Source organism: Pelobates fuscus, chromosome 3 (assembly GCF_036172605.1).
Source record: "Pelobates fuscus isolate aPelFus1 chromosome 3, aPelFus1.pri, whole genome shotgun sequence".
NCBI lineage: Eukaryota > Metazoa > Chordata > Amphibia > Anura > Pelobatidae > Pelobates > Pelobates fuscus.
This window is the reverse complement of record NC_086319.1, coordinates 271,422,512-271,494,600: the sequence shown is the minus strand read 5'-3', so window position 1 is coordinate 271,494,600 and position 72,089 is coordinate 271,422,512. Positions and strand designations below refer to the sequence as shown.

General features: G+C 44.8%; 1 protein-coding gene across 1 annotated transcript; it reads left to right on the top strand.

Annotated features, from left to right (window-relative positions):
* The first annotated feature begins 16,555 nt into the window (after positions 1-16,555).
* On the top strand, positions 16,556-35,653 carry DDX56 (DEAD-box helicase 56). The gene is made up of 14 exons (XM_063445546.1): positions 16,556-16,663; positions 18,499-18,660; positions 20,105-20,259; positions 20,426-20,596; positions 21,885-21,975; positions 24,478-24,719; positions 25,387-25,518; positions 25,833-25,946; positions 26,279-26,373; positions 30,040-30,116; positions 30,639-30,728; positions 32,638-32,743; positions 33,242-33,342; positions 35,122-35,653. The coding sequence occupies exons 1-14, from the start codon at positions 16,613-16,615 to the stop codon at positions 35,212-35,214; spliced, it is 1,680 nt and encodes a 559-aa protein (XP_063301616.1). The 5' UTR covers positions 16,556-16,612; the 3' UTR covers positions 35,215-35,653.
* Positions 35,654-72,089: the final 36,436 nt, after the last annotated feature.

The following is a 72,089-nucleotide window of genomic DNA, read 5'->3' as shown; positions in this document are numbered from 1 at the left end:
CGGCGACGAGGCACCAGTCTGCGCTTCCCCGTCTTCGGCGATGCACTAAAGCTTCTCCCAGTGAGTTGCAGCTTGGCTGGCATTTATCTATATTACAGCTAAAGCCCAGTTCCCTAGTTTATTCAAATTCTTCTTTAAAGAAGTAATGTTCAGTTTAAGCTTAGTTAACTCACCTAATAAATTGACCCTTTTTTTTTTATAATTCTTTATTTTTTCATCTTGGCAGACAAAGTGATAGCTCCGTAGCATCTTAGCTTACGCAGAAGCCAGATGCCATGTCATGCATTTGGACAGTGTTATACACTAAACAACAATAGACAATGCACATTCATTGTATGTCATATCTTCGTCACCGTCCACCAAGGAGTTTTGAATTAACTTTTAACGAACGCCAACCTGTGTCCCATTCAATTTCTAACACGTTTTTATTCCTATGCTGGCTTGTGATTTGCCCTTTTCTCTATGCCACCTTTTAATCTTCATTTCTGTGTGGTGTGTGGTTGAAATACCCGTTGGTGGATATAGTTGCGCAACCAGGTACCTACGTGGTTCAATTGAGTATACAAATACATTTGTGTAACGTGACTCATACAGTGCTATTGTCTTTGTCGCGAGCCAGAATATACTGTTGTTGGCGACACAGGTTGACCTTAACCCAGTAACCCGGTAAAGGAAAGAGGGGGGAATAAAGGATAGAGAGGTAAGGGATGGGGGAGGGGATCCTCAAGCGGAGATCGGAGTTTCCTCTGGATTACACTGGCGTACACTCAGGGCAGGCCAGGGGTGGTAATGCCTTCTGTTCTAGTCTCAGTCTTCTCTATCAGTGGCCTTCCAGGGTTCCCAAATCTTTTCATATGTTTTCATGGTACCCCTCACAATTGCCGTGAGGTGGTCCATGACGTGGATGTCTCTTATTTTGTGTATCACCGTTTGGATCTGGGGGATTTCGGGTTTAAGCCATGCCTGTGCCATGGTGAGTCTGGCTGCCAGGGTGATTTTACGGAGGAGTTTTTGTTCCCTTCCTGTCCAGTCGTCCATTGGTCTGGACAACAGGCACACCCATGGGTCTATGCCTACCCTTCTCTGGAACACTTTGTCTAAGAGGTGCCCTACTTCTCTCCAAAAGGCCTGCGCCTTCGGGCAGTCCCACCACATGTGCCTTATGTCCGCATCCCCTCCAGCAGAGGTCATCAGGGATTTTGCGCATGTGGTATAGCTTCACTGGGGTGGTATACCATCTAAACATGGTCTTGTAAGCCTGTTCCTATTGTGTAACACATATCGAGGTGGCCTTATTTGCCTCTCATATGTCTCTCCAATCTGTGCCCTCCAGGACCTCTCCCAGATCTGATTCCCATTGGGTCGTGTAGTGTAGTTCTCCCCAATCAGTGTTATTGGAGCTAAGGTGTGCATAAAGGGACGATATGAGCCCTTTCGGGGGGTTTTCTTTTAGGCACATTTTCTCGAAGCCCGTTGGTGTAGTACGTGCTGCAGTTTTTGCTAGGCTGTGTTGTGCGAAATCCCTGATCTGTATGTATCGAAAGAAATCTGAGGGTGTTAGCCTTGTCCGTTCTGCCAGGGCTTCGAATGTTAATACCTGCCCGCCCTCATACAGGTGGATTGCCCGCTGTAAGCCCGCCCCCACTATGTTCTTAAAATCTCTGGCGCGCATCCCTGGTGGGAAAGCCCTGTTTCTCAGGAGTGGCATCATGGGGGAGGGGGAGGTGGTTAGTTTGTGTTTTGTTCCTGTGGCGTCCCAGACTTTTATGGAATACAGGATTGCGGGGCATTGGGTGCGTATTAGGGCCCTGTGTTCCTTCGGTAGCCATATATAAAATTGGGGTAGGTCTGCTCCCATAATGCCTGCCTCGAGGTCTGCCCAACGCCGGTCCCCCGGTGCTGAGTGCCACATGGCGATCTGGGCTATCTGGGCCGCGAGGTAGTAGTTGTGGAGATGGGGTAGGCCCAATCCTCCCCCCTCCTTGGGTCTATACAGAACATTCCTGGACACCCTGTGTCGTCTGCGCTGCCATATGAAGTCTCCTATAGTCTTTTGTAGGGGGGCCAAGTCAGATTTTGAGACATGGATGGGCAGTGCCTGAAAGAGGAGTCTGGGTAGTATATTCATCTTAATTGTGTGGACCCTTCCTATCCACGACAGGGGCTTGTCTATCCAATTGTCTAGGTCCGCACTAAGAGTTTTGAGAAGTGGGGTGTAGTTGGGACCCTTTTTGTATTACATAAAAAAAATTGTAATATGGTGCCAGGAGTGCCCAATGTAAATAGTCAAACTGTTTTAGCTCAGATACCCATTGGGTTGCCCTAAGTGCATTTGCTATCCGATGGACCCTCAAAGCGCGTGCACCCTAGTTGTCAGGTTCCTATCCTGATAAGCAAGACTTTTCCGTTTAATACTGTCCCTTTAAATACAGTTCCTGTTTTTCACCTCTAGTGGCCTCCCTAGCCACTAGTCACCTCAGACTCACCTGTATCATATGTAATGAAGTTCTGCTATAAATGGCCACACCCGACAAAGCAATTGGCCTTCATGTTCATACCAAAGACTTCAGATCCTGGCTCCTGTGAGAGAACCTGTAACTACCTGCATTGCCTCTTCCCTGAATTGCTACTAACCCTGCTTCATAGCAACCTGGATAACATACATCTCTGCTTTAACCTGCAGACCTGATTTATACATTCCTGCAAAATCATTATCTGGACATTGCTGAACACATTTATTGTTTTCTTTCTCTATCTTCTTATAGTTCCTAATACCGGTCCTATTCTTCCTATACTTTTATCCAGTTTTATTATTTGCACTCTTGTTTGTTTTCTATTTAGGGCATATTTCCTTAATGTTTATTTCTCCCTTTCCTTCTCCTTATTATTTATTCTATACGTTATACTGCTGTAATGTCAAAACCTACTAATAAAGCATGATGTCTAACAGCAAAAGGGGGGTTGAGTGCTACAACCCAGAGACACACACATATAATATACACTGATCAAAAAGATAAAGGAAACACAAAAATAACACATCCTAGACAGGGCCGTCTTTAACACTAATTGGACCCTGGTTAAGTATTTGCTAGGGCCCCCATAGACAGTGACCCCTCCCCGCCCCCCAGTCCCTTACATGCAATCACGCCCTCCACCCCAATACAGTGGCGGAACTAAAGTATAAAGATCCCTGGTGCAAGAATTTAATTTGGCCCCCCAATTGCAAGGTTGGACAAAAGGTAGAACCCTATCTGTCGTGCAACTCAAACAATGCATTGACAGGTGGGGTTCTACCAATTTCCAATGCTTGCAGGGTTGTATTTTGAATTGTTTGAATGTAAGCATGTTTGTCTGTGTTTGTATGTGGTGTTGGAGTTTGGATGCAAGTGTGCATTTATGTGTAGTGTTGTTTTTATGAATGTGTGTTTATATATAATTTTGGTGCTCAGACACACTGACACACATGCAAATACACAGATACACACACTGACTACTTACGATACACAGACAAATACAGATACACAGACATAAACTGACTGACATACTGACACAGAAATACGTACATTGACAGGCATACTGACACACACATACACTGACAGACATACTGAAGCACACATGCACATATACCGACAGACATACTGACACACACAGATACACACACTGACAACTTACAGATACACAAACTGACTGACACACAGAAATACATACATTGACAGGCATACTGACACACACACACACACACACAGGCACATATACCGACAAATTTACTGACACACACAGATACACACACTCACAACTTACAGATACACAGATACATAAACTGACTGACATGCTGACACACACACAAATACATACATTAGCAGACATACTGACACACACAGATGTACTGATATACACAGACATACTGACACACACAGACACATACATTGATAGACATACTGACACACAGACATATACATTGATAGACATACTGACACACACATGCACATACATTGACAGACATACTGACACACACATACAGGCATACTAACACACACAGTTGGGTATACTGACACACACAGGCACATACACTGACAGATACTGACACACGCACACAGGCATATACACTGACAGACACAATCACAAACAGGCACATACACTGATACACACCTAGGCATACTGACCCACACACACACAGACATACTGACACACACAGAGACATACTGACACACACACAGAAATACTGAAACACCCACACACACTGACACACACAGAGACATACTGAAACACACACACACACAGACACACACAGAGACATACTGAAACACACACACACACACACACACATACATACTGACACACATGTAAAAACTATTTTAAACCCACCCTCCAGTTTCCTACCTTTTGCTGGAGGGTGGCTTCCCTGTGGTCCAGTGTGGTGCCTGAGGTTCATAGGAGTGAGAAGCTCCTATCCGCACTGACTTCTCCTCACTCCCGCTGTGCTCCTCCTACTCACTCCTGCGCAGCTGCTGTCTTTGTGGGAGGAAGTGACTTGCGGCAGTCACTTCCCCCCATGTTGCTGAAAAGCAAGGGCCCAGTCCTGCTATTAAAGGGCCACAGCACCGAGCCGGGCCCCTGCTGATAAAAGCCCACTACGTGGCCCTAAGCGCATGGGCCACCCGGTGGGCCTCCTTAGAGTGCGGGGCACAAATAAATTGTTGAGGGCAGCGGGGCCCACAGGGCAGCTGCCTTGGGCCCCCCAGGAATAACTGGGCCCGGGGCAGCTGCCCCATTTGCCCCGCGTTAAAGACGGCCCTGATCCTAGATCTGGATGAATTAAATATTCTTCTGAAATACTTTGTTCTTTACATAGTTGGATGTGCTAACAACAAAAATCACACGAAAATTAAAAAATGGAAATCAAATTTTTCAACCCATGGAGGTTTGGATTTGGAGTCACACTCAAAATTAAAGTGGAAAAACACACTACAGGCTGATCCAACTTTGATGTAATGTCCTTAAAACAAGTCACAATTAAGCTCAGTAGTGTGTGTGGCCTCCACGTGCCTGCATGACCTCCCTACAATGCCTGTGCATGCTCCTGATGAGGTGGGGATGGTCTCCTGAGGGATCTCCTCCCAGACCTGGACTTAAGCATCTGCCAACTCCTGGACAATCTGTGGCGCAACATGACGTTGGTGGATGGAGCGAGACATGATGTCCCAGATGTACTCAATTGGATTGAGGTCTGGGGAACGGGCAGGCCAATCCCTAGCATCAATGCCTTCGTCTTGCAGGAAATGCTGACACACTCCAGCCACATGAAGTCTAGCATTGTCTTGCATTAGGAGGAACCCAGGGCCAACCGCACCAGCATATGGTCTCACAAGGGGTCTGAGGATCTCATCTCGGTACCTAATGGCAGTCAGGCTACCTCTAGCGAGCACATGGAGGGCTGTGCGGCCACCCCACACCATTACTGACCCACTGAAAAAACGGTCATGCTGTAGGATGTTGCAGGCATGTGCTCAGTGTGAACCTGCTTTCATCTGTGAAGAGCACAGGGTGCCAGTGGCGAATTTGCTAATCTTGGTGTTCTCTGGCAAATGCCAAACATCCTGCACGGTGTTGGGCTGTAAGCACAACCCCTACCTGTGGACGTCGGGCCCTCATACCACCCTCATGGAGTCTGTTTCTGACCTTTTGAGCAGATACATGCACATTTGTGGCCTGCTGGAGGTCATTTTGCAGGGCTCTGGCAGTGCTTCTCCTGTTCCTCCTTGCACAAAGGCGGAGGTAGCGGTTCTGCTGCTGGGATGTTGCCCTCCTACGTTCTCCTCCACGTCTCCTAATGTACTGGCCTGTCTCCTGGTAGCGCCTCCATGCTCTAGACACTACGCTGACAGACACAGCAAACCTTCTTGCCACAGCTCGCATTGATGTGCCATCCTGGATGAGCTGCACTACCTGAGCTACTTGTGTGGATTGTAGGCTCCGTCGCATGCTACCACTAGAATGAAAGCACCGCCAGTATTCAAAAGTGACCAAAACATCAGCCAGGAAGCATAGGAACTGAGAAGTGGTCTGTGGTCACCACCTGCAGAACCACTCCTTTATTTGGGGTGTCTGCTAATTGCCTATAATTTCCACCTGTTGTCTATCCCATTTGCACAACAGCATTGTCATTCGGTGTTGCTTCCTAAGTGGACAGTTTGATTTCACAGAAGTGTGATTGACTTGGAGTAAAATTGTGTTTTTTAAGTGTTCCCTTTATTTTTTTGAGCAGTGTGTGTATATATATATATATATATATATATATAGACACACACACACCCACCATATCCACATATAATTTACTATTATTATATCAATCATATAATTAGTACTATGTTAATAATATAGAATATTCATGGATATAATATCAATGAAGAAATATATTATTTACTAATGTGAGTGGAATATGTGTATCTTAACTACAGTTTCACACAAGAAAGCCAGACACCAAATGACAGATAACACTAAGCAATTAATTTTACCTTTAAAAAAAAATAATAATAATAATAACTGAATATTATTAGTTCCATTGTAAGGAGAGGTGAAAAAGATTTTTAGATGTGTCAGAAATCTAAATTTAAAGGTATATGCCAGACACTCAGACTGGGAAATCCCCTTTGAAGATGACAGCTTCTGTGATGTATAGTAGCCATAAGAGATAACGAAAATGACGTAAAACGCATCACGAAATTCAGTTAACCCATTATACAAAAAGGTAAATGGACCCCCTGACAAGAATTTTCTGTGATGTAATTGCGCCATCTACTGACCAAAATCTAGATGATGGTCTATAGGGAAGACACGCCCACAGTTCGCTCTTGGTTACTATCAACTAGTGACGTATAGGGAACTAGTCCTTTAAAAATGAAGGACAAAGGGAAGAGAGGAAACTGACACACGCTCTGACTCTTGGACTGGACTCAAGACTACCACTCTCAAACTCTCACCCTCACTCAAACTCACACCTAACATCTAAGGTCTGACATCTGGAGCCAAAGCTGGACACACCCAATTCTTAGTATTCTTTCCAACTAACACAACTTCAGAACTCATAAAATTCTCATCATACTTGCATTCAAAATTCCTGGGACATATCTACACATCTGATAGAAAATCTACAACCTAACTGGTAATTATGCTGGTTTTATTTAATTTAGTGATTTTACTAAAAGGCCGAATATACTTGGATGAAAGCTGGGGATTCCAAACATTAAGGAGTCATGATTCGTTAATAATATATAGAATTCGGAATTCCATTCTAGCAGGTGGACCAATAAACTCTATATTACTTTTTTTTTTTTGCAGTGCATATGAGGTTAACATACAAGCATGTGGTACCCCAGCAGCAATCCACATGTATATTTCAGAACAATGATAACAGTGAGGTATGTGAGAGCAATGCACAAATTTTATATTTAAGTCCAGGCGGTTCAACTTGGAGCATGCTAGTTAGGCATAAACATGATGAAGTTTTCATGCTTAATTGAGCATTTACAACAGTAGATTAATATTAGCTAGGCATTAGTTAGTGATTGACTTTTATCCTATTTAAGATTACATGTCTATCTAAGTATGGGTACACAAGTGAGTTAGGTGAGTGGAAGCATGCCTATATATATGTTAAACGAGATATTATACGGAGAGGATCAAGATATAGACACGTTGGAAAGAAATTATATTCTATGAGTAGTATAGTAGTAGCTTATCACCCTGGCTGGTCTAGAGTTCTTAAATTGGTTTATGCTCCAGGGGCCTTTGGCTTGGTGGGTTCGAGGCCTTATTAGTAGTCGCGGGCCTGTATTTACCCATTGCCTGAACTGCCGTATCAGTGTGATCGGGTGCGAGTGTCCGTCGGTGTTTGGGCGGTGCCGCTCCAGGGGTGTCTCTGTGTTCCTTGCGGGTGTCCCAGGGGCTGTCCCCCCAAATAGCCACGAGTGCCTCCTCTAGATGTCCAGAGGTGAGTGTCTCTTAGTGAGGATGTTTGGAGGCTGTTTGATACGTCTGTATGTTGGGGGGAACTGTGGGATCCTCTTCTGGATCGCTGTGCTGCTCGATGCGTGCAGGGTGGGTATGCGATCGGCCCCATTGTGGGAGCACCTTTTTCTATTGCAGGGTCAGCAGTCGCTGGCACGGGTGGGCAGTGTGTGTTGTGAGCCAAAGCGGCAGCCATTATGGGTCTGGCTAGGCCTCCTCCGTTGCTTGCCTGCGATATGGCCCGTGGGGTGGGCAGGTGAGTGGTTGCTTGCGGGGCTGTGGTGCTTGGTATGGTGGGCCTGGGCTCTTTCTGCCCCCTGGGCTCGTTTCTGGAGGCCTTGTTAGTCGCTCCGTTCTCTGCGATGGAGCAGTCTCCTCCGCTGACCTCGGCACACATGGCATCTGTCATCTTAGGTGATGCGTTCAGGCCCTCGAGCGGGGCTGGTCTTGTCTTCGGGCCCTGGGTGCATACCCTCTGGGTGAGAACCGGGATCACCCCCGCCGGTCCATAGGGGGGGAACAGGGCCGGGTCCACCCGGGTCTCAGCTTCCATTTCCATTATGCAAATCATACAAATGTAATAGTGTTTATTCTGGTATTTTGACCCACCATGTCTTGACTATCCTGATCTCTGTTACCCTTTGACCAGGTTCTATTTTTATTTTGTACATTTCCTGTATTGACCTCGGTTTACCACAACTACACTGTTGCCTTTTGTGTGTTAAGTCCCTAAGTACTGGTAATAAGCTCCCTATAATACTTGTTCTTGTACTTGTAGGTAAGGTGTTGGTTCAAGTTCTGTGTGTTGGATTACCACCCCTTACCATTACACATGTTTCTAATGGCTGTTGGACACACAGCTACTTGGGGCTCCAAGCTGGAATTAATGCATTACTGAATAATTGTTACATACAGTGTGAGTATGCTGACACTGTGTACATACTCAAGTCGCGCACCAAATGTTTCTCTATAAGAAGCATTGAATAGGTGAATCATGGCGATTGCTGTGTATGTGAGCTGTAGCGTTTACTCACCTCCTTAAAGCCTTGCAGCCCTCCTCCTGCCGCACGGTCCTACCACTCTACGCAGCCGTGCTGCATGACACCTAGAAATAAATATCATAATTACCCTACAGGCGCTGGTCAATCGCTCTACTGTATTCACTGGCATCCAGCTCCAACTCAGACCTTCGGATGCTGCCCGCGTTGAGTGTGTGTCCTTAAATATAGTTGAGGGGTGACGTCATGCCCGCTCTTAAAGGGCCCACGTCATCATTGCGACCCTAATCTGTTTTGAGTCACAATGATGAAGTGGACAAATCAGAATACAGGTAAGTCTATTTAAGGCTTGCTGTGGCCCCTATTCTTTGCCCTATTGTGGTTTCTTTGTTATAAATCCACGTTTGGTGCTCCTAGAGATTCCCTTGTGATTTCCTGTTTTTTAGTTATTAAAGCATTTATTGCAGTAAATATAATGACATACATAGGTGAGTTAAACATTGCGTACATTGTGCCACCTTTTACATAGCTTAGCTAAGACAATTGATTGCTATTCAGTTTTGGCATACAGCTGTATCTTGCTTTGTTGTTCATTTTGTTCATGTAAGACCATCTCTGTTTGGTGTTCCCCAGTAGCAGCAAATGCAGCTGTCTCCTCTTGTGACTCACATGTTTTCAGCTATAACCATAACTTTAACTTTCCCTCCAGCTCTATCATTTCTCTCTGCTTGCCTTTTCCGGGCTCCTGGTCCTCTCCCCTACCCCCTTTCCAGAGTACTTTCCAGAGAATGTCCCCATGTTCCCTACTTCCGGAGTAGCCTTCGTATTATCGGAGTATAAATTGCTTGTATAGCTATTGCCTCTGCCGTGTTCCCCTCTAGCATGCGTTTCTCGTGTTCTCATTTGTTCTAAGCCGGCTAGCTTTTTTTCTCCTTCTCCCCTTCCATTAGTGCATAGTTGGTAGTATCCCCTCTGCCGTTCATGTTGGAGCTAAGTTCCTACGTATGTTAGCCTGTCGTCTTTGTCTGTGGTGTGAATGTCCCATGGCTATATATCAGTCTGTGTTTGTGCCCTCACACCCTCCTCCCCTCCCCAACCAGTCTGGTCTATCCTCATTCCCCCGACCCCCGACCCCCGCTTGCCGTCATCCTCTGCGTCTTGTCTCTGTCTGTATCTCCGCTTGTATCCCTGTAACGGAGCTCCGTGTACTCCGACCGAGTACCCTCCGTTGATGGATGCTCCTAGCGCTCTCAGAGGACTCCAAGCACTGCAGACGACACCACAACCACCGCAGGCTCCACAACCGCCGTAGCTTAACTGGAGCCGCGCCGTCTTCTGTCCACCCTGGAATGAACCTTCAGCATTCAGGAACGTGTGGGGAAGATCTCTCCTCCTGGAGAGCGTATCCGGAACAAGCTCTTAAAAGAGCTAAGTGATTAAGAGCTCAGGGGAATATGCAGCGCATAGCAATCCCCAGTGTGATATAGCAGTTCCCTCCAATAACGAGACAAGGCTACGTATTGAGGGTCAGAAGAGGTCTGAGGACTGGAACACCCAGCCTGCTTTTTATTAGGATAAGGTACACACAGGACACTCCCAGGGGGAGGATGAAATTAACCAATAACAGCATAGTACAGCCCACAGGTTCCCTCCCCTCAGATAAACAGTTAAACCAATTATTACATACAATAAAAATACAGTTTTTACACACACACTGTAACTTTAAAACCATACATTTAATTTAAATAAAAATTGCATATTCAGACTCAGCATACATCAAACATAAACACTTCCAAAAATCAGCCAAATCCCTCCAGTGGATCAAAAGTAAGCTGGAAGTCCTTTATGACCGACCGCAAGCACAATTTCCTGCCCAAAACAGTTCCATAGATTTGGGCTGTGCGGTCGGTCAATTTCATGCGAGAAAACGACTAAGTCCCATTTCGAACGGGACTTAGTCTCTGGAGCTGCAAGTTCCGTATGGGAGAAGGTAAGGGTCAGCGGTGTTCGGCAAAATGTGTAGCTGATTTTGGTTCCACAGAATCTTTAGCATACACCGCTGACCGCGTTCGAGGAAACCAAGATGGCCGCCGCCACGTGCAATTGACCGGCAGTAACCTCACAGCCTGGGAGGTAAATTGCCTGCACACTTTAGCTTCTGGGTGGTCCGCCTGTGTGGTACTCGGTTCAGTAAGCCCTATTTACTGAACCAAGAAGGGGAGAGCCAGGAACAAGTTATTTTACCGGTCTGGGGACATAGTCTTAAAGGGGCATTGTTCAGCAAAGTCACAATATGTCCCCAGACGGTTCTTAAAGGGCCATACACACCCAATAAATGTTAATAAGTTTTCAGGGGCACAATCTTCCAGGGGCCATAGTCATGAGGCAGGAGGCTGGCAAACATGCTTCTCCACAATCCAGGGAAGCAGGGCAATTTCTCATTTAAAGGGCCAGTTACAAATAGCGATTTGTAACAATCCCCTCTCCCCCCCCGTGTGCCTGCCGCACCAGTGTCCGTCCCGTGTCCCCCCCCATTAGTCGAGATCTCTCCAGGACCACAAGAGGGGGGCATGGGAAACAGGGAAGAACATTAACACAGGGTAAGGTCCAGAGATGAGTTTGCCGGCCGCGCTGCCCCCGAAGCCCCCCCCAGGCCGGTTCCCCTCCCCTCCTGAGCCCCCCCCCCTCAGTGACCCGCTCGAGCCATCTCGTCCAGTGGTACCATGTCTGAAGGTATCGTTGCATTTTGCCCGCAGCTGATAGTATGAGTTCCTCGGCCTCTCTTATTTCTTCCACTCTGTGTATCCAGTCCCTCGTGGTGGGAACCGTCTTCCTTTTCCAGTGGCTGGGAATGAGGCTGCGCGCCGCATTTAGTAGATGTGGTAATACCGTCTTCTTATATCTGGCCGGAGACAGTGTGGTCACATGAAGGAGATAAGCTTCTGGCTTGAAATCAATGCTTTCATCTGTGATCTCAGTGACGATTTCGTGTATCTTCCCCCAAAAGGGTTGGATGTTTGGGCAGGTCCACCATATATGAAACTGAGTTCCTAGTTCCCTGTCACACCTCCAGCACTCCGGGTCTTCGGTGCATCCTGCTAGGGCTAATTTTTCCGGGGTGCGGTACCAATGCGTGAGCATCTTGTATCCCGACTCTTGGTGTTTGGTGCTGATCGAGGCTTTGTGGGTATTCAGAAAAACATCTCGCCACTGCTCGTCCGTCAAGGGGTGTCCCAGGTCCCTTTCCCAGTATTTAGTGAAGTATGGTGTGTGGTTTCCCCCTCTACCGGTAAGGAGCATCTGGTATAAGGCCAAGATGCAGTGCGCCGGAGGGGCGTCCTGATCACATAGCGTTTCATATGTAGTTAGTTGTCTGGTTGCTGTTTCCACGTGAGGGATGGATGCGACGTGCCTCGCCAGTTGGCGATATCTGAACTTTGTCATGAAGCTCGTGGCATTCGTTGCCTGCAGATCCGCTAGAGGTATCATGCCCCCTTCCCTGCTCACATGTTTTAATCTGCACTGTTTCGGCAGTCCCAACGACGTCAGAAATTGCGGGGAGTCCGCTGGTTGGAATTGAGGGTTTCCCGCAATAGGGTACATGGGCGACACCTGCGGTGCCATCTCTGTTCGCCGGGTCGTTGCTCTCCATACCTTCAGTGTCGCGGCAATGGTTGGGTGGTCATGTGGTAGTGGTATAGGTCAGGCAATCTGGCCGAAATCCGGATCCCCAGGTATCCCATTGCCTCTCTGCACCAGTGAAGGGGGAATTCCTCTCGGAGCTCTCTCACTTCCCGTGGATTGCAGCCGACATTAAGGATTTCGGATTTCCCATAGTTTATTTTGAGGTTGGATAAGTGGTAATAAGCGTCGAATTCCTGCAGGATCGTTCTCAGGGACGTATGTGGAGCCGTCACGGAAAACAGGAGGTCATCCGCGTATGCTGAGACTTTACAGTCTCCCAGGATCCACTGATCCCCTGCACGCCCTCATTTCCCCTGATTGCGTTGAGAAATGGCTCCAGGCTGAGGACGAAGAGCAAAGGCGACAGGGGGCACCCCTGCCTGGTCCCGTTACAGATGTTAAATGGTTGAGACAAAATCCCGTTTACACATACTCGGGCTGTCGGCCTGCTGTAGAGCGCCTGCACCCAAGTCCTCATGTGAGGCCCTAGGCCCACCTGTCGGAGCGTCAACATGAGGAACGACCAATCTACCCTGTCGAACGCCTTCTCCGCATTCGTTGATATAAACAGTGCTGGGATCGACCGTTTCTGTGCAGCATGTATCATGTTAATAACCTTGACCATGTTGTCCCGTGCTTCCCTCCCCCTGATGAATCCTACTTGGTCTGGTTTTATGAGCCCCGGCAGGAGGGGTTGGATGCGGAGTGCCAACATCTTCGTAAAGAGTTTCAGGTCGGCGTTCAACAGGGAGATCGGTCTGTAGCTGGCGCAATCCTGCGGGTCCTTCCCGTCTTTCGGGAGTACCACCACATGGGCCAGGAGCATGGTGGGCTCCAGTGTTCCCCCTTCTCTGATCGCGTTGAAAACCTTCACCAGCTGTGGTGCCAGGTCCTTGGCGAATGTCTTATAATATTGTACGGTGAACCCATCTGGTCCTGGGCTTTTCCCAGTCTTTGCCAGCTTCATTGCCTGAAGCAGTTCCTCCAGAGTAATGGGTTCCTCCAGGGCGTCTTTCTCTTCCCCACTCAGCCTGGAGGTGAGGTGGCGGGTCACGTATTCCTGTTTCTTGTTTAGCAAATCCCTCTTGTCCGCTTCCGGGTCCCCCGTCGTGGGTGGTAAGTTGTAGAGGGAAGCATAGTATGATTTAAAAGCTTCCGCTATTCTTTGGGGAGTTGTATGACATTTCCCCCGTAGTTTATTTGTTGGACAAAGCATCTCTGTCTTTTGGCCCGTAAGGCCCTAGCCAGTAGCTTACCACACTTATTGCCATGTTCGTAAAAGGCTTTCCGGACCAGCCTAAATTGGAATTGTATCTTAGATGTGAGGCAGGACTGCAGTCGTGCCCTGGCTGCCGTCAGGCGTTTGTATACTTCCTCGTCTAGGGTGCCCTTGTGTTGTGCCTCTAGATTCGCTATTTGGGTCGTCAGATCCGCGATTTCCTGAGTGCGTCTCTTTTTCTGATGTGCACCGTGCTTGATCAGGAGCCCTCTAATGGTGCATTTATAGGATTCCCATACTACTGATGGGTTCGCCTCCGGAGTAGCGTTTTCCAGAAAAAATTGTTCCGAGGCCGCAGTCAGGTCCGCGCACACCGTTGGGTCCTCCAGCAGTGCCTCATTCAATCTCCATATCCACTGCTTCTGGGATGGGCACGGATGTTTAAGGGCCATGAGGTCTGGCGCGTGATCCGACCAGGTCATCGGTGCGATATGTGCCGATTGAAGGTTGTCTAAGTGTCGATGCTGAAGAAATAGGTAGTCCAGTCTGGAGTAGGATTTGTGTGCTGTTGAGTAAAAGGTGAAGTCATTGGTATCGCAGTTGACCGCCCGCCAGCAGTCTATAAGCATATGGTCCCTTAACAGAGCCTTGGTTCCCCGTATCACGTGATCTGGGAGCGTCATCTTCCCCGTGGACGTGTCCATCTCTGGGTTCACTGGAACGTTGAAATCCCCTCCCAGGACTACCGTGCCTTCCCCAAATAATTCTAGGGCCTCTAGAGTGGCTTTCAGAAAGGCTGTCTGCCCCTTGTTCGGGAGGTATACATTGGCGAATGTGTACTGTGCCTGGTGGATTGTGCCCTTCAGGAAGAGGTACCTCCCCTGCGGGTCTGTTTGTTCCGCCACCATTCGGAAGGGTACTTCCCTCGAGAAGAGGATCGCCACCCCTTTTGATTTTGCATCTGGGTTATTTGCATAAAATCCCATCTGATAGTGCCTATTGGAGAATCTTGGTGCCTGGGTTGAGCGAAAGTGGGTCTCCTGGAAGAACCCCACCGAGACCTTCAGCGCCCTGAGTTCCCGCAGTGCCTCTTTTCTGTGGAGAGTTCAGACCCCTCGCGTTCAGAGTATACACCACCAGTTCCCCACCCCTCCTCCCCGGGAACGGGAGGCTCCCCTCAACAGTGTCCGGTCCCCCCCGTGAGGCATATCCCCTGGGTAGAGCTCAGGGGGCGACGCGGCAACTCCGAGGACCACCAGGGAACCTGTGAACACAAGGGCGTAGACCACAATACGGGAGCGAGATCAGCCCAGTGGGGCGTTAGGTGGTTAAGGTCGACTATAACTCAGCTAGCCAATTAGTTTGCGTGTGGTGGCGGTTGTTCCGCTGCAAGCGGATGAAATATGGGCAATGTGCCTCTGGACTTGACAGTGAGGTTCCGGTATTGGTCCCCCCTCCTCAAGTCTCAGTTTCTCGGCAGTGCGCCCGCGGGGTGTCGTCTGTGTCCCTAATATGTCTACCAGAGCTGTCCGTCCCTAGTGCCCCATGTCGCTAACTTTAGGTCCCCCCCGTAATGATTTGTTGTGCACTTATATAAGGGGGCCTGTCTGGTCTTCCATGTGAGTCGTATTGAGGTAGTCCCGTCCGAGCTACCCGGTTTGTGCGTAGTTGACGCTGTCTTTACAAGTCGGTAGATGAGTGTGTTCCCTCTAGTGTTCGTTCCCCCTAGATTTAGTCTCCAGTGTCCCTTATAGTCCCCCCGATATAGCCTCCCTTTGGTCGTATTCCGTTGTGCCTGGTGTTCGTAGTCGCCTAGATGTGTGTCCGTGTTTGCGTTCTTTAATGCCTCCTCCCCCTTCTTCCGCAGGGTGCCCCCGCATAAGGTGTCGTCATTGTGCTGTGAGCCTATGGTGGGCCCTTTGAGAGACCCTTGTGTTGTCTTTCTTGTGTAGGCTTGTGAGCTTTCTGTTTCCGAGCCTGGTTCTGTGGTGTTAGCTATGAGTCTGGTGTGAGTGAGTCTAGGGGTGTTGCCCGCTGGTAGTGAGGACCACCAGGTCCGTGAGGTTAATGGGTCCCTCCCCCCCGGAGCTCTCCCGCCTTCCCTCCCATTGATCCCTTGTGTCCTCACTTCTCTCACCGGCTCCAGTGCCCCCCCCAGCTCCCCAGGTGTGTTGCTCGGACCGGGGCCGTGGGTCCCCCCCTCCCCCCAGACAGATCTTGGTAACTGGGGGATGCCTCCTCCCCTCTCCTGAGACTGCCACTCAACTGCAGTTGTAAGCTGTTCTGGCCGAGGCCGCCCCCTCCCCTCCTCCTCCTCCCCCCCAGAAGGAGTTCTACAGCCCTCAGGACTCCTACAAGCATATATCTTATACTGTGCACCATCTTCTTATCTCTTATTGGAAATAAAACACGTAAAAATAAAATTACCTGCTAACACTACTCTTAATTATAGCATTTCAATAAGTTAAGCTTTGAGTGGGCTATTTGAGCATCACACGAGCTATACAGCGATTAGTGCCTTCCATTCTAGCCGATTCTATGTTTCTTACTGCATGACACTCTATCCTGACGTCTGCTCTTCATGGTTTGCTATTCGCGACATTCTATCCCCTCCCACCCAGCTTTATGGTAGTTACTAGGTACGCTCTCTCCCTCTTCCTCTTTCTATGGTTTTTCAGGTCCTCCTCGGGACACACGTGTAGCTATGTCTTCCTTGCGGTTCCATGAGTTGGGGCTGGATGACCGTCTATTGAGAGTGAGTACACACCGGGTGACCGGAACTAATGTGATAATTAGGGGTTTGTAGGGGAGTTAAACTGATCTATTGACACCCCGCTGGATGTATCCTGCATGTATAATGATTATTTAATGGCTGGTCCTCCATGCTGCATCACGCAGGGCTCTGTAAGACTGGCACTCGGTATAAGATGGATCTATTCTAGTTTTACCAGTAGATGACAGTTTTTGTAGCTATTCCAACAGGTAAGTAGCATTGTATGTGCGGTTAGTAGCATTGTATGTACGGTAAGCACATATATATAAGTTTTTGTCTGGTAGAGCATTATGTGTTGTACCAATGCTAGTTACAACATTAACTCTTTCTGTGACCTCCAATCGACAAATCATTTACATTGTAAGCTGAGCATTATATGCCACTTGTTTTAGTAGCCATTTCACTGATTCACATCCTTTATATTGTGATGCTTGTTAACAATTCATTATTTATAAAAGCATTCACTATTGTAATACAGCTCCACTCAACACATTTTTCCCTAAGGTCTCCATTTTTTGGATTTTATCCCAAGTGTTTTTTTTTTGGTCACCTAGGTTAAAGATGGGTTTATGTTTGCCACTTTCAAATAATAAAACCTATCTATGAGAAGTATGCAGCAGCTTTAAATAGTATTACACACTGAAGAATGGAATACTAGGTTGACTAACTGAAATTGAAGTAAAGTCTCTTAAAATATAGGAATATATTATATTGGGCAGTCTTAGAGTGCACAGCTTTTACAGAATTTATCCCCTTTTTGAATCACAGCATGCGACTAAAGAATAGATCTCCCCAATTACCCTTTTAGGAGGTTGTTGTGGTGACAGAAGTGCCCTGGCACCATTCATTATAAATAGTCCAGTGGTTTGACTTCTTACCGGGGTGTGCCAATCTCTGCATACCTCATTGGCTGTGATCAATTAGCTGACACTAACTTTCAATCTGTGTGGCCAATAATATGACCTGACACTATTTTCTGTGTCAAATAAAAAAGTAGACCTCATGCAATTTCCACTGAGCATACAAACATAATAGCGCCCTACCAGGTGAAAAAAAGGTTAAAACCCCTTTAATACCTAATCCCAGGGCCGATGTCCCCCGGAGCTGGGTCGCATCTCCGCCTCCTCCTACGTCCCGCAACGATCGAGCGCTAATGCGCATGCATGACAAAAGCAGCGCGCGCATGCATTAGACATACCCATAGGAAAGCATTGAATCAACGCTTTCCAATGGAGAAAAAGCTGACGCTGAATGTCCTCATGCAGAGCATGAGGACGTCCAGCGTCAGATACTGGACCAAATGTCTGTTTGAATTCAGGAAGCGCCTCCTGTTGCTGTCTGGGAGACAACCACTGAAGGCAGACTTAGAGCTGTAATGTAAACATTGCAGTTTTTTTGCAATAGGGACACTGCACCCAGACCACTTCAATGAGTTGAAGTGGTATGGGTGCCTATAGTGTCACTTTGATATGGTGATCCCATGTGCTATTTCTGCATTTTTGTCAGATTTTGAAAAGCAAAGGACAATTACATAATAGTGAATATCGGTTCAGATACCGGACAATCTGAAAGAAGGTTCATAACGATTGCTGTCAGAAAGGGGGAGTGGGAAAGTTATACGAGTGACTTCTTCAAAAACTACAGTAAACATAAATTAAAAGAGAAATTTTTTTATAACAATTATATTAAGATATTTTATTTTGATGACCAATGTCAAATGTACACGTATACATAGTTATGTGGAGGTTTAAATATTCTGAAAGACAAATTCTGAGTTGTAAAATAGTAATAACCTTCACTTATCTATTATCCCATAGGCCATAGCAGACTTAGGATGGGCCAAACCAACACTAATTCAGGAGAAGGCCATTCCCCTGGCCCTAGACGGGAAGGACCTTCTTGCCCGGGCAAGGACAGGTTCAGGAAAGACAGCAGCCTATTTGATACCCATAATTCAGAACCTCCTTCAATCGAAAATGGTAAGTGTGCAGTACTGCAAATAAATATTAATTGGTATGAAGGGAAGACTTGTTCATTTGCTTTCTTCTGCCATGGGAATGTCCCTTGCAGTTTTGTGTGTGTGTGTAAGGTGTTATTGGTGGTAATATTGACTACAATATATTTTAGCATTCTCTGACACACCATCTGTTATGACATTTTAGGGCTGCAAGAATTAATCACTATGTGATATACCATAATTTATTAAGTCAAATAATCGGAATTCCTAATTTGAAGATTTGGTGTGCATATAGGTTCTGCTTTCACATACCACTGTTAAACTTATAAGATGATATATTGAGGAAGAAACATGCATATTGTACCAGTTGGCTGTAAAAACTGGTTGACTTGACGCACACTGTTGCTAAAACTAATTTGTTTTAGATCATTGTGCAATCTGCTAGTTATATTGATTTTGTTTAATACAGCTTTTATTTTTAACATGGAATGGTATCACTAACTTCTAGATACATTATTGGCCAATTATAAAACCATTCTTGTGTGTGTGTGTGTGTGTGTGTAATATATATATATGTGTATATATATATATATATATATATATATATATATATATATATATATATATTGTATGTCAACAGAATATTAACACATAATTGGTACTTGTCAAGCAAAGAGCATGAGACATAAAGGGATACTGCAACTCGTAGCAGAGAGGAAGCTTGGCTAGGAGCATTATTAACATTTGTCTTCTAAGATAAGTAAAAATAAATCAATAATTCACCATAAAAAAAGAGAAAATCCCCACACACATACAGAATGTGTAACAATGTACAACATTCTTACACACGCAAAGAAACCTATATAAAATAAAAGAGCAAATGTCAAGACTGTTCTTGAAGACCAAATCTAATTCAAGCTTTATAGAGAACACACTTCTTCGATTTGTTTTACATCCAGTCACAGAATGCTTTAGCATTTCAAGGCCATCATTATCTACATTTCTTGCTTTATCCAAGATGCCTAGTTTACGATGAGGAATGGACACATCTTCAATGTCCAAGTGTAAAACCGTGTACCCTAATGTGCAATGGTTTCATAGTAAAATTTGGGTTAGGGGTGAACAGTCCTTGAAGATATGATATTGCATCTCAGTTGATGTAAGGTTAAACTTTATCTATACACAATTGTGGGGGACATATAAGTCTCTGCAGTGGCACTGCTGGCGTCCAAAACCAGGACTCTCAGATCTCAATGATAGGCCAAGAGCATTGGGCTAAGCCATTCTCAGGGTTCACCGCTTATCAATCCGATTATCGTTTTTTTTGTGTGTGTGTGTTAATTTACAAATCTAACAAGATTAAGGATAAAATGAGTACTGTGCATAATGTACTGCTCTTCACATCCATGTTTTCAAGAAACATTGTATTGTTGTATGATTATGCAATGCCTTTTTTTTCTCCTTAGTCTATCTCTGAACAAGCTGTCAGGGTTTTGATTCTGGTTCCTACAAAGGAGTTGGGTCAGCAGGTTCAGCAAATGATCCGGCAGCTAATATCATATTGCACCCGTGATATCAGAGTTGCAGATATCTCTGGCCGGGTGGACGTATCTGCTCAGAAGTAAGTGTTGTTTTTTTTTTTTGTTGTTTTTTTTTAATAAAGAGAAAGTGATTAAAGTAGAAATTTTACATGACATGCAGTGTGAGTTTTATATACATGGTATGCAGTTTTGGAAAGAGTTGTCTGTTTTTAGCCTTGTAATACATCAAACTATTTTATCCATTAGACCCATCCTGATGGAGAAGCCGGACATTGTGGTTGGAACCCCCTCTCGTGTTTGGTGTCATATTAATCAGCAGACGCTATGTGTACGAGATACTCTGCAAGCCTTGGTCATAGATGAAGCTGACCTTATATTCTCATTTGGGTTTGAGGAAGATATGAAGAACTTGCTATGGTAAGTGTTCAGAGCAGAGGGGAGTTTGCAGTAATGTGTTTAGGATTTTTGCTACAGAGGCCCAGGAAAGTGTGTTCAGGGAGATGACACAGAGGTAACTAATGTGAAAAAAGTAAACACAGCTATGTGTATAAAACCATGAGTGACCTATACAAGATTAGAATAGCCACAGATCTAAGAGTGTATATTCAAGCGAACATAAATTTAAACAAAATAAATTGTTAATAAAATGTATGTACTCATCGGCCAGAAATAAAAAAAAATTTAAAAAATGCCAAACAGAATTATTGAGGCGTGACATAGAAAAAACAGTTAACATTCTGAGTGATAAAAGTGAACATTTGCTATACATATGCATTTTACACCACAGAAAATGCATCAACAGAATATTACCACATAATTGGTACTTGTCAAGCAAAAAAACATGAGACATAAAGTGATGCTGCAACTTGTAGCAGGGAGGAAACCTGGCTAGAAGCATTATTCACATTGTCATCTAAGATAAGTAAAAATATAAATAAATAAAAATAATTCATCATAAAAAAAGGAGAAAAAAAAACACTTCATGCTTATCTCAACAGCAGGAAGCTATAGAATTGGTTCCATTTAGAAATGGGGGGGGGGGGAGCCTTTATGCATAGGATAATTCTCCGGTTCTGATGCCCCCCAGCTTGGTGTGGAAAAACACTTTGCATGCTGTTGATGTCCAGCAAAGCCAAGATGTTACATCCAAACGTCTAAATGGATTAATTGTAGAAATTACTTGGACTATGTCTTTCACTAACATTGATAATACAGCATTCAGACAGCCGTCTGAATGACTGCCCCTAGAGTTGTTTCTAGGCAGTAATGTAAGCCTGCAAGGACATGCTATAGACATCAGAACCACTACAATAAGATGTAGTGGTTCTGGAAACTATAATGTCCCTTTAATATTTTTTGTTTTAAGCTCTAACTTGTGGCTTCAGCTCATAAATTATAAAAAATATGTAATGTACATCTACATATAAAACATCAGATTCCATTAAATTGCAAGTATCATTTACATTAAGACACTGTATATAGGTGTGGTGATCATGGCAGGTTATTGTTGACAATCCACATGCCTAACAGGCATATGGAACTATGGGCAATCTTTGTTTTTGTATGCTTGGAATGTGAAACATTTTTTGGTCTTTGATAGAAAATATGTAGTGATTGCAAGTGAGTATGGTATAGGATCTATAATTTTGTTGGGGATATCTGATGCAATTTACTACAGTCCTGACCACATCGCTTGTCATTTCAGCCAGCTCCCCAAAATTTACCAGTCTTTTCTTATGTCTGCCACATTCAACGAGGATGTCAAGGCTCTGAAAGAACTTGTTCTACATAATCCGGTTAGTCTCATTTTGGCATATGTGGTAGAATTAAAGACAGTGCTGCTACAAAGCAGTCTCTATAGATTACAATGCTTTCTATTTAGTTAATGCAAGACTATATAATGCTGTGACAAATGTTACATGTAGATGAAGAGTTCAAGTTATGGGAGCACTCCAAGCACAGAAAGCATGCTTGCTGAAGTGCTTTCTGTGTAAAGAATGTCTCTACATCACCGTCCACCCCCACACTCTTTTTATTTTATTTATTTTTTTTGCCAAATTGCTGTTTTCATTATAAAGTGGCACCTTTTATATGTGGATCTTGTTACACCTCCCCGGCTTTCAATCATAATTGAGACGGTATGTATCAGAGATGAAGAGGACATCCCCATATAGTTTTTAAAAAAATTATATATTTATATATATATATATATATATTATTTTTTTATTTTATTTTTTTTTATTCACTTTTTATTGAAGTAAGATAGACAAGGATAACATGTTATGGTATTACAATCCAGGTATGGTACAGGTAAAGACTTGGTAATATTGATAACCTCATTTATTTATTTATATATATATATATATATATATATATATATATATATATATATATATATATATATATATATATATATATATATATATATATATATATTGTATAACAGGAGTAAATGTCATATAAGTAAAAGAACTGATGAGGAAGGGATTGAGAATAGTGCGTTTTTAGAGTACAGTAAGGGAGCCACCCGCATTACGTGACTTGGGTACTGGGAGCAGTATTGAGGCTGAATAAGGGTGAGAGTCTCCCGGGGTTCTGATCGTCCCTTCCCCTCTAGTAGTAAATAGACTCTAGGTGTAAAGTGCAATAACTGTGACAGTGTCTCAGTTTGGCTAAAATATTATGGAGCTGCGATACTGGGAAGTAAGTGTGGTGCTAAAGCCTTTGAATGGCTCAGGGGTTCAGCGGTGGCACAGGTAGCGAACCCAGTATGTGGGGATATATTTACAGGTGCACTTATATTATGCCTGGAGACTGTGTGTGCTTAGTTAAGGAGCCGATTTACGATCCCTAACTAAGGGGATGGGGGTGTCCCATGCGTACAATGTTGTCGAGTTCTCTGGAGGATCGGGTCTCTCTGGGAGCCCCAGGGCTTGTAGGATAGGGTCAACTTCAGTTGGCGACTGCCTTTCCGGGTGCCTGTTAAGGCTCTTGGTAGTGTCCATCTGTAATCTACCCCCACTTCTTGGAGCCGGTGGGTCACCGGTCCCAGTGATTTTTAGCCAATGTAGGGTACTCCGTGTCAAATCTTGAAACAGGAATTGTAATGACTCAAATTCCAATGGAGACTTGTATTTTACCGCAGCTAGAATCTGCCTTTTATCTGTCAGGGATTGACATCTAATGATCACATCACGTGATGCTGATTTAGGTGCTTGTCTGGGCTTATTAATGCCAAAGAAGCCATCAAGAACCAATTTATTTGCCTGAGTGTGTGGCAACAACACTGGTAGGATCCTCGTAATTCGTCGGGACCGATTGCATCCGGTATGCCTCTGAGTTTTATATTGGTGAGCTAGATTCTGCCCTTACCCAGGTCGAATCTTGTTAGTAGGTCAGAGTGGGAAGATTGGAATTGGAGGAAGTCTTGTTTTAAGGCCTTTTTCTTGCTGTACATCCGGAATATCTTCTTTGAGGCCTGCACTCTGGCAGTCACTACCTGGATCTCTGTTTTCATCAGGTCCATATTGGCCGCAGACCTCTGCTTTAGTTCCAATAAGAGAGTCTTAATGTCCAGTTTGGTGGCTGGCATCAAGGCATCTTGAGCTATAGACACTGTAATGGATGTATTAGGTGCTGGAAGGTCCAAAGTCTCTCCCATGGCCTTCTCAGAGGGGGTGGAACTGGTGTCTTGCTCTTGCCATGCCACCATTTTGCAGGCAGTCGCACGTTGTAGCATGATGCCAATATTCCAGGAGTCTCTGTTTGTATGCACTTGCTAACTCTACGGCCCATACTGTCAGCAATGTGCCGGGGTCCCTGTTAGTTGTCCGGGGGGTGTTTTGAGCATCCTTGGGGAATGCCAGGTACTGGAGTGCAGCCTTCGTTGGTGATTGAGGTAGGGCCCAGACCTACCTGCAGATGCGCACTTTCCTGCCTGTCTGCAGGAACAAAAAGTCTCCAGCGGATTGAACTCTGGGATAGTCTATTTAGTTAGATCTAATATCTGGCATTGAAGCTCAGGGAAATGGTGTCAGCTCAGGTGTTCGGCTCTGCTCCCAATTTTTTGTTTTTTCTTGTATCCTTTTGCACAACTGGACTAGGTAAGAGTCTGCAATGAGATCCCTTTATTGTAAAGTTGAGACTGAATCCAGTTTCCTTTGGTCATCTTGCTAATTGCTCACTTCATTTGATTGTGTGGTTATGTTTAGTGTATATTTTCATTCCCTGTTTTTAAATGTAGTAGTTTCCATCGTTCTGTATATTCTGCATCTGAATTCTATCTTCCATCTCTCCAGGTGATACTTAAGCTTGAGGAATCTCAGTTACCTGACTCTGCTCAGCTCACACAATATCAAATCCAGTGTGAGGAAGAGGACAAGTTCTTGCTGCTCTACACATTGCTTAAACTCTCACTTGTTCGTGGGAAAACTATTATTTTTGTAAATGATGTGGACAGGAGTTATAGACTCAAGCTCTTCCTGGAACAGTTCAGCATCCCAGCTTGCGTACTGAACTCTGAACTCCCAGTACAGTCACGGTAAGAGGCACCCAAAGTCTTTTAATGGGAAACTTCAGACCCTTTAGTTTGCTGAAATGCCTTATGTGTAAAGTGTGCAGATAGAAATTCACACTTTTCAAAATTAATCTTGTGTCATCTTCCCCCCACCCCTGTCGATCAGACAACCGGTCCTCCTATTTACTGGTGGCTTAGCTCAGTGGAACTAAACTCAAGAGTGCACCTGCCTGGCAAAGATCTCTCATTCAGCTGCATTGAGAAGTCTGTTATTGAACAACTATAGAAAATTTGGACTGTGGAAGAAATGCTTCAGTTCAGATATTTGCAGGTTTTGCAAGCTGTTTTTAGATATACGCCCAAAGGGGGGAAAAAAAGTGTGCAATTTTTTTACTTGGGATGTAGCTACTAAACCATGATTTATATTTGGTTTGTGTTTGGACAGTGGAGCATTTCTTTAACAGTGTATGGAGGTACAGTGCCAGAGGATTCGGGCACTATAACCAGTTTAATGAGGTTACATGATTAGAAAAGTCTTAAATTAAAAGCCAAGTAAGCAGATGGCCAGCGATATATAATTGCTGGGTTTTTATTCTTTCATGCTGTGAATGTTTCAGTACCGGTTAGTGACTTCAAGAGAATATATTCATCTGTATAGTGATATTTTGTTTTTGTTTTTTTGATCTTGTAGGTGTCACATTATTGGACAGTTCAATCAAGGCTTGTATGATTACATTGTTGCGACAGATGAACACTCGTTATCGCTTCCTACTGAGCAAGAAAACAAGCAAGCAAAGAAGAAGAAAAGAGGCAAATCAGAAAAGTGAGAACTTTATTCTACCTTACACAATATATTACATGTTCTTGACGTGTGTTAGCTTTCTATTCCTACAGTAGCATTGTTAAAATTAACTTTTTATTGCATTGACTTAAAACATGGGTCAAACCTATACGTGCTGCAGCTCCCTGCTCTAGACCTGTGTTGACACTATAAACCTCTGTCTTGCCATATAGCTCTGTTATATCTATATTGAATGCGTCATTGTAGTGCTGTTCTTCCTGTTATTCATGCAGCAGCCCTCCATTAGGTTTGTGATTGGAAGCCCTCACTCTTGTCTTTAACCCTCTCATTTTCAGAGTGCAAAGTAGTGAATATGGAGTGTCTCGTGGTATTGATTTTCAAAATGTGTCTACAGTATTGAACTTTGACTTCCCTCAGTCTGTTGATTCCTATATCCACCGCGCAGGAAGGTATGTGTAATGGAGATCTATACACATTCTATTTTCTGTATTAGCCTCCTGATCTCCCTCGGTCTTCTTTCTACACCAACAGCCAAATTAGTAATTTTCCTCCTATTTACCTTTCTACCTCTAAATCAGAACTGTCTCCTATGTACTTTACCCTCTGTCTTTTCTCCCGTTTTCATCATTCTCTGATCTAGCCCTGTATCCTAGTCTACACCCTCCCACCCCCCTAAATTAGTCTTGTTCCCATACATCACCTTGCAATTCTTCCCATCCCTCATATAACTCCTTTTTTCCACCCTCTTTTTTTCCTTGACACGATCTTATCTTTGTTCCAGGACGGCCCGAGCTAATAACCCCGGGGTTGCTCTTACGTTTGTGGCGCACACAGAGCTGCCTATTTTGGGAGAGATTGAAGAGGCACTGGGAGGGGGTGAGTGTGATTTGTGATTGCGATTATCTAGTTTTATATAAAATGTTTGGTTTCTATATTAAAGGACAGCTGTCGTCTAACAAATTCACTCTGGACCAAAGTGATACTTTGTGTTTTGAACAAACTGTTTTTTTTTTTGTTTTTTTTAAATGTATTTTATTATTTATGTTTTTTTATGGTTGTCTGTGTAAAATGTTGTGCAAAATACTTTCCTCCCTGTGGACTAACTATTTTTTCTCTGCCATGTCTGTCCAACTTTGGTGGGATGCTCCCTTGCATCAACCGTTTTATTCTTTAGATGTCCTGCGGGGTGGTGATGTCATTACTTAGCTTTTTGTGAGACAGGGCAATCTTACTGGTTGGTTGAAAGGGGTGGTGGTGGCCATGTTGTGATTGGCACACACTGTGCCTTCCACCTGCAGTGTTTGTGCACACTGCCTGATAGCCAGTGACTTGCCTGTGTGCTGGACAGAGCATGCTGAGACACACAGGTGTCAGGTGGTGCACGCACACCTATTTCAGTCTTTGTTGGGTGTATTAATGTTTGGTATATTCGTGCTTAAATTGGACAGTCTGTCCTCAAACAATTGTTTGTGGGCTACCAGTAGTTCTTTGAACTTTCCAGAGTTCCTCAGTTCCTTTTTCCTCATGGGTTGAGACTGGGTGTGTCTCTCAGAGATTAAGTGTGTGTGTCTTCACAAGAGACACACAGACATAACATTTGGTATATGCTCTTGGAAGACACAGTGTTTGTGTGTGTGTGTGTGTGTGTGTGTCTACAGTTGGGTCCTAAAATATTTGGACACTGACGAAAGTTTTTTTGGCTGTTTACCAAAATAAAAGAAAGTTACCTGCGCTCTCTCCTAAATCCCTCTGTATATTAAAACAAATGGAGGTCATTTAGTTACTCCAATGGCTATTGGAGGAAATGCCCGCCTGCCAACGTCAAGGCAGACCCCTCAGGTGGGTTCCTACACTGACTCTTCACCTTGCTTCCTTGAGCTTCTGGCAAAGATATCTCAGACAGAGAGGGGTATTTTTTATATACACCGCTATATACTTATTAATCCTTAATAGGGAACACATGGGATTGGGCGGCAGCATCGTAACATAGCTCTGTGATACAAAAAGTAAATACAAAAAAAAACTAGGATCCCCCAAGTCCGTGGCTCGAAAAAAATGGCCTGTAAACCGGCCTGGGGCTGGAGGGATATGCCCCTCATCGACATCAGGGAGTCGCGGCTCATAAAATCCTCAGCATGCAGGACTCCCATTACCCGGGATAGGCTGAATGATGGCTTGCCACCCAGGACTGTTGTATCGCTCACATAATTGGACTCCTTCAAAAGCAGATGCCATGAATTTTCCCATCTCACCATTACATGCCGTGTTAATTGTGCTTCATCTATACATGCTGTGACGGAGCTCCAGTACTCCGACCGAGTACCTCAGCCAAGTCTGCTTCCTCGTAGCTATCAGGGACCCTGGAGCACTTCAGACCCAGTCACCGAGGCTTGACTGGGATCACTGAGGGCCTTTTCGACCCTGGACCAAACACCAGACACTTGGTGAAGGTTAAAACAACAACTAACTTTAATAGACATAACACACATATTTTAAACCCCCAACAACCTCATTTACATACAATAGGTTGATAAGAGCACTATAGTACAAGGAAGGGGAAGGTCAGACAATAGCAAGGGCTGATAAGAGATTGAGGAGGGACAGGGCAGCTAGCTCAAGCTGGTCTGGCAATGTCCCTGAGAGAACGCCCTGCTGGGGAAACAATAGGACAGGTAAAAAAAAAAAGGGGGGGGGGGAGGGGAGGCGCAGACAAGCAATACATTCAACATACCCTGCACCAATAATCGCTAAAACACAAAAGGAATCTGGGGACCCAGTGACTGACTACCGTCACACATGCTAATATTAGTTATTTTACTTTAATTTTTTTTATCTATTTCTTGTTTAAGCTTTAGACAAATTCACTATCTTGAGTACCTATACCTACACAAAAATGTGCTTATGTCTCGTATGCAGGGACGTGTCTTCCCCGAGGCAAACAAGGCATCTGCCTTGGGCGGCACTTTGCAGGGGCCGGCAAAAAATGCCGCCCCAAACGCCCAGGCAGATCCCTTGCTTGCCTCGTGTCCTGGGGGGGCTCAAGAGCTGGCCGGCTGTCCTCTTTTAAACCCCCCTCCCCCCTGAGGCTGGCGGTGGACAGCGAGGATACATACTCACCTGAGCTCTTCCTGCTCAGCTCCTTCCGCGCCGCTTAATGGAGCCAGGCTCCCAGCATCACTAAGTGGCGCGCGGCATCCCAGCATCACTAAGCAGTGCGCGAGGGAGCTGAGCAGGAAGATTAAAGCTCCCTCGTCGCCTACTCTTCCTGTCCGCCGCCCAGCAGCCCTACTGGACAGGTAAGTAATCCACTCCAGCTCGCCCAAGGAGGCTGGGTGGATTTGAAATTTAAAAAAAAAAATAATAATAATTTGTGAGTGTTGGGAGAAATGTGTGTGTCCACGTATGTCATTGTTTGTCAGTGTATATGAGAGTGCGTGTCTGTCAAAGTGCGGCCTTGACATGAAGGGGTGGGGAAAACTTAAATTTGAGGGGGGTGCAGCACAAATCCTAAATACACCACTGCTCATATGCCATGCCTATGTCTTTCTTTGTTTCCATTGGGCTTGCTTACGCTGTCATGGCATAGCTTGACACTTGTATTTCATGCAACACTCTCCAGTAGGTAGACATATCATTATCCAAGTCTACCATCTTCACGAGTGCAAATATAGAGGGTTCACCACATTGTGCAAACCATTCATAAGCCTCAAGAATAGAAAGGACAGATTAGACTTTGCAAAAAAAAAAATCTTAAAAAAAGTCAGCCCATTTCTGGAACATCATTCTTTGGACATATGACACTAAATTCAACCTGTACCAAAAGATGTGAAGACAAAACTATGGAGAAGGCTTGGAACAGCTCATGGTTCACTGTAAAACACGGTGGAGGCAGTGTGATGTCTTCGGCATGCATGGCTTCCACTAGCACTGAGGGTGGAGGGGACCTAATGACCCTATAGTGCCAGGAAAAAGAGTTTGTTTTCCTGGCACTATAGTGGTCCTTTAAGTAGAGTATTCTACAGTGGCCTAGTCAACCACCTGATCTCATCCCGATCAAGCATGCATTTCACTTACTCAAGACAAAACTTAAGGCAGAAAGACACACAAACCACAACTGAAGACCGCTGCAGTAAAGGCCGGGTAAAGAATTACAAGGAGAAAACTCGGCGTTTGGTGATGTCCATGCATTCCAGACTTCAAGCAGTCATTGCCTGCAAAGGATTCTTGACAAAGTATTAAAAATTTACATTTTATTTCTGATTGTGTTCACTTGTCCAATTACATTTGAGCTCCTGAAATAAGGGGACTGTGGATGAAATTGGTTACTATTCCTGAACGTTTCATAATTTTTTTTCAACCCCTTGAATTAAAGCTGACAGCCTGCATTTTAATTGCATCTGTTTTTTCATTTCAAATCCAGTGTCCAAATATTTACAGACCAACTATATATGTCTAGGGGGAAGAAAAAAATTTATAGCTATGTATGTTTTAATAGAAATAAACTAAATGTGCGCTTTTGCCTTTTACCTCTTTCCGTTGCAGATGGTCCTGAGCAGTGCGCTCTAAAGCCCTATAGATTTCGCATGGAGGAGGTGGAAGGATTTCGGTACCGCTGTCGGGTGAGTGCTGGATTTTAAAGGATCACATTTGGAACAATAACCACTTCATCTCGGTTAAGTGATTATGGTGTCTGGAGTCCCTAGCGTCCCCAGCCTCCTGTTATGCTGCTTCTACTCTGGTGCTTGGTGCTAATGTGGAGGCATTCAGCTGATGTTCTCAGTCTGTCACTGTTCACCCATTGCAATTAAACATACATGTATTTTGTAAGCTGTACTCTGGGGAGACTGGGATAGGCTAAGAAAGTCCGCAAAATGTTTCTGCATTACCTTGAGCACCAGAGAAGAGGCAGAATGGTGAATTTGGGGAAATATTTCAAAAACAGGTTAGCACTGGAAAGTAAGATGAACCCAGGGAACTCCAAGTACCATTACAACTTCATTGACGTACAGTGGTGTAGTGCCGTTTGATACAGACATGCTTTAATGTAATCGTACTGTAATTGTAATAATTAAACTTCTGACAGTGTCTGTGGAGCTTCTGAATTTTGTGTTCACTAAACTTTCACATTTCTATATACACAGGATGCCATGAGATCTGTCACCAAACAAGCAATAAAGGAGGCACGCTTGAAAGAGATAAAGGAAGAACTTCTTAATTCGGAAAAACTCAAGGTTGGCAAACACTGTTAGCCCCTCTTTCTAATAATATGCCCCCACATTATGTAGTGTAGTCTCTATATAGCTGTACATCCCAGCATGCCTTTTCTGTTACTTTTCTAGACATTAGCTTAGCTGATAAACCTCTGCTCAGCTGCATGCCGTTTGCCGTGTGCATCCACTCCTGTGATGTTGGCTTGACATTGCTCTCTGTCCCCCCACCAACCCCTCTCCCTCCCACCAAGGCACACTCTATAATACAGGGCTTATTCTAGAGTGCACTACTTGCCAGGGCGTAAATGTTGCTCACCACTGTAAACCTGGAGCATCCATGGTGCATCACCAGGTGTGACTTTCTACTCACCCCACCTAAATTTTCAGTCTTCACAGCCTAGAACTATTTTGAGCCCTGATATAATATACTATAAAACATTATGCCAGGTGGATATGTAACACCTGCATGGACCGAAAAACTTTGGCCAGTGTTTGTGACTAAGTGGCTACTAAAAAAGACTAAACATACCCCACTTTCAATACCTTTGGTTGTCTACTTTTTAAAATGGTATGCCATTATGGGGGTAATTCTCATTGCTGGGCTACCACACCGTCTCAAAGGTAACATTGCCAATCTGGCAAATTTCTATTTGAAAGTGGAACGTTCTATATTTGACCCTGTAACTTTCCAAAACGCCCTAAAACCTGTTAATGGGGGATACTGTTGTACTCGTGAGACATCGCTGATTACAAATATGTGCATTTTTGTGCAGTAAAACCTAACAGTATTATGGCATTCACAGCTAAAATGTCAGACGGAAATACAAATTGTAAAAAAAATCTTATTTTCTCACATTTTTTTTAAAATTTTATTCATAATGAATTATGTTCCATATATGAATAGTTAATGGTAAATTAAAGCCCTGTTTCTCCTGAACAAAATGATATATAATAAGTGTGGGTGCATATAATTTGAAAGAGGGGAACTACGGTTGAACAGACATGTAGCGCAAATTCTAGTTTTTGTTTACGTTTTGTTTTGATCAGAACGTGCACTATTGACTCCGTCCTGAAGGGGTTAAAATACAAATTAAAACCAAGGTAATAATATAAAAGGGTTTCAGGAAACTGTAAAATGTTAACTTTGCATAAAAATGTCCTCATATTAAATACATTGAATGTATATCTCAGACTTGCCTAGTTATCTCTCAGATTTGGACAAAAATTTGACAAAGTGATTCACTGTAATGTTAATTTTAAAAGTTGCTTTGACATTCTCATCAAAACGAATTAAAGATAAGTGCTCTCAGCTAAAGTGACAGTTCTTACAGGAGATCAAAGTGCCGCGCAACCTAGATAAGGATTACTAAGATTCCCTCCACAAACTATACTGTCAGTTATTCCAAATATAGTAACTAAAACAAGAAAAATGCTGAGTGACGATATAGGAAAATAGCAGATCCCTACATCTCTATCTATAGGCAGTCACACTATACATATACTATCTGTAAGCGCGTGGATATGCCTTTCATGCAATAGATGGCTCATTACTGTGACATTCAGCTTGGCACCATGTGCGTGCTGTTAATGGGAAATTTAATTAGGAGAACAGCACAGCTGTAAATTGGTAGGCTTCGAAAGCTAACATGCTGCCATTGAACTTGTTGAAGTTGTGGAAGCATATGTTTCTCTGAATTACAGAATTACGTAGTTTTCCTATATTCCCTTATTGCTTTAATCACCATCAGGAAGCTGAAGAGTAACGATTTTACACATCTAAAACGTTCCACAGAGTTGTACTGTGTAATTGAATTCTAAACAAGATCTCCCGTAGCGAAAAATAAAATCGTGTGTGTGTTGTAGAGTGGATTAAAAAAAAAAATACATATTTTGTTTTTTCTTACGTTTTGAACCATGTTCCTATCTGCAGACCTATTTTGAAGACAACCCTCGTGATTTCAACCTCTTGCGTCATGATAAGCCTCTGCACCCTGCCGTTGTCAAACCTCACCTCAAAAATGTTCCTGACTACCTGAGTATGTTGTGGGTCTTATCTCTTTAATGTGAAAAGTATTTCTTGCCCCTTACATCCTACCATTTATCTCTTCCATTGTTGCCCTTATTGCCACGTCTGTTATTGCTATTCTGTTTTCAGGTGTTGGTATGTATACCACTGTGTAACTTTACTTGAGGGCATCACCTTTTTACTTTGTGTGTTATATATCTATGTGCCTGTAGGTGTCCTCTGTGTCATTGTCACTGTGAATAAGTCATTGTGCGTATTAAAGCCTGTCTAAAGGTGGTGTTGTATTCCTGCACAGTTCATTTATCCACGTTATTTTTATGTGGGATTGCGTTGCTAGGATCTTGGTAGGATCTCTCTAGGATTATTAGCATTGTTTGTTTATTTGTAGTCAATTCACCCCTTTGTGCCTTTTTATTTTACCTTCCCTTGTACATTATTACTGTAACTTTAAACTACACCATGGCCTTCATTGGTTTCCTTATTGACTTACTATCTCTTGTCCCCTCAGTCCCTCCTTCTCTGCGCTCCATTGCTGATCCTTATCACCGCAGGAAGAAGAGGAGAAAGTTAAGAACTGGAGTTTCCAGAATACAAGAGGCTCGGTCAAAGGTGAGACTAATGTATTTCCTTGCCCCTCCTTACACCCCATTAGTAAAATGCATAGCCATAATTCTGTGCAATAGTTTAAGCTATAGGTAGTTTCCTTCCTTTTAATCTAGAGGTGGCACTCCGGATCAGAATCATAACGGTTTTCTTCATCTTGACTTTGGTTTATAATAAATTGTTTGTTTTAGATGGAAACTAATGGGATAACTAAATTGTACTACTTATGCGCAAACTTATATATTTAAAAATGTCAATTGTTTTTCATCAAAAGCCATTCTATTAAAAACACACACATAAAAAAACATTGTAAATTACATGTATGTAACAAATCCTTGATGTGTTTTGGGTAATTTTTGTAACACTCTTTAAATTGTAGAACATGTGATTTTTACTATATTTTGTAGTATTTTACCTTTTGGCCTGGAAAAAAAACTTCTGATTTACATAATTATTGACACTTTGTTTTAAAACAGTTAGTCAAGTAGAATGTTTGATTGTGAATTTCATGGACTTTCCAACTAATTTGATCACTTAAACCTGGTCCAGTTGTGACTCTCCAGAATGTTGTATATGTATTATAGAATTAGTTTTATGGTATTTTTTAAAATTCTAATCTTGCCCTTTTTAAATGTGGAACCCTATTAACTTTAAAGTGAGCCTTTAATTATTTAAGGGACACTGTAGGCACCCAGACCATTACAGTTAATTGAAGTTATCTGGGTGCTGTGACCCTTTTGCACCTAGTGCCGCAGTGTAAAACATTGCAATTCCTCACGGACCTCCAGCGTCAGATTTTCCCCTTAGGAAAGCATTGAATAATGCTTTCCTATTGGGAGGTCTAATGCGCGAATGGCCATTGCTGCGCATGCGCATTAGGTCTCCCCCGCCAGCTGACGGCAGGGGAGAAGCGTGGGTGGAACCTGACCCAGCGCCGAAGGACATCGGCGTTGGATTCAGGTAAGTAGCTGTTAGGGGTTTTAACGACATGGGGATTCTCTAGTGCCAGGAAAATGGGTTTGTTTTCCTGGCACTGGAGAATCCTTTTGAAAGTCTGGCGGCTGCTATGTAGAGCACATAGGGCTATGCTTTGATTGCCCTGTGTGAAACTGCAAGAGCAGGCAATTTAGGTTAAGCAACAGTTGGTCAGATAACAGTAGAATCTGACTAAACACAACTGCTCAACCAGATAGAAGAAAGTAAAATTTTCTCAAGAAAAAGTAAATATGCATCATTTCACTTGGATGCTTCCTATAGGCTGGCCTAGCTGAGCCTAGAAATACATTTTTGCGTGCAAAAATCACTGTTTGTAATATTTACTGTGTAAAGTTTGTCTATAATACCCTGTGCCGAACATAAATGTCTTAATTTTTTACTTATTGGTGAACATAATGCTTGGTTTGAATTTACTGGATCTATTTGTTGTGTGTACGGGGGTGTTAAAGGAACACTGTGGCGTTAGGAATACAGACGTGTATTCCTAACACTATTGTGTTCTAGTACATATTTAGATTTCGGATCCCTCCTAGATGATTTCAAAAACATAACTTTTACTTACCTTGTTTCTAGTGCTGAGACTCCGTCCGCACAGCTGCCCACACTGCCACCTGTTGTGTTGTCTTGCCTGAGCCTTGGTGCTCTTAGTCTTTTCATCCATTCCAATGTTTCTCTCTGAGTAGCAGTAGAGGACGTTCAGCTTTTTGAAATGCATGATTGATTCCTATAGTGGTCCTTTAAGAGTATACAATTTGCTTGTTTGACATTTCTTCTTCTTATTTATTGCAGTTCTCAAAGTCAAAGAATCCACTGCGCACCTTCAAATACACACGGGGCAAGAAGGGACAGTCCAATGTCCGAAAAAGCGCAGCAAAATCCTGAGTATGGGGTAGGCTGGAATGCACAAGCATTCCAACTGCACCCACCTCTTGTAGAGGGAAGTAAATTATAATAAATATGGGACTGGTCATTGAGACAACCTTCACACATCCATGGATTGGTCTTTACATCTGAGGGAGGCATGAAAACTAACCTGCTCCTATGTCTTAGAGGAAAGTGTTTTTACTCTTGGTCTCAGTCGCTGTCCTGTTGTACTTCATGTAGTTTAGATATCAGTCTGCTAAACCTCACAACTGCTACACCACCCAGATTGGCACCTTCTAAATAGCCATCTGTTTATTTCTAGTGAGAGATCAATGCAGAGAGTGCCTTACATTTCTTCCCTCCGGCTATGTCTGTGCAGTGTCCCTCATTCGGTCCTGGAGGGGATGTGTTTTTGTCTTTAAATTGTGTGTGTATATATATATAATTTTTTTTCTCTCCAAATCCCTTGTTGGTTTCTGAGAAATGTGTGCATGTTGCAGGTTTTTGCAACCAAGATTTGATATCCTTCTCTGAAGCATAATACTTGTAAGTAAACTTTATACCAAGAGCCACAATCCTTCTCTGAAGCATAATACTTGTAAGTAAACTTTATACCAAGAGCCAAAATGAATGTGTTCCGGTTATGGTAGCCATGACTTGTAACTTTCTAGGAAATACAATTTTATATAGATACATTGTGTTGGTCACATTGATAGCAAATGCGCGGGTAAAAAAAAAAATGATGTTCTTCTATACTTTTCAGCTTTGCCATTGTGCCTATGGCATGGTAGTAAAGATTATACATATGGTGTCCATGGCAGACGTGCTCAAAAGTTACATTTTATTAGAGGCCATCTTGAAAGTGGAAAAAGAGAGCTATAGTTAAGTATGTATTCTTTGTTCCACATTTAGTGATTATTCCACCAGCGCAATGTGTAGCTTAAATACATAACAGTCTGAAGGTGAACTTGCTATCCACAAAACACGTAAAAACATGTTTAGTGTAACAGTTGTCTTGGTTTTGAAACAAGACACAACATTCAGCCATTAAGTAATTTTATTTGCAGTATTAATATTTAATATTGCCACAGATTTGAGTCAAGTGATATGTTTATATAGGTTCTATATAAGCTACAAACTTGTATAATGATAATTATATGGTTGGAATGTTGTATTGAATAATTTTCAGTGAAGAAACGCAGAGTAAATGTATTATTTTTCTTGATGAAGCAACATGCTCCGAACTAGAAATATGAGAAATGAATTATGAAGCTTCTGTATCCAATAAATTTCCTGTGTCTTATCCTTTACACGTCTTTGACTTCTTTCTTTGTATTTATGTGTAAATAAATTAATTTAACCCCCAGCTGTATTGTGTGCATGTCCCATGAGAGCTACTTGTAGATTTCTGTAGTAAAATATTACACAATGGCATGAAATTCAACTGTATGACACCTGTGATGGTCTGAATATGTGTTACCGTCTGTCATTCCCTTATTCCCATAAAATAATATCGCCAATAATCCACAGGGTAAAATATCTCTGGTATCGAATAATAATCCACACATGAGCCAAGGCATTTAATATATTCAGCATCAAACTCTTCCTCTGAGCCAGCAAGATAATTGAGTTTTGGAAATATACTAAACTCAATTATCTGCTGGCCAGAAAAATCTTACAATTTCACATTTTCCAGAAATATCATAAACAGACATAAAAACCATATCCCTGGGTAGCTGAGCTTGATGGGAGTCACATATTTGAAATATTCAGACAAATCCGTTTGGTAGTTTTCGAACGGCACCGTGTGGAAGTTTGACCAGTCTACCGCGAGGGTGAATCCGAAAAAGAGTTCCATAGAATTGGTAGCAAGAGCCGGTCTCCGTTTGCGTGGATTTGTACGAAAACCGCCATAGATGGAGTAAAGCTGATTCGTGTAGAATGCTCCCCTTGTTCGTGTGATTGAAACTCCCGAACGATGTTCGTCTACTGCAGTGATGGCAAACCTTTTTGAGCCCGAGTGCCCAAACCGCAATACATGACAACTTTTTTTTCCTTAAAGTGCCAACACGGCAATTAAACCTGAATACTGAGGTTTAAGTTTAGAAAAAACAACTCGTGCTGTTGTCCGAACTAATTAACAACTTTTGTTTTAAAAGAACAATTTATTAGTATCTCCAACAAATGCAATACACTGACTGCTGAATACACACACACACACACAGACTGCTGAATACACGCACATACTGCATTGAGGTGTGCAGTGTATGTGTGGATATGAGGGTGCTGTGTGTGTTTGTGTGTGTGTATATATATGAGGGGTGATGTGTGTGTGGGGGATGAGGTAGGGGTGTGGGAGAGGGGAGGGATGCTGGGTGTGTAGGGGTCCTGTGGGGGGGGGGGGGGGCGTTGAGGTGGTGTGTGTGTGGGGGGGGGGTGTTGAGGTGGTGTGTGTGTGGGGGGGGGGGCGTTGAGGTGGTGTGTGTGTGGGGGGGGGTGTTGAGGTGGTGTGTGTGTGGGGGGGGGGGTGTTGAGGTGGTGTGTGTGTGGGGGGGGGGTGTTGAGGTGATGTGGGGGGGGGGGGGTTAAAGGTGTTTAAAAAAAAAAAAAGGATTCTAAATCAGTATCTTCCTCCCCTCCCCCCCCCCCCCCCCCCCTCTCTCTCTTCTTCTTACCTTTAATGATGAGAGGGTGACACAGCCATCCCTGGTGGTCCGGTGGTGGTAAGTACTGCTTCCGGGACGAGAGGCAGGGGAAGTGGTCTGTGAAGCAGCGTGTGGAGCGTTGCCATGGTAGCGCGCGGCAACGCTCCACACAGATTGCTCGCGGGAGGACAGGGGAGCTGCTTCACAGATCACTCCCCCTGCCTCCCGACACGGAAGCAGAGTAGGCGCCTGCTGTTTTGGGCAGACAGGTGCCTACTCTGCATTGATGGCGAACCCATGGCCGTGTGCCCACAGAGAGGGCCCGGCGTGCCACCTGTGGCACGTGTGCCATTGGTTCGCCATCACTGGTCTACTGTATCTGGAAATAGTACGTATGGGTCTTCCATAAAGACCAGGGTTCGTGCAAGTGCCATGCCCAAAACAGTTCCAGGCACTCGACGACCAAGTCCTGATGGCCGCGTTCGGGAGACAAGATGGCCGCTGTCCATTGTTCTCACCACGTGCGTTCGTATGCATGAAATGGCGGCCACCTAGGAGCATTCAATTACTCTGCAGTTTTCGTATAGTTAGTGTTCCACGTTTTAATTAGTACCCAGGGTGGTCTCCGTTCAGTAAAACGAATGATTTACCGAACAACGAAAAATAATACGAATAAACAAGGGAATTAGGTAGCAGGGAGGGGAAATAACCGCACTCCCTGCACTATTTAAAGGGTCATTTAAGACCACTTCAGTGTTTTGAAGTGGCCATAGTGTTGGCTGCCTGTATGTGCTGCATTTCACTATGAAACGCTATACAAAGGGACATACAGAGATATATTAGATTGCTGCCTCCAGCAACCTCATTATTACGTCCCTAGCCAGCCTGGAACAAGAGTTCAATTCTGTGCATATTTCTAAACACAGAGTCTCATTCAGGTGCTGAGCGCTTGCTTTCAGCCAATCAATGAACTGAGGATCAGTATCTGGCTTCAGCAGCTCTGTAGAAGCTGCATCACACTGCTCACAGCACCATTCCCCATTACTGGCGAATGGTGACCGGATACTCCTGGCATTGTAACCACTACACCTAATGTGCCCCTAGCTGATGTCAGGGATGGTAGAGGGTCTGTTACCTAAAATTTTTTCAGGCCCCAATCCCACCACAATTTTTTTTTTGTTTGTTTTAAATGCCCCTCAACTTGTGAGTACAGGAGCTCCTCTACTCCCATTATTTTAATATCTCCATCCCACTGCTCAGGAGATGGGGCATTAATAGGCTGAGCAGCAGTTAACTACTCACTGTTTTGGGTATATGTCGTGTGAGTGTGTAACAGATGCTCTGTTCCTGGAGATTGTTTACTTTGCCTGGATCGGTATAGGAATCCAACCAAACAGATTTGCCCTAGATGGTTCGTATACCAAATAATGTACCGAACACTTGGACCACCCAGAGCAGTCGTGTGCCTCCAACTGACCTTACTAACACTTGCTCTAACCACAACACTGAACGTTCTAAGTGGTTCACTGGGTGGCCGTCGTTCATATGCCTGAACACGTGGTGGCGGCGGCCATCTTGTTTTGTCGAACTCGTCCTGCGGTCTTTGGTCGTCGAGTGTACGGAACTATTTTCGGACACTCAACAGCCGAACACCGCTGAGACTTCCAGGATCACCTAAGTTCGTTCCATGTCATCCGAAAGAGGCGGCGTTCGGTGAAACCAAACTCCTGAATGAGGGGCACACGACTAGCTCTCCCACGAACAGTTATTTGGGATTTTGTTGTATTTGAAGCCCACGAAAGAGACCGGCCTAACAGCCTGATTCTATGGAACTATTCTGGGCAGGCGCCTCGTGTGGTCGGTCAGAAACAAGACTTCCATACAAATCCCAAACCGCTGAACCGATCTGGGTGATTTTTGGATATGTTGCTCACCCAGATCGGGGCTATCAGGGGATTTTATGGGGTTTATGTGAGTTTTTGGGGTACTTTCAGATTGTCTGTAAATTGTTTTTTCGCCTGGAGATATTTGAGTTGATACAGTAATTGACTCCATTATCTCCCAGGCAGAGGGGAGGGATTGAGTGCCATGTGAGGGAGTGTCATACATTATAACTCTGTCGTTATTGGTTTGTAAGTTGGTATTGTCCCCAACAAGGTCCATGTGGGAGTGCCGCTTGCATGGGTAATTACATAAAAGGCCAGCGTGGGTACCATTAAACCAGTTCACTTAACCCTCAATACGTAGCCTCGTCTTGTGATTGTAGTGAACCGCTATACTGCTATAACCACTAGCTCTTATAAGAGCTCTACAGCTATATTAGATTCCTGGTCGGCTTGGATATCAACTGGAGAATACTGCAGCACTACTCAGACTAGGGGGAAAGGACATCTCTGGCGGTAGAGACCCCTCCTCACTCTGGGTGACCGTCACAGAGTGGTTAAAGGGACACTCCAGGCACCCAGACCACTTCTGCCAATTGGAGTGGTCTGGGTACCAACCCCCACTACTCCTAACCCTGCAACTGTAATTATTGCAGTTTTTATAAACTGCAATAATTACATTGCAGGGTTAACTCCACCTCTAGTGGCTGTCTACTAGACAGCCACTAGAGGTCACTTCCTGGATTATAGCAAGGATTTCCAAGGATTTCCTCCAGCGTCGCTCATTTCCCCATAGGAAAGCATTGAAATTAGTTTTCAATGCTTTCCTATGGGGAGACCTAATGCGCGCGCATGCGCATTAGGTCTCCTCGGCCGGTGGGCGGGATCAGTCTTGCCCACCGGCCGACGGAATCACAGGGAGGAGCGGCGCGGAGGAGGAGACAGCGACGAGGGACATCGTCGCTGCCTCAGGTAAGTGACTAAAGGGGTTTTCACCCCTTCAGTAACTGGGGATTGGGGGTGGGAGGGAGAGGGACCCACCTGTGCCAGGAAAATGGATTGTTTTCCTGGCACTGGAGTTTCCCTTTAAGGATAGATTTAATTCAAAGGGTCTTATAAGGAAGGTACGTAGGATGTAGGTTGCAGACCCCTGCTGCAAGTGGTCAGGATAAAGTGATATTATCCAACCACAACAATAATTGTTTTATCGTCATCTAATAGCGCACCCTCAAGAGATTGTGTTGCATTAAATAACTGAAATAACTGATGTGAGATAAACCATACTTGAAAATCCAAAACATTGCATTCAGTGCAAGGATTATCTTGTTGAAGTATTGATAGTGCTGATTAGAGCTATCGCTTCTTAGCTTATCACTGAGCATCAACTGTGTCCTCTGGCACCATCCATTTGTTTCTCACCTTGTACCAGCCCGATGGCATTGGAGACAACTGAGCAGATAAGATTAAACCCTGCTGACCTTTTTTTCCTAGATATATGTAATCACGCCACACAGTATTGACAAAAGGTATACTAAGTTGACTTGTGTTGTTGATCTGCTTAAAGGGAATCTGTCATCCAAATAAAATAATGCATCCCTCTGCCTCCTCCTCACCCTCTTGTTTTGCCATTAAAGGCCAGACAATATAAAATAATTAATTTACTTACCCTTGTCCTCGGCCCTGCTCACCACTCATGTGGTCTTGGAAGAGGCCCAATCCAATGCTCGTCCCAGAGAATCAACCGGGATCCGATGTGTATGCACAGCAATAGCAGTGCACACATAGGAAAACATTCTCTATGGACTTCTGAATCACGTGACTCAGTTTTTTTACTTAGTGCTGTGGAAGCTCCTCTATTGGATGTAAACCTGCAATGTAAATATTAAATATATATTAACATTTAAAAAAAAAAAAAAGGGGTTAAAAGTCACTGCACCCAGACCTCTTTAAGGAGATGTAGTGGCCTGGGTGACTATAGTGTCCCTTTAATGTCCGGACCATTTTATATAGGTAGTAATTAGAACACAATTATGATTGGTACCACATTTCCAGACTTGCTGGAGTGTGAGCTCTTGCATTTTTCTTTTTTTATAGGTCTGTCCACCAATGGCTATGCTCCAGTTATTCTCTATGAGAATCCGTAATGACACGCCCACAATGCCTGCCCATGAAGTACTCCACCTTAATTACACTACAAATACAGCATTCAGACACTAGAACTTACCACATTACTTACACACACACTCTTCCTCACCACTTTAGGTATCCTGTAGTGGCATCTGTATATTATAAATTAAATATAACGAGACAAACTCTTAATTACCTATAGAGTTTTGTGTTCTATCTATCTGTGTGTGTATGTATATATATATATCTTTATTGATCTGTCTATAGCTCTCTCTCTCTCTCTAGGGAGGTTGGTTAAAAGGGAGTGTAGGGGAAGGGGTTAACAGTCGGTAGTGAGGTCGGTTGACAGGGAAGGGGTTAACAGTGGGTTAGGGAGGTTAGTTGCCAGGTGCTTGCAGAGAATGTATTACCTGCATTACAGTCTATGCTGTGAGCATTCCTAAATAAAACATGCCTCTATTTTATTTCATTGACTGCAAATGGTACTTTTCTTTCAGAGACTGGGAATCAGGAACATCTTGAAATGTGAGAGGGCGGTGGCTAATGAGGCTGGGTTACACTGCTGAAAACAGCAAAACATTTTACAGCACTGCAGGAAAACTACACAGAATTGAAAGAGAAACTAACCAGATATATTTCAGCTTATTAGCTTTACTTTAAGCTTAACTTATTTTAGCTGCTTGGAGTGTCCTTTTAATTCCCCCACCTGTTACCTATACACACGTAGTATACATAGCTTGATAATAGCCTATGATCCAAAGGGCATATTAATTAAATAAAAACATTCTTTATATGTTATTTTCCAATTTCTGGCTCTCCTACTGACAGAGAAGTTGTTCTGCCAGCACTTGGTAATAAATCCAGCTTGGAATTGATTAGCTGAACCAATCAGAAAATATTGTCGTAATGTCTGAACGAATTCTGGTGGGATTTCTCAAGTTATTGCATACTCTGTTTAAGAAAGAAATATCGGACGTGCTCCACGAGTGCTCCTGCTCACCGACGACTAAAACAGGGGATAAACCCCGATCCATCGCTCACTCACTGCTGGGAAGGAGCTTACTGAGTGGGGGAGGCCCAGGGAATCGTTTTGATGTCAGACACACACCCGTACTCCATCGGGTCCCTACAATCCCGGCCTGAGGCCTAACCGCGACCGAGCCAGGGAGAGGCGGCCGCTCTCCTGGATGGTAACCTCGCAGGTGATACCCACACAGCACTCACCTCCAACCCCCCCCCCTCTGGACCGGCGGGGGTCATCCCGGTCCCGGCTGGGGATGCCCACCCCCACATCACGACCAACACGAGAGATAACGACTGAAACGAGGAGAAGCTCCTAGACCCTTGGTCAAGATGGCGGCACAGGCACGGTCTCACAGAAACCGCATACTCCACACGCCACCCCAGCACATAGGGGTGTTCTTTGACAAGATATGTGCCAGCCTGTGGACTACGCTACACACTCAGAGACCGGCCTACATGAGGGCGATACGGGAGGTGGCAGCGTGGATTCGCCCGGCAACACGACGCCATTTTGGCGGGAATCCCCCTCCACGCAAACACAAGCGAGGTAAAGCCCAATTAAAGCGACGGCTCCAGCACCCGAGCCGATTGTTGCCAGCCAAGCCCCTGAACCAGCAGACCGGCACACCCCGGACCGTCTATCGGTCACCACTCTCATTCCGGCAGGCAGGGGCGGAAAGAAGGCATATGATTAAACTCACAGACCCCCGGGACTCCTACTCCCATAATCACAATTTGGACGCTCTAGGATCCAACAGCCCACAGCATCCTGCCTCACCTCGGGTCCCCATCACAGATGACCGGATTAACAGCACTATGAGCCAGCGGCAAAGCGACTACACTCCCCTCCATAGACTGGGCATCGGTTGAGCGGGAGGAAAGACCCGGACCGCCTGCTGGCCGGCTCCGGTGATGATGCCGACATAGACGACCCTGCAAAACACACTTAACCTGGTGGACGCGTAAAAAGAGCTGACTTGGGGCGTGGCTTGGAGGCCGAGAGGAATGGCAGCTTAATCTGAGAGCTCCCCGCAGGCTTATCTTAAATCCTCGTCCATCCACTCCCTACAAATACAAAATGGGCAAAACACATCGCTCATCACACGCTGGTAAGCCCGCAGACACAACCAAGGGCACCCCGGCGTCCACATTGCACAAATACCTGAAAACCCCGGCGGACCTGGCTTCGCAGGCCTCGACGGATTCCGGGACCTCGTGGGCCTCGCGCCCTCATTCCCCAACCGCAGATCCCTGCACGGACATCACCGACACCAACCCCCACCCAGAGCATACACCGGACTGGGTGACTTTAATCCGGGCACTACCAACCAAGGCAGACCTCAAGGAGGCGAACTCTGAGCTCCGAAACTCCATCACGGCAGAGCTCCACTCCCTCCGAGAAGAACTACAGGGCCTGCACCAAAAGGTATCCCAGCTGGAAGCGGATAGTGACCATCTGACTGCCACACAAAACGCCACTACAAATACCCTGAAGGTACATGAGGCACAACTACGCCAGATGGCCCTACACCTCGAAGACCTAGATAATAGGGGACGCAGACAAAATATCAGGGTGAGGGGGATCCCGGAAGAACTGGATCAAACTACCCCGATCCGCGTAACACTAATGGGGCTATTCAACAGGCTCCTTGGAAGGCCTGAAACCACGCACATCGAATTTGTGCGGGCACACAGGGCCCTGAGACCTAGGGGCCCCCCGGAGTCCCCTCCCAGAGACACAATCTGCTGCCTAGCGAGCTACCAGCTAAAGGAGGACATCCTGAGACAGGCCCGAGAATCAGACCGGGTCCTGTTGAACGGCACACCCCTACAACTGTACCCTGACCTGTCGCCAGCAACTCTGGCCTACAGAAGGACACTTAAACCCCTGACTCGTGTCCTACAATCTAACAAAATACGCTACCGATGGACTTATCCCTCAGGACTACAAGCTTCCACTCCCAACGGCTTATTTGTGGTGAGAACCCCAGAGGACCTAGCAGACCTGACTACTGAACTGCAACTACCGCCTATTCAGCTCACATGGCCAGACCCGATGTCATTCTACTCCCTCCACCCAGGAACGGTCTCACAACCCCGCAGACAACGGAGAACCAGAGCCCAGACCATACGCCAATCAGGAGCAACCTCTTAAGCCGAGAGACATTTCTACCTCTGATCCTAACTGCAAGTATTTACTACGCTCCATGAACTCAGAGACTAAGACCACCCATGCACCACATACGAGACTTTTTCCTTTTGTTCCACTAGACTCCACTTGATTCATTACAACAAGTAACGGGGGGGGGGGGGGGGAGGGGGGAGGGGGGGGCGGGAGGGGGGGGGGATGGGGGGAGGGAAGCTACATGCCCGGAGGCAGCCTGGGACCCCGCTAGAGATACAATTCCGTGTGAGACAGGTAGCTCACACCCGAGTAAGCCTTAACCGGCCCACCATCACCACCCCCTAGTCCAGACGCACGACCTAAGTCGACTTTAACGAACCCCCCCCCTGGTGGAGGGGTGAGGGGGACGTCCCGGGCTGGACCGTACCGCAGAGGCGACACCGCCCTGCGAGGAACCGGTGGGGGAGCAGAGGTGGGGGCCGATGCAGGTGCGGCACACCCGGGGCACGACCCCCCTCCTGGACAGCAACAGGGGAATTAATTCAACACTAACACCAGAAGGTTCGCCCTGTAACAGCCTAGGACCCCGCTAGAGATAGAGACAGGTAGCTCACACCCGAGCAAATCTTAATCGGCCCACCATCACTACCCCCTAGCCCAGACACACGTCCTGAGACGACTTTAGCGAACCCCCCCTAGCGGAGGGGCGAGGGGGGCGTCCCTGGCTGGACCGCGCCGCGGAGGTGATACCGCCCTGCAAGGAACCGGCGGGGGAGCAGAGGCGGGGGCCGATGCTGGTGCGGTTCACCCGGGGCACGACCCCCCTTCTCGATAGCAACAGGGGAGTTAACTCAACACCAAAACCAGAGGGCGGAGGACGAGTACAGGGCCTACCTCGAACTAGGGATGGGTGCGAGACGCTAAAGAATGCTAACTTGGAATCTGAACCCACCCCCGACAACCGCTAAAATCACGAACGGGGTACCCCCTCCCACCCACACCATGAGAGTCACATACTGTCCTAACCTCCTCACAAAACAAGGGAACAGACTAGGACATACACCCGTAGAGTTGCATGGGAAAACCGAAACCAATCCTGAGGAATGGGGAAACGGGACTTTTTCTTAGGTAGATAAACTGTTCAATATATGCTTGTCTAATAAGTTCGTTTAAACTGTTATAATTGCTTAATATGTTATTTCAACTATTATTGTTTGTTGATGCTCACTGATCTACCCACCGGGCCACACGCCACACCAATACCAAACGCCCAAAGAAACAAACCCTACCCACTGAGGGCCTCAGGCCAATGCGAGTTTAGGACGAGGATGAATCTAACACCCACTCACCCACCACATACATTTGAAGCCGTAGGGGGGCTGGAGGTTCCAGGTGAGACCCGACACACGAGAGCCAGGGGTGTGAGGGCACGGGAGGCCACACAACCCCGGGATTCCCGGGCGGGACTCACACGGAGACCCTCGACCTCCTCCGCTTTCCCCAATAGGAAGAGAGCGCCCACAGACAGGTGGACGGGACTTGGTGGACCACTGGTGGACCCCACCACTCCTTGTCCCCCGACGCTCGACCCTTAAACAGCCACCACCGAGTGGCTGCTTGGTTCACTGTACATAGTTTCCCCGCCTAGATCCCCTTTCCCTTCCCGCCCCATACCTGTCCTCCCCCCCCCCCATCCCCCTCCCTCCTTCCCCTCCTCAACCGGACGACCCTACTGACCCACTACACACACTGACCGGACCCGACACAGACAAGTACACACATCCCACGATGACCGACAGACCACTACTGCCGTGCGACCTCACTGTCCTCTCCATAAACGCCAAAGGGCTTAACAAACCGGAGAAGAGGTCTGGGGCACTGCGGGACTTCCACTCGCAGAAAGCATCTGTAGTAATGATACAGGAGACCCACTTTAGAGATGGGGACAGGCCCAAGCTGACTAACCATCACTTCCCAACAGGCTACTACAGTGACTTCCACGAAGGAAAATCCAGGGGGGTGGCGATACTATTTAATAAGAAAATACCGTTTGTGGAGAAGGCAAACATGACCGACAGGGAAGGGAGATTCCTTTTTGTAAAAGGCACAATATCCGACCACCTCTACACCTTTGCCACGTTGTACGCACCAAACTACAAACACCACCACTACCTTAAAAGCACCCTGCGGAAGCTTCACGCTTTCACAGAGGGGGTCCTCATAATAGGGGGCGACTTAAACGTTGCCATAGACCCAACCTGGGACAGCTCCACGGGCACCTCCCACCTCCCCAGACAACACCTTAGAGCAATAACCTCCCTACTGAATAGACACAGACTAATTGACTGCTGGAGGGCACACCACCCGGACGAACGGGACTATACATTCTACTCCCACCCCCACCGGACATACACTCGCATAGACTACTTTCTCACCACACACTACCACCTCTCCTTAATACGAGACGCAAAGATTGGAGTAGCGACCTGGTCAGACCACGCTCCAGTCCTTATCACCCTCCGATCCCCGCTCCTTAGACCCGCAATGACCAAATGGAGACTGAACGAATACCTGCTATCACGCCAAGACATGACCACGCACTTTGACAGAGTTTTGACCGAATACTTTCAGGACAACGCACCAGAGGACACCTCACCGACAATTAGATGGGAAGCACACAAAAGCGTCATACGGGGACACTTCATACAAAAGGGCGCAGAACTCAAGAAACAACGGGAAGCCCGAATCACGGAACTCATAACAGACATACATCAACACGACACGCTCCACAAACAAAACCAATCCCCGGCCCTTCACACACAACTCCTACAACTGCGACGAGACCTGACCTCCCTGATCCAGTCCAAACACCATAGAGAAGCCCTCAGACATAGAGCCTTTTTCTCCCTACACGGCAATAAGAGCGGCAAGCTCTTAGCCAGGATGCTGGCGAAACGACGCCAAATGACTTACATCAATAAAATACGAGACAAACAGGGAGTGACGCGCCGCCTACCATCCGAAATCATGCAAACGATAAAGACTTACTACTCAGAACTCTACTCGCTTCCCCGACCGAAGTCGGAGACGGCGGCCGCCCACCTAAAAGACTCCATCCGACAATATCTGACGACCCATAAACTACCCGTACTAGACCAACAGGTGGCCGACCAGCTCGATGAACCTTTCTCAGTTGAGGAACTGTCGAGGGCGATTAAAGGAACTAAACCTGGCAAGAGTCCGGGCCCCGACGGCCTGCCTCTCTGCTACTACAAGCACTTCGCAGACAAATTATACCAACCTATGCTGGCCTCCTTTAACTCGATTGGAGAAGGTCACCATTTCCCCAAACAGGCGTTGACAGCGCACATTACTATCATTCCAAAGGAGGGCAAGGACGCGGAGCACTGCGGGAACTACAGGCCCATCTCCCTCATCAACTGTGACATTAAATTGATGGCGAAGATGCTTGCCGGTCGCCTGCAGCCACACATTCCCACACTAGTGCACCCCGACCAAGTCGGTTTTGTCACAGACCGTGAAGCGCGAGACAATACCATCCGAACCCTTGCCCTTATGCACAACAAGACCTGTGACGCCGGAGGCCTTCTCCTTCTGTCCACGGACGCGGAGAAGGCCTTCGACAGAGTGGGATGGGAGTACCTATTCCAGATCCTGGGCCAAATAGGTCTGGGACCCCACATGCAGGACTGGATCACAGCCATGTATGATGGGCCCACGGCTCATGTCATAGTAAACGGGGCACTGACGGAAGAATTCCCGATACACAACGGCACCCGTCAGGGTTGCCCACTTTCCCCACTGCTCTTCGTCCTTGCCCTGGAACCCTTTATGATAGCCATCAGAGAACACCACGACATAACGGGCATACGCACAAGAGACACACACCACAAAGTGGCCGCATACGCGGATGATCTCCTCTTTTACGTCACGAAACCGGAGATATCTCTCCCCAACATCCTGCAATCCTTCAAGACATTCGGACACATCTCCAACCTCAGAATAAATTACTCCAAATCCCACATACTGAATGTAGACTTACCTGACAACAGAATTACCCCCATCCGCTCCAGCTTCCCATTCCAATGGGCAGAACACAAAATACGTTACCTAGGCACATGGCTAACCAGACAGAAAGAAGACATATACAGAGAAAACTTCCCTCCTATACTGAACACTTTCAAAAGGGAACTAGCCGAATGGTCTCACCCACATATATCGTGGCTGGGAAGGGTTCAGGTAATTAAAATGAACCTTCTCCCACGATTACTCTACCTATTCCAGACACTCCCCATAACAATCCCTAAAAGATTCTTCACCGCCTTACGCACACTGACTAGCGTGTACATATGGAACGGGAAAAGACCACGTCTCAAATACCAGACCCTCACTCTACCCAAGGAGAGGGGGGGGCTGGCCATCCCCGACTTCTACCTATACTACACGGCTGGCCACCTGCGGAGGGTCCTAGACTGGACCAAGACCAACGTCCACAAACAGTGGAAAACGGTGGAAGAGACTGAGACAGCGGGGCCGGTGTCGACCCTACCATGGTGCTCCGGAGGGGGCCTGGGTCGGGGATGCTCCTCTCTGGCGCAACATACCCTACGGGTATGGCACAGAGCGTCCCGGGTACATGGCCTCACCCGACACCCCTCACCCTTGCTACCACTTATCCATGACCGAGACTTTCCACCCGGGCTGGACCCAAAGGCCTTTAGAGACCTCATACATAACCCAATCCCCAGACTACACCACATACACACACATAACGGACGGAAAACACTCACACAACTGACGGAACGCACACACCCCACATTCATGCAAACTTTTAAATACAAACAACTTTCGAATTACATTAACTCACTGCCCGGAGGACAGAACCACGCTAGGGAACCGACCACCTTCGAGGACTACTGTATCCAACCTGACCCCCTTCCCCACAGCATATCAATCCTGTACTCACTGCTACAGAGGGAGACCCCCACAGAGACTCCAGCCTTTAAGGGAACATGGGAAACGATCCTGGGGAAGACATTTACAGAGACAGAATGGGACAAAATTTGCTATCTAACACACCACTGCTCCACCTTTTCGAAGACACAAGAGACGGCATTTAAACTATTGAGCCATTGGTACCGCACACCACACAGATTACATGCCATAGACCCCTCACACTCCGACCTGTGTTGGAGATGTGGAGAGGCTACAGGCACCACACTACATCTATGGTGGGACTGCCGTAAGATAACACCATTCTGGAAGTCTATTCACGATATCTTGTCAAGGTTGTCAGATGCACCACCTCCGCTGGACCCAGCGGCGATGCTGTTACACCACACGACAACACCCAGATCTAGGTATAAAAAATCCCTGACAATTAGGATCCTCAACGTAGCAAAGCAGATCATCCCTCAATACTGGAGACAGGACAGACCCCCACCCCTAAAAGCCTGGTTCAACCAAATGGAGGACCTCAGGGCTATAGAAGAACTCCACTCAGGAGCCACCAATACCACTGGGAAATATATGGAGACCTGGACGCACTGGATAGTAACCACTACACAGACAGACTTCACCACTCATCTGGAGACGGGAGACTCACACGACGGGACGGACTGACTCTACCACCCCACCCACCCAACCTACCACGGAGCCTCATACCCCTCCCACCCTCAGAATCCCCCCCCATCCCCTGCTTCCCCCCCCCCCTCTAACAATTCCCACATCCTCCATTAAGGCCGTAGGCAACTGCCCCGACAACACAGAGTCACGTATGACCACTGTACGACGGCTCAGGCAGCCACGCAGACACACAAAGCTCACCTACAATGACTGAGAGATGTTTTGAACATTTGGTTACCTAACCCCCTTACCCTATGAACCGCAGATACATTCGTTTTGTATTTAAACACTATGACAACTACTAGGGTTAACCTAATATGCAGTTAAACCCAGAGGGACGCACGAATGTTTTACCAAAAACTTAACCAAGGTTCACTTTTGATAGGACCTGCGTGTCCACCACTGTCGGGGGCCTGCGTGCTCCACTTCCAACCTATACTTTATAGCACACGTTGTGCTTTGTTTGCTTACCTCAAAGAGACCTGCGAGTCTCGATTTATATATTGTTTACAACGCTTGAGACCTGCGAGTCTCACATTGAATATATGAAAATGACAATAAAAATATATTTACAAAAAAAAAAAAAAAAAAAAAAAAAAAAAAAAAAGAGCTGACTTTTATAATTTTGCATTAATTTTATAACACTGCAACAGCTTATCATTTTGTTTACACACGAGTCAATTTCAGTCGAGGCCTGCTACCTCACATGTATTATCATAGGCGCTCAACTAGTTCTCGATCTCTTTTGTGGGTGCTGTTTGCGGTCTTAGACTGCCCTTACCACATACCATGGCACTGCAAGCGATGGTTTGGGCATTGAGACCCGTCATATGATGTATAAAGCGAGAGTGCAAGGTTGCACGCAGTATGTATAGTGCAGCCTGGAATACCTGACATAAATAACCATGCATAGTCTACATTATGAGCTTAACCGAATATTAGCTTGTGACAATCCAGTGCCTAGAAAATGGCTAGGGTAGAGTGCACCACCTATTAACTCGCTGCTTTGTCTTTCCTGCAGTCATGTACAAAACACAACGATGAAAACCCTATGATATTGTGTCCATAATTGCAGTACTTCAACTCTGTGTCTCTCCTATGTCTCTGCCTGCTAATGTTAAAAACCAGTTATTCTTCAGTTCAAAAATTCAACTACTAGTATTGTCTAACTACCTAATCTCAATGTCAGTATGTGTCCGGATCCTCAATGCTTTATGTTGCCTGTTACACTGACATAAGCTGTAGTTTAACCCTGAACCAAGCATGACACGTATAACAAAAAATGTGCAGATGTAACCTATGTCGATTAATGGCTGGCACCTGCTGTTGTGGCAGTGCCGGCATGTTTGTAATCACTATGCACGCCAAAATAAAGAATTAAAAAAAAAAAAAAAAGAAAGAAATATCCCCAAAGAAAATATAAATTTTATTTATTTAAATTTATCCATGTTTCCGTTCATGGTATATGAAAAATTAGCTTGAAATGCCGGCACATATAATGCAGAAATCCCAACACAGACTGTGCCAGTGGATTGGCCAATCAGAGGCCTCTTTTGAAACAGCCTGTGTGGTTGAGCTGCAAGCTTGCACACGTGTGCTTTTCAATGAGCTGTAGTACAAATCATTTGAGGAGGGGCTAGGCATGCAATGATACAAGCATGTGCAAAGTTGGAGTGTTGGTGTTACTCGGCCAACTATCAGATTGTGCCTGCCCACCAGTCTGCCCCAGCGTTGGGTTGGGGAGTTAAAGACAGGCGTGCTCCCATTTTCTTTTAGCTTATAAAGCGGTAGACAAAAAAAATCCCTGGCTATCAGTCAACTGGGGTGGTGTTGCAGTGCTGATTTCTTTTGAAATCTACACTTTAATGAATTGAAAGAAAAAAAGACTCACTCCAGAAATAAAATTCTATATAGAAATGTACATTGCAATCTACCAAACCCACTGAAATATTTGACTTTCTCTGCCCAATTTATTACTTTGTTAAACAATAGTTGCAACTGATATTATCTAATTACCTGATACTGTAGTTAATTATACTGCAAAGTATGCCTCAGTGTCACCTATTGATTATTTATCAAACTATTTTATCATCTCCTTATCTGAGTTGTCCCTGAATTTGCCAATTTAGGGGCATATTCAGGGGTACCAATTCAACACCTAAAATGACACCCAGGCCCCACTAGAAGCCATAATATGCCTTCAAATGAGGGGTTAAATTGTGCAGAAGACCCTAGTACACCCTTTTCTTCACACTATAAGGAGAGCTGAGAATTAATAATCATGAGAGGGTGGACATGAAGCTGTATGGACCTACTCCTTTCCTAATTTTATGCAGTGGGATTAGTTTTATTGCTGAAACCCTTAACTAGAATAGAGTAAAGGTTTCTTCATGTGCAAAAAGAATAACCCTACTACTTCTTCTATCAAAAGGACGGCAGGATTGGAACAGGAATTTTGTAATCACCACATATGTGATGTATATTTTACCATTGTAAATACAGTACCAGGAAATTTTAAATGACCATGTGGGCTAAAGGCACCTGGTGCCCAAAGCACTGTGCCATGGTAATGACCATTCTTTCTAGACGTATGAACCACTTAAAGGGTTACTGTAACCCAGGGGTCAAGTCCTGGGGAAAAAAGTGTGGGAACTCTCCCCCACCAAAAAAAAACCCCACTCGTATGCATATATAAACGCGTGCACACACATACACACACATGCACTCAGACACTCACAGACGCACACACATACTCAGACACTCACACAGTGGTGTATTTTAATTTTGTGCTGCCCTAGGCATGACTATACCGGAGCACCCCCTAATCTAAATTTACCACCCCTTCCTGTCAAGGGCGCACCGCTTCCTGATTAAGAACCCACCCCTTCCTCTTTAGACTCCACCTTTTCCTGCTCCTTTTAAAGAAATACTATAGTGCCAGGAAAACAAAGCTGTTTTCCTGGCACTATAATTCCCTGTAGTGCCCCCCCTCCCTCATTCGACACTGATAGGGTTAAAATCCTATGGGTATTTAGCAGATGCTGGATGTCCTCATGCACAGGGGTGAGGACGTCCAGCATCAGTTAGGCGACTTTTGGTCACCTAACCACCCGAAAGTCCCTCTAGTGTCTGATAGACAGCCACTAGAGGTGGAGTTACCCCTCAAGGTAATTATTGCAGTTTCTGAGAAACCGCAATAATTACACTTGCAGGTTTAAGGGGACTGGGACACTGCACCCAGACCACTTCAATGAGCTGAAATTGTCTGGGTGCCTATAGTGTCCCTCTAAGCACACTCTCTGACAGACACCCACACTGGCAGATACACACTGACAGTAACACACACACTACGTGACAAACACACAGACGTCACTGATTTGACACACACACACATTCACTGACACACACTCATTCATTGACAGAGAGACACACACAAACACACTGACAGACACACACTAATAGTCACACACACTAAATGACAAACAGACTCTCACTGATTTGACAGACACTTACAAACATACACTAACAGAAGCACATACAGGCAAACATGTGCATACACTAACAGAAGCATACACTAACAGAAGCACATACACGCAAACATGCATACACTAACAGAAGCACACACACATGCGTACACTAACAGAAGCACATACACGCAAACATGCATACACTAACAGAAGCACATACACTCACACACACGTACATATGATAACAGACGTAAATACACGCATACACACACACACACACTGACACAAACACACACATACATACACCAACAGACATGAACTAACATACACACACATAGACTAACAGACATACACACACACAAACAGACATACACACACACGCACACACTAACAGACATACACACACACACTAACAGACATACACACACACACTAACAGACATACACACACACACTAAGACATACACACACACATACATACATACACTAACAGACATACACACACACATACATACACATACACTAACAGACATACACACATACATAGACTAACAGACATACACTAACAGACATACACATACACTAACAGACATACACACACATTCATAGACTAACACACATACACATACACTAACAGACATACATACACATACACTAACAGACATACACACAGACATACATACACACACATACACTAACAAACATACACACAGACATACACACACAAACATACATACACATACACTAACAGACATACACACAGACATACACACACATACACTAACAGACATACACACAGATACATACACTAACAGACATACACACAGACATACATACACATACACTAACAGACATACACACACATACACTAACAGACATACACACAGGCATACATACACATACACTAACAGACATACACACAGACATACATACACATACACTAACAGACATACACACAGACATACATACACATACACTAACAGACATACACACATACATAGACTAACAGACATACACTAACAGACATACACATACACTAACAGACATACACACACATTCATAGACTAACACACATACACATACACTAACAGACATACATACACATACACTAACAGACATACACACAGACATACATACACACACATACATACACTAACAAACATACACACAGACATACACACACAAACATACATACACATACACTAACAGACATACACACAGACATACACACACATACACTAACAGACATACACACAGATACATACACTAACAGACATACACACAGACATACATACACATACACTAACAGACATACACACACATACACTAACAGACATACACACAGGCATACATACACATACACTAACAGACATACACACAGACATACATACACTAACAGACATACACACAGACATACATACACATACACTAACAGACATACACACAGACATACATACACATACACTAACAGACATACACACAGACATACATACACATACACTAACAGACATACATATATTCAAATTATTCAAATAAACATTGCCCACCCACCCAGCCTCCCTACCTTTCAGGAAAGCTGGCATGGATGGGTCCCTGGGGTCCAGTGGGGCTGCAGTGAGGCTGGCATGGGGGGGGGGCACCTGATTGCCCCCCTCCTCCCCCCCTGGCGGGCGGCTCTCTCCCTGTCACACGCGGCGAGGGAGCTGTGTCCTCTCTGCTCCCTCTCGCCGCGCGCCGTTTTCTGATGCAGGGAGCCGGAATATGACGTCATATTCCGGCTCCCGGCATCAGCAGACAACCCACGCGGCGAGAGGGAGCAGAGAGGACACAGCTCCCTCGCCGCGTGTGACAGGGAGAGAGCCGCCCGCCGGGGGTGAGGAGGGGGGGCAATCAGGTGGCCCCCCCATGACAGGGGGAACAGAGGGCATTTGGGGGCGGCATTTTTTGCCGCCCCCTGAGTGCCTGCAGGGGGAACGGCGTTCCTGCTGTGAAAAAAGTGCAGGAACGCCGTTCCCACGCGTTCCTGCAGGACTCGAGCCCTGCTGTAACCCTTTTTTTTAACTGAGCTTTTTAAAATGCTATAAGGTCCTGTTGGGCCCTATTATGTATGTCCACCCCCGTTAAAAACAAAACAATGTTACCTGGACTCCAGCTGCCCTCATTGGATTTCACAGCCTGTCCGGCGTCATTGGTGCACTTAAAAGGTCCAATCAAATGCTTCTCATAGAGTGCCGGGGGTGCAATTAGCCCCTAGCACTGATCAGTCACAACATGTGTTTTAAGCAGGAGAAATGGGCAAGCGAATAGATCTGAGTAACTTTGACAAGGGCCGAATGATGATAGCAAGACGACTGGGTCAGAGCATCTCCAAAACAGTAAGCCTTGTGCGATGTTCCCAGTATGCAGTGGTTAGTACCTACCAATAGTGGTGCACGGAAGGACAATCTATGAACCAGTGTCAGGATCATGGGTGCCCATGGCTGATCAATTTGCTCCAATCAAACAGAAGAGTTACTGTAGCTCAAGTTGCTGTAAAACTTAATGCTGGCCATGATAGAAAGGTACCGGAATACACAGTGCATCACAGATTGCTGTGTGGATGGGGCAGCTAAGCCGAAGAGCGGTCAGAGTGCCCTTGATGACCCCTGTCCACCCTGAAAGTGCCTTCAATAGGGACATGAGCGCCAGAATTTGACAGTGGAGTAATGGAAGAAGGTTGTCTGGTCTTACGAATCATATTTTCTTTTAGATCAGGTGGATGGCAGGGTGCGCATGTTTTGTTTACCTGGGAAAGAGATGGCATCAGGATGCACTATGGGAAGAAGGCAGACTAGCTTAGGCAGTGTTATGTTCTCGGTAATGTTCTGCTGGGAAACCTTGGGTTTTGAGATTTTTGTGAATGTAACTTTGACATGAATCACTTATCTAGAGATTATTGCAGGCCATGTACACCCCTCCATAGAAATTGTGTACCCTGATGGCAGTGGCCTCTTTCAGCGGAACATGCCAAAGAGTTCAAGGTGTTGCCTTGGTGTCAGAATTCTTCATATCTCAGTCTGATTGAACATTTGTGTGGGAGCTGCTGGGACAACAAATCAGATCCTTGCAGGACTTGTTGCTAATATCTTGGTGCCAGATACAACAGGACACATTCAGAGGTCTTATGGAGTCCATGCCTTGACACATCAGAGCTGTTTTGGGAACACTGCACATACAAACTCTTACCACGATGACCACTTCTAAAAGCAGAATTGGTCATGGTGTTTAGAGTAACCCTTTAAATAAAAAAAATAAAGTAGCTGCGTCTCAACTACATATATTGTGTCTTCCACTGCCTTTACATATAAAAATATTTCACTAGAATAAAATATTTTCATACTAGAAAAATCAATGTAGCATAAAAATCCTTTCCCCAAAGCATGATGACATTTTAACATAAAAAATAAACGTCAAACAATAGATCTATGTACAGTGCAGTAAAATGTGTTGCTGCTTTTTAAATATAGTAGAATATTTTTTTTCTTTAATGCAGGAGTATCATTGTGATGTCTGTCTGCAATCAAACGCTTTAATTTGTTTCCTCTAAAAGTCAGATATATGGCTGGCTGGAACACCTCCGTAAATACAATTGCAAAATTCAGTTTGCATACAAGGAGGGGTAAACTTCACCCGTTTTCCCTTTCTCCACCAGCAGTTTCTGTATCTCTACAAAACGGTTCTTTTCCAGACACAGTTATGTACTGGTTGGGTGACATGGCATCAACACTGCTGAGACAAAGACACCCTGGATCATACGAGACCATGGCACTGATCTGCATCTGCTGGCAGAGAAGGATTAAGATCCCACAGGCTCTCGGCAAGTTACTGGTATGGAGCTACCCTCATTCTTCGCAAAGAGATGATATATTGAGACCCAAGGAAAACCATGGTTCTAAGGTCCTGGCAAAGTTGTCAGCTTTTTTTTTTTTTTTTTTTAATGTCCTGGGGCAGCTTGCAGCAGGACAATCAAATATGCAGTTTACAAGAGTGTTAGCCATACAGAATAATGGGAAATGTCAACTGCTACTTAACAGAATTTAAGTAGCGGCATCCGGTAACTGCTGCTGGTCAAATATTGTAGCTGGTAAGTCGGCGCCTCGCTTTCCACTAACAGCGGCGACAGGCACTTTGTAAAGTAGCTGCTGATTGGTAAAACATGCAACAACATTGGAGATGAAGCCTAATATGCTATTACTTTAATAAAAATTTTAATAGTTGTCCAATTAGTTTCTTCAATGACAGGAAAAATAATATAATTACAGGAACTTGACAACTGGGGCTGTCCCGTGAAAATTTTGACAGTTGACAAGTATGCATGCCGGTGAATGGAGATCTGAAAGCAGTGTAGGTCCCCAGCAGTGTAGGACCCCAGGTAAGAAGTCAAAATGTTCTTAAATGGTTTAACTATTTGCAAAATGGGGGGGGGGGGGGGGGGGAACAGGGCACTTCTGGCACCATAACCCCTGCTGCATGCTTAAGTGCTTATGGTGCCTGGAGTGTTCTTACTGATGTGCCTGCTGGAGGTATTTACTTATGTATGGTTAGAGAAAAATTGATGAAGCAGTATATAAAGTAGCTGGACAGAAATATTAGGGGTTAACCCATAGAACTAAGTAACAAACAGGAGGAAACTAAGCTGTCCAGTGACCAAAATTGTGCTTAAAAATTAACTTTTATTAGATTCAAAAAAGCTGGAAAAATACCTAGCTCAGGACAAATACGTATATTAGGTACTGCATAGACCCAATCAGAGAAAGGATGGAAAACAGAGAGGGTATAGAAAGGGAGAAATGAATATAAAATAAAACAAAAATCTTGTAAGTATTGTCTCTAATATACTAATAAATCGAAACAGAAAAGGTAATGTCTAATTCCCTATGTGCTACAATGTTATATGCTGTTAAATAGAAGATGAAACAAAGTCTCCGTTTTTAGAGACATTAATCATCTAAACAGAGTATCTGATTAGCCAGAGGAAAAAAAAGAGAGATTGACAGTTCTAAATCCCCAATATCTTAGTGTCAGACTGAGACAATAAAAAATGCCCAAGTAGAAGCTAAGTCTGACTGTAACCTATGCAAAGGTGGCCCCGAATGTCTAAACAGTGACTTGGGGTTGCAGCAAAATTGGTTACACAGACCTAGACTAATGACCTGGAAAAAAAATCAATAAATGAAATATATAGTAGCCCAGGATAGTACAAATACTCAGGTGTAGATAGTAATAAATTAACCCTGTCAGAGAGGATTACTAATCTGTCCTGGACTAGCTAATAACGTGTAGCTGTAATATATAAACGATCAAGCTGGGTTAGAGAGAGGAGAATGTCCATTATTTCCTAACCGTGGCTATAATACCTGCCAGAGCCTGACGTAAGTATGATTACAAGTTGCTTAACTTAAAAACCGAAGATATTCGTCACTTAGATGCAGAGCTCTCTAACCAAAATATCTCACTGATAGGGAGAGCTGATCTAGCGTAAGATTGCCGGATTACCGAAACGCTGGACTAACTAAGCCTGAAAGAAATAATATCGACTATCTAATAGCTAATCTAATGCTGAATAGGATGATTAACTAGAAAGAATCGAAAGCAACTAGTAAAATAAAGCTACACTAAGGAGCCCCGACGCGCGTTTCGCCTGTAAGCGGCTCTTCAAGGGGTAAAACAATGCCCTCGCATGCTCAGTTTAAATAGGGCGCCAAAAAACCTGATTGGTTGGTAGGAGGAGCTAGATAATTTGAAAATCAACTCCTTCAGTATCGTTAAGACCCGCTGCGGTGCAGAGTTAAATCCTTTGAAACAGTAATTTCGAACACATATTCTGCAGGAGTTGCTATAGTAATGAAAGAATTAAGTATAATTGATAAGGAATTAAAGATGTTCATGAAAGTCAAAGATGGTTTTAGATTTGATAATAGTTTGAAAAAATAATAATTTTAATTAAATATTATTGATAAATTGATCAGTGCATATTACATAAGTAACTGAAGTGGGGATCTAGGTGATATTGTGACCCACATTGATCCACGGAGTACTTACCATACACTAAGTATACTGTATGGAATGCCTTTTTATACACAAGTTGTATGTATAGCACTAATCGAAAACCGGATAGATACATCCAGGGCCGTCTATAATATGAATAGGACCCTGGGCAAAGAATTTTGTTGGGCCCCCTTGGCCCTGCGACTCTCTCAATCCACCAACCCCCCAATTACGCCCAACCCCCAATCACACTGACATATTGACACATACACACACAGACAGACATATTAAAACATTCACAGATACATACTGACACACACATACACTGACACACAAATATATACTGGAAGACATATTGACACACATTCAGACATACTGACATACACACAGACGCACATACATACACACACAGACACATACACTGACAGATATCCTGACACACATACAGACACATACACTGACAGACGTATTGACACACACAGGCATACTGACATACACACAGTGTATGGGAGGAAGTGACGCGCGGCACTCACTTCCTCCCAGCCGGCTGCCGAACAGGAAGGGGCCCGGTCGCGCTGTCTAAGCGTAACAGCGCCCGACTGGGCCCCTGCTGGCACATGCCCACCGGGTGGCCCTTTGTGCATGGGCCACCCGGGGGCCCTCTTTAGCATGCGGGATGTTGCGGCTCTGTGCAGCCGCACTGCCGGGTCCAAGGGGGGCTGCGCAAATCGCGGGGGCCATGGAGCAGCTGCTCTGGGGCCCCCCAGGAGCAACTGGGCCCTGGGCAGCTGCCCCGTTTGCCCCGCGCTAAAGACGGCCCTGGATACATCAAATAAGACGATAGTTCATAAGGTTTCCTGACTAAATAAGATCTTATCACAATATGTAGAAACCAGAATAGGGTTCTATTCATGCAACTTCCGAACAAGGGAGGAGATATTCATAGAATAGGAGACTGCTGCAGATATGATGAGATTTAATTTTATATGATAACATGTATCAAGATGTGTGTATGTTATGCATAGTCCAGAGATAAAAGGGGTTTTGCAGGGACTCGTGCACGATTCTGTAAACAATCTCAGAAGGTTAATAGGCACATACACCGAAGCTGAAATGTCTAGAAAAAAAATAGAGAGTCAAACTACATGTTCTATGCAGAAAAATAAAGAATAATAAATAGTAGATAAAGAAACCAGGGTGGTAGGGAGAAAGGTCACAAAAGGTCAACATATCTAAAATAGAGTAATTGCTGAAATAGAATAGTGCTATCGAAAGACATAATGACATTATTTATGAATGAAGGCGGTGTCATTGTATTCTTCATTTAGACCACTAGGTGTCAGTGTCTTAAATTTGTAGATCCACTGTGACTCTTTTTGTAATAGCAGTCTATTTAGATTGCCTTTTCTGGAATTTCAGGCAGTCCACTTGTCCACTATGGAAATTCTGAATATGTCTAGCAATCGGAGTAGGAGTGATGGCGTTTTTGATGGAGCCAATGAAGGTAGTGTAATGACCATGGGTCGTAAGATTTTGTCAATGAATCTGCTAAATATTACCATAATTTGCTACCAGACCATACTGAATTGACAGCTCGGAGAGCAACTAACTTGCAGGACATTCTTGTCCAAAGCCATTTGGCATCTCTTCCTGCCACTTCCAACTGGCTTACACAAACCAAAGGGACATATAGGTGCGGACATTGCAAAGCATTGCAAGTACATCTTCCCATCTAAATCAACCCAATCTAACCGCTCCAAGATTATGGTCTACACTAACGCCCTCATTAATTGTAGCACCACTCATATTATTTACCTTATAACATGCAATTGTGGGTTACAATATATCGGCAAGACTTTTCAGCAATTTAGACGCAGAATTTTACGTATAAGGGGCCCAGTTAGGCTGGCATCAGTGGGTAAGGTGTGGAAGTCCCATCAGTGACAGTTAGTGCTTAAAGTTTGACCCCTTATGGTACGGCTGTACTCAGCGAGATTGTGTTCAACCTATGCCCGCAGATGGGAATCGAAAGTCCTGTGTTTTGAGGGCTAGGGAGGCTGCAGCACTCTGGTGGTTCCGTTGGGTATCCCTCCCGCCCCAGGCCGGCTTGCTGGTCTGCTTCCTCTCACCACAGACATGGGGTTTTTTGGGGTTCCGGCCCTTCCTTGCTAGGGGCAAGCGGGGAGTCTTGGTGGTAAACTGCCGCTGATTGCAGGCGATCCTCTGCCGGTGTGGGTGATGCCTTGGGGCTCTGCCCCTGGTGGCCCTCGGCCTGGGTGATCTCCTGCCAGGAGGTTTGTATGCTGGAGAGGCATGGGTGATCAGAGGGGGTCCACTCACCGCCCGGCTTTCAACCTTGTTGTCCTCTCGGCGTTGGGGAGCTGCAGCAGTTGGGCGTGCGGCCAGCGCGGCCCAGAAGCGGTCAAAGATCTCATCCAGTCTCCTCTGCGTTATCTGCTTGGGAGTGAGAGGTGCCGTCTCAGGGCGCTGGGTGTCTGGTTCCCGCTGTTTGTTCGGAGCCGCCATTTTATGTGCATCTGCTGGGCTGTAGATTAGTGGGGTAGGTGGGTGAGAGACTCTGTTGTGTGGGACACGAGCCAGGGTGGACCGGGATGACCCCCGCCGGTCAATAGGGGGGGGAACAGGGCTGAGAGGCAAACTTGGGAGGGCACAGTGTCGGTCTCTCAGAGCGGGGCATCGGCCGCTCCACCCGTCCGGTGACCTTGCTAGGCCTCACTCCCACCAGCTCCGTCGGATGTGCCGTGCACCCGCAGGCAGTAAACCCGGGATCCTCGGCTAGCCCCAGAAGCAGGTAGGTCCCGATTTGTGGCTTTTTTGGCTGGCTGGGTAGCTATAATCAGGCTGAATTACAGGGTTTGAGCTCAGAGCTCTCATGAGGCACATCCAGCCGCCATGCTGTCCAGGCCGGCGGGGCTAGACGCAGAATTTTACAACACATTGTATTTAATTAAAATTATTATTTTTTCAAAATATTATCAAATCTAAAACCATCTTTGACTTTCATGAACATCTTTAATTCCTTATCAATTATACTTAATTCTTTCATTACTATAGCAACTCCTGCAGAATATGTGTTAGAAATTACTGTTTCAAAGGATTTAACACTGCACCGCAGTGGGTCTTAACGATACTGAAGGAGTTAATTTTCAAATTATCTAGCTCCTCCTACCAACCAATCAGGTTCTTTGGCGCCCTATTTAAACTGAGCATGCGAGGGCATTGTTCTACCCCTTGAAGAGCCGCTTACAGGCGAAACGCGCGTCGGGGCTCCTTAGTGTAGCTTTATTTTACTAGTTGCTTTCGATTATTTCTAGTTAATCATCCTATTCAGCATTAGACTAGCTATTAGATAGTCGATATTATTTCTTTCAGGCTTAGTTAGTCTAGTGTTTCTGTAATCCGGCAATCTTACACTAGATCAGCTTTCCCTATCAGGGAGATATTTTGGTTAGAGAGCTCTGTATCTAAGTGACGAATATCTTCGGTTTTTAAGTTAAGCAACTTGTAATCATACTTCCGTCAGGCTCTGGCAGGTATTATAGCCACGGTTAGGAAATAATGGACATTCTCCTCTCTCTAACCCAGCTTGATCGTTTATATATTGCAGCTACACGTTATTAGCTAGTCCAGGACAGATTAGTAATCCTCTCTGACAGGGTTAATTTATTACTATCTAGGGGGGCGGGGCCTGACCGCCGGCGGGATCAGACGTGTTTGTCTGAGCTCCCGCTCCAAGGGCCCGAAAGTCGGAGCAAACTGGAGGTTTACCGCAACCAGCAGACCACACAGACACCCAGTGATAGGGGATAGCGGGGATACCGCACCGGACCCTGCCCGGCACCGACTGTAACCCGGCTGGGGCTCGGAGCTTGCTGGGGCTTGAGCCGGGATGGGACGGCCGCTCTCCTGGGTCTCCGGCCGGCGTCTCGCACCCCCCCTTCTGGACCTGGGGGGTCATCCCGGTCTGCAGGGGCAATGTCCAGCATGCTGACCTGGGCCCAAACAACCACCCTGGCAGGCAACATCAACCGGGCGACAACCCACAAGATGGCCGCCGGCCATGTGCGCGAGCTGCCAACAGAGATCGAGCTATCGCTGACACACAAGTGAGATAGCAAACAAAGCTGACGAAAAAGCATCCAATATCGTCCTACCAGACTATTACAAAGCAATAAAGCTGCTAGACGCTGCGACTGAGATCATGCTGCACCTCTATGGAAATGGTGGCAATAGCACCTATCACGAGACACAACGATGCAGAACCCACCAAGACATCACTGACCACCCAGAGCATCAAGACGGAAAGCGGCCAGGAGGCCTATTGGTTCAAGGACCGGAAAACTTTGGGGACACGCTGATACTGAACCCCCTGTTATTGCTCATCTGTGGTATAAGGTGACAACTTGATAAACTGGTCCCTGCTAACAAACAACAAGATCATCCCCAGCAATGTAATGACTCTTTGTAATTAGTCCCAGCATTGCCTCTCTCTAACGCCTACAGGACCCAGAGATGTTAATAGCTCATAGTCTCGATAATAACACACAGCAAACGAACGCCATGTCTAATTAACCTAATCTTATATAGGCCTGCCAAGTCCCCTAGTACTGTTTTGTTTAACCTTATCATCATATGACAAGCATTTGACCCATTGTATACATCTATACTAGTGCATAACTGGAAATGTAAACTTGCGGTCTAGCCCATTATATGTTCTGATGTTTTGGACAAGATATCGCTGCATAGGATGCATGTCCCTCTCTTAATCATAGATAAGCATAACCTAACCAATATCGAGAGACTGAAATGATGATACTCAACATGAACACTAATCTTAAGCGGAACTAAACATGTTTATAATTTACAATTGCATTGAACACTCAAATGTTTACGCTAATCGAGCACCTAAACTATTGCAATTCTGTTATATCTAACTAAAAATGTACCTGACAATCGATCACCACAACCTGTAATGCAAATGTTCACTAATGTACCCTGACGTCGCTGTTGTGGCGCACCAAGGCGTATTGTTACTTTTGTGCACACCAAAAATAAAGAATTAAAAAATAAATAAAGGAATAAAAAAAAATGTATTACTATCTACACCTGAGTATTTGTACTATCCTGGGCTACTATATATTTCATTTATTGATTTTTTTTCCAGGTCATTAGTCTAGGTCTGTGTAACCAATTTTGCTGCAACCCCAAGTCACTGTTTAGACATTCGGGGCCACCTTTGCATAGGTTACAGTCAGACTTAGCTTCTACTTGGGCATTTTTTATTGTCTCAGTCTAACACGAAGATATTGGGAATTTAGAACTGTCAATCTCTCTTTTTTCCTCTGGCTAATCAGATACTCTGTTTAGATGATTAATGTCTCTAAAAACTGAGACTTTGTTTCATCTTCTATTTAACAGCATATAACATGGTAGCACATAGGGAATTAGACATTACCTTTTCTGTTTCGATTTATTAGTATATTAGAGACAATACTTACAAGATTTTTGTTTTATTTTATATTCATTTCTCCCTTTCTATACCCTCTCTGTTTTCCCTTCTTTCTCTGATTGGGTCTATGCAGTACCTAATATACGTATTTTTCCTCAGCTAGGTATTTTTCCAGCTTTTTTAAATTTTGAATCTAATAAAAGTTAATTTTTAAGCACAATTTTGGTCACTGGACAGCTTAGTTTCCTTCTGTTTGTTATTTACTTATGTATATTTTTTGAATTACAAATTCTGCCAACTAAAAAGGATAAAACAATGTAAAAAAAAGTATCTGATGAATGGAGATGGATAAAAAAAAATGGATGATCTGCATTTCATTACAGCTTTCCTTGTTAATGTAATATTAAGAGTTGTATTAAACAATTCTGCAAATGATATATTAAAAAAGAGCCTTTTGATTATTTTGTATAAAACTTAAACTTTAGTTATAAATGCTGATTGTTATAGTCATAGCCCCCTTATAACATGAAACTGTTGCTGTGTTTGACTAAATGGAACAAAGTTCTAAAGACTTTTCATGAATTCCTGATGTGTCTAAATACTGTCCACTTGCCAATTATCAGTATGTACAAGGGTGAGAACAGCAAATTAGTCATGTTTGGCTCAATCAACCTTTGTCACAGACGAAAAATATTATTCCAAGGAAACAAAAGTCAACTGGGGCTTGATTGATTGATTGGGACCATTGGAAACCTTACCCATATTATCAGTGAGACCACTAAAATATTGTTTTCTGTGTAAATGAAGTGCTGACTTAAGGAAGGATATATTTTTACTTTAAATTTTAATGATAAGCAAAGTTTCAAACATTCTTCTACAAAGATAAGAAGATATGATTAGCATATTTGCAAGGTCACATTTACAGTGATAACACTTACGTGCATCATGAAGATAATAGTATATGGTTGCGTGTATATATTTAGTAACACAGCCCAATCATTATCCAGTGAAACTACTAATACAACAAGTAATACAAGTTTTATTTGCAAACAGGGTGCCTCACTTTAGTAAATAGATTCTTCATGATCACAGTCACATAGTTACACAGCTGAAAAGAGACTTGCGTCCATCAAGTTCAGACTTCCTTACGTATGTTTTTGCTGTTGATCCAAAAGAAGGCACAAAACCTAGTCCAATTTTGCAACAAACTAGGAAAATAATCCTTCTTGACCCCAAAATAGCAGTCAGATATCTCCTTGGATCAAGCAGCTATTACCTTGCTAATTAGAAATTATATCCCTGTATGTTATGTTTTTGCAAGTATTTATCCAATTGCAGTTTAAACATCTGTATGTACTTTGATAAAACCACCCCCTCAGGCAGAGAATTCCATATTTTTATTGCTCTTACTGTAAAGAAAACTTTTCCTTTGCCTTAGATGAAATCTCATTTCTTCCAGCCTAAATGTGTGACCTTGTGTCCAATGTATAGCCCAATAATTGTTTGTTTTGGCCCTGAATATATTTGTATAATGTTATCATATCCCCTCTGAGGCGCCTTTTTTCCAAACTAGAGATATTTACATTTTTTTAACCTTTCTTCGTAACTAAAACGCTCCATACCTTTTATCAATTTTGTAGCTCGTCTCTGCACTTTTTCTACTGCCATGATATCTTTCTTTAGAACAGTAGCCCAAAATTGCACAGTATATTCAAGGTGTGGTTTTACCAGCGGTTTATAAAGAGGCAAAGTTATATTTTCATCCAGAGAATTTATGCCCCTATTTATACATGACAAAACCTTACTGGCCTTAGCAACTGAAGATTGACATTACATATTGCTGCCTAATTTGCTGTCTATAACAATTCCCAAATCCTTCTTGTATGTGGTTATCCCTAATTCACCAACATTTAGGGTGTAAGTTGCTTGTGCATTCTTGATCCCAAAGTGCATAACTTTGCATTTCTCTACGTTAAATTTCATCTGCCATTTTAGTGTCCAGTTCCCCACTCTATCCAAATCCCTCTGCAGCAAAGCAATATCCTTTTCTTTTTAATTTCTTTATTTTTGTTTCAGCATCCGTAACGGCAGTAAAAAACAGCATGTGGCCCACGCAGGGGCCTTTAATAGACATGTTATACAGTGTTTTAACAGAGTGTGCATGGTGATGTCATATACAAATTTGAAGTAATGTGCCGTTCGGCGCTGATTTTCTGTTATCCGGGCGTTGGAAGCCCAAGTATCGAACTTATACATACACAAAAACATGAATAATGACATGGTCATGAAAATTCAGTACTTCATTTCACAGCATGTGTACTAGTTAACATTTTATGGGTTGGGAATCTGTTGGTGGGCGAGGAGTTTCTGCGCCTACTAGGTGGTTCTCGTTACTGTGACACATTCACCTCTCGCCACCTACGTCTATGCGTCCTGTTCTACCCAGTCGAGGCTGCTTTGCTAGTCTGGCATGTCAACCAAGCTGAGGTACTGAGTGATCGTTCTAGTAGGGAGTGGGGTAGGGTAGGGTGTGGGTTACGGGTTGAGGGGGGGGGGGTTAGTTACAGGAGGTGGAGGTATTATGCTCGTCGGGGCGCCCGGCAGGCACAAGCACGCCGAGCCGCAGCTCGCAATTTTTAGTTGTTCTGGAATTATTCGTTAGTGTAAATTTCCCATGGTTGCCAGATTTTTTGGAATGATTTTTCCGTATTTCTTATTTGGGCAGTTAGTTTGTCCATCAAATATGTATCTTTGATTTTGACTATCACGTCATTGTCAGTGGGGACCGTGGGTTTTAGCCACGTCTGAGCTAGTGCCCTTCTAGCGGCTAGTGTAAGTTTGTTCAGTAGTTGTTGTTCTTTCTTAGAAAGGCAGTCAGTTGGTCTGGATAGGAGGATCGCCCAGGGATCTAGGTCTATGTGTCGTGTGAGGACCTCTTGGAGCAGTGATTGGATTCTTTTCCAAAATTTAGTTACCTCAGGGCATTCCCACCACATGTGGATAAAGGTACCCTTGCCGCCGCATCCCTTCCAACATGTGTCTGTCGTTGTTTTCCCCATCTTATAGAGCTGAGCAGGTGTGGTGTACCACCTCATGAGCATCTTATATGCTTGCTCCTGATGAAGCACACATATCGATGTTTTTGCTGTCGCTTCCCATATGTCTACCCAGTCCTCTCCTTCTATTGCTCCCCCTAAGTCTCTTTCCCACTGGCGTATGTAATTTGGGTCTGTGGCTCCCCTTTCTGGGGCACTGAGCTGAGCATAAATTTTTGTAATCATCCCTTTTTGGATTGTTTCGGCGTCGCACAACCGTTCATAGAATGTCATAGGGGTCTGGGCTGCTTTCTTTATGTTCGGGTGTTTGGCAAAGTCTCGCAACTGCATGTATCGGAAGACATCCTTGGTCGTTAGGGGTGCAGTGGTTTGTAGGGTTTCGAAGGTTTTGAAGGAGTCCCCTGTGTACATGTGCTTATATCTTTGCATTCCTGTGCTTTCTATCCCCCTGAAGTCTCGTGCGCTCAGCCCGGGCTCAAATGCTTCGTTCCGTAGGTACGGAGTCAGCGGTGAGGGTGTATGTTTCAGGGCGAATTTGGTGGCTGTCAAGTCCCAAATCCTAATGGAATTAAGGATCGCTGGGCAAGATGTATGTAATGGTGGTCGGTCTTGTTTAGGCACCCATATCCAAAATTGAGGGAGGTCAGTGTGCATTAGTTTTGCCTCGAGGTCTACCCATCTATGTGCGCCCTCCGGTGTATGCCATGCTATTATCTGGGCCAGTTGGGCTGCGAGGTAATAATGATAGAGGTTCGGGAGTCCAAGCCCGCCTCTCGTTTTAGGTCGGTACAAAGTCTGTCGAGCTATCCTGTGTCTTTTTTGTGCCCAGATGAAGTTGTCTATGTGTGTTTGTAGTGTTTGCAGGGTTTGCTTAGTAACTTTAGTTGGAAGGGCTTGAAATAGGAACAATATCCGTGGAAGCAGAGTCATTTTGACTGCGTGCATCCTCCCAATCCACGATATGGGCCTCTCATGCCATTTTTCTAGGTCCCTGCAGAGCGCCTGGATGGTGGGTGTGTAATTGGCGCTGTACAGCCTCTCCGGGTCTGCCGTGAGTTTTACCCCAAGGTATTTGATATCTGATCGTGTGAGTTTGAGGGGGTAGGTGTTTTTTATGTTGTCTATCCCTACTCTGTCCATTTCTAATGGCATGGCTACCGTTTTGTCCAAATTGATTTTGTAGCCTGAGACGCGTCCATATTCTTCCAGTATTGTCACCAGTCGGGGCAGCGATTGAGTAGGTTTGGTTAGTGTGACCAAAACGTCATCCGCATATGCAGAGACTTTGAACTCTTCGCCTCCTACCTGTATACCCGAGATGTTCTCGTCCTCTCTTATCCTCTGCAGGAGAGGTTCTAACGAGAGGACAAAGAGTAGGGGGGAGAGGGGGCAGCCCTGTCTTTTGCCGTTGGTTGGCGTGAACGGGGTCTGGGTCGCACCAGGTACTTTGGTCTGCGCCCTCGGTTGGGTATATAGGGCTTTGATTCCCCTTATAAAGGCGTCTGGCATCTGCAGTCGTTCGAGTAGTGTGAATAGGTAGTGCCATTGCACTCTATCGAACGCCTTCTCCGCGTCCAGGGAAAGGATCAGAGAAGGCGTTCGAGACCTCACCGCCCACCATATAATGTCTGCCCCCCTCCTAGTGTTTTCATACAGTTGCCTTGTTGGTACAAAACCGACCTGGTCCGGGTGGACCAGCGTGCCCAGGAGTTGGTTAAGTCTTGTAGCTAATATTTTCGCAAATATCTTTACGTCAAAATTAATCAGGGAAATGGGTCTGTAGTTGGCGGGTTCAGTTGGGTCTCTCCCTGGTTTAGGTATAAGTGCTATGTCGGCAGTGAGCATATCTGAGTTAGGGTACCCACCCTCCATCCACTCCGCGTACATTTTCACGAGGCTGGGCGTCAGTACGTCCCTAAAGACTTTATAGTAGGAGCCGTCATAGCCGTCCGGTCCCGGGGCTTTGTTGCCTTTAAGATCTGTAATTGCCTTATTGATTTCCTCTTCATCTATTGGTTTCCCTAAGGTGTTTAGAGCTTCCGGGGCCAGTCTTGGCATGTTCGTCTTTGCTAAATAGTCTGCTACTTCTAGTGTGTGGTCCTTATTGTCACTATTGAGTGTTGGGGAATGGTTGTAGATGTGTGCAAAGAATTCTGTGAATATCTGATTGATCTCCGTTGGGTGTTGGGTTATTTGGCCCTGTTTATCTTTAATGGCTGAAATAGTATGGTAGTTGGGTTTGGGATTCAGTGCCCTAGCTAGCAAGGTGTCCATCTTATTGGAGCGTTCGTAATAAAAGCGTTTTTTACGGACTAAGTCTTTCCCTAAATCCTCTACTGCTATTGATCTAATTTTATGTCGGAGTTCCTGGAGGTCTTGTAACCCCTGAGATGTAGGGTCGTGTTTGTGTTTGGCTTCTGCCCCTCTTAGCGCCTTTTGGAGCCCGAAGAGGGTTTCAGCTCTCTGTTTCTTACGGCGGGTAGCGATTTTTATGAGGGTACCTCTCAGAGCAAAGCAATATCCTGCTCACATTTTATTACTTTACAAAGTTTTCTGTCATCTGCAAACACTGATACATGGCTTTCAATGCCTGTTTCAAGATCATTTCTAAATATGTTGAATAGAAGCGGTCCCAAAACAGAACCCTGAGGGACACCACTTACCACTTTTGATCAAACCTGAAAATGTACCATTAATGACAACTCGTTGTACTCTATCCTTAAGCCAATGTTCTACCCAAGAACAAGAATATTCATCTAGACTAATTTCTTTTAGTTTCAAGACTAACCTATTGTGAGGAACCATATCAAATGCCTTGGCAAAATCCAAGTAGATGACATCCACTGCAACACCTTGATCTATACTTCTACTTACTTTTTCGTAGAATGCAATTACCGTATATACTCGAGTATAAGCCGACCCAAATATAAGCCGAGGCCCCTAATTTTACCCCAAAAAACTGGGAAAACGTATTGACTCGAGTATAAGACTAGGGTGGGAAATGCAGCAGCTACTGGTAAATTTCTAAATAAAATTAGATGCTAAAAAAATTATATTAATTGAATATTTATTTACATTGTGTGTATAGTATGAATGCAGTGTGTGTATGAGTGCAGTGTGTGTGTGTGTGTGTGTGTGTGTGTGTGTTGCAGAGACTTGGTGGGGGGTGGGCATTTTTATTATTTTTTTTAATTATTTTAATAATTTTTTTATTATTATTTTTTAAGTATTATTATTTTGTTATTTAAATTTTTTTCTTCCCCCCCTCCCTGCTTGATACATGGCAGGGGGGGGCTCTCACTCCCTGGTGGTCCAGTGGCATTGGCAGTTCAGTGGAGGGGGGCTGGCAGGAAGCTTTTACTTACCTTTCCTGCAGCTCCTGTCAGCTCCCTTCTCATCCGCGCCGGTCCGGTCAGCTCCCTCTG

Coding starts and splice junctions, on each gene's coding strand:
- DDX56 (XM_063445546.1), top strand. CDS start 16,613: ATGTCTTCCTTGCGGTTCCATGAGTTGGGGCTGGATGACCGTCTATTG. Junction 18,661..20,104: donor ACCTCCTTCAATCGAAAATG/GTAAGTGTGCAG, acceptor TTTTCTCCTTAG/TCTATCTCTGAACAAGCTGT. Junction 20,597..21,884: donor GATATGAAGAACTTGCTATG/GTAAGTGTTCAG, acceptor TTGTCATTTCAG/CCAGCTCCCCAAAATTTACC.